General features: G+C 36.6%; 3 protein-coding genes and 2 long non-coding RNA genes across 7 annotated transcripts; 3 read left to right on the top strand and 2 right to left on the bottom strand.

Moving 5' to 3' along the window:
* The first annotated feature begins 5,061 nt into the window (after window positions 1–5,061).
* On the top strand, window positions 5,062–16,640 carry LOC103435424 (disease resistance protein RPV1-like). The gene is made up of 4 exons (XM_070819906.1): window positions 5,062–6,302; window positions 13,103–14,210; window positions 14,712–14,999; window positions 15,089–16,640. Exons 1-4 carry the CDS (start codon window positions 5,650–5,652, stop codon window positions 16,262–16,264), a joined length of 3,225 nt encoding a protein of 1,074 aa, XP_070676007.1. The 5' UTR covers window positions 5,062–5,649; the 3' UTR covers window positions 16,265–16,640.
* A 1,506-nt stretch (window positions 16,641–18,146) lies between these two features.
* On the top strand, window positions 18,147–21,147 carry LOC139195233 (uncharacterized). Its single transcript, XR_011579904.1, has 2 exons — window positions 18,147–18,364; window positions 20,874–21,147. It is a non-coding gene; the product is annotated as an uncharacterized lncRNA (long non-coding RNA).
* A 5,063-nt stretch (window positions 21,148–26,210) lies between these two features.
* Window positions 26,211–46,478, top strand: LOC108173351 (toll/interleukin-1 receptor-like protein). Of its 3 annotated transcripts, none has more exons than XR_011579646.1 (3): window positions 26,211–26,921; window positions 44,397–44,629; window positions 45,333–46,478. XR_011579646.1 is itself a non-coding variant. In XM_029100886.2 (2 exons), exons 1-2 carry the CDS (start codon window positions 26,347–26,349, stop codon window positions 39,589–39,591), a joined length of 603 nt encoding a protein of 200 aa, XP_028956719.1. In that variant the 5' UTR covers window positions 26,211–26,346; the 3' UTR covers window positions 39,592–39,775. The 3 variants fall into 3 exon arrangements, 1 of the variants encoding a protein (XP_028956719.1); XR_011579647.1 differs by lacking the exon at window positions 45,333–46,478 and adding an exon at window positions 44,733–44,866; XM_029100886.2 differs by lacking the exons at window positions 44,397–44,629; window positions 45,333–46,478 and adding an exon at window positions 39,564–39,775.
* LOC103435428 (disease resistance protein RPV1-like) lies at window positions 45,068–50,355 on the bottom strand. Its single transcript, XM_017332390.3, has 6 exons — window positions 50,056–50,355; window positions 49,750–49,909; window positions 48,763–49,318; window positions 47,528–48,629; window positions 46,920–47,195; window positions 45,068–46,822 (listed from the first exon to the last, which is right to left on the bottom strand). Exons 3-6 carry the CDS (start codon window positions 49,266–49,268, stop codon window positions 45,227–45,229), a joined length of 3,480 nt encoding a protein of 1,159 aa, XP_017187879.1. The 5' UTR covers window positions 49,269–49,318; window positions 49,750–49,909; window positions 50,056–50,355; the 3' UTR covers window positions 45,068–45,226.
* A 6,702-nt stretch (window positions 50,356–57,057) lies between these two features.
* LOC103435429 (uncharacterized) lies at window positions 57,058–59,227 on the bottom strand. Its single transcript, XR_529419.4, has 3 exons — window positions 58,701–59,227; window positions 57,532–58,087; window positions 57,058–57,442 (listed from the first exon to the last, which is right to left on the bottom strand). It is a non-coding gene; the product is annotated as an uncharacterized lncRNA (long non-coding RNA).
* Between the last annotated feature and the right edge of the window lie 1,721 nt (window positions 59,228–60,948).

Consider the following 60,948-nt stretch of genomic DNA (forward strand, 5'->3'; position numbering starts at 1 on the left):
CTTCTCTTTCCCAAATTTCATCATGAGATGGCCATTATGGTGGAATGCGATTGCAAAGACGGGTCACTTGTGACACATAGTATAGGAACAGAGCTTATAAGCTCCATATGAAAACTGTACCAAGTAATTGACTCAAAGCAACAACACCATTATAGGGGTTCACCTACAATGCACATTAATACAGCCTATGGCTGTCCTTTAACTACCTACCATTTCACCCATTGTCACATCCTGATAATGAAATTGCCCAGAAATTTGGGAGGGAGGAGGGAGGAGGGAGGAGGGAAGAGATGGCAGCAGCAAAGAAAAACAATAGAAATATAATATAAAATGCATGAAATTTGACCCAAAGAAAAAGCAAATGGAATCGAAAGTCCTTGGAATGTTTGCAAGTCCTTTTAGTGTTTTTGGGTGTAGAGAGAGACCAGGAGAGTATTTGCAACAATTTAGAAAGTTTAACAAACTATGCGGGATTGATGAAAAATAAATTGAAACCCAAATACTCATCTTCTAAACTCTAAAAAAATTGAAATCAAACGAACAAAAAATCCATAAATCGAGTCATACTTTAGTTGGATGATTTAAAACTTCAAAATCACCATCCATCAATAAAAAAAAGGGTAAATTACATAGTAGCCCCTCAGGTTTGAGCTTTATTGCAATCTCATACAACATCTTTAAAACATTTCACTTTCATACCTCAAGTACTATTTTATTTCAATTTCATACAACCGTTAGATTTTTCATCCATGGATCTGTTAAATGCTGACGTGGCTGCCACATATATGACACATGGCTGCCAAATGTCTGCCACGTGGAAAATAAAAATACTTTTTTAATTTTTTTTAAAAAAACCTGAAATTGGAAGAAAAAAAAAAGGTCTGAACCCAGAAGAAGAAGAAAGAGAAAGAGAAGAAGAAGAAGAAAGAGGAGGGAGGAGAAAGAAGAAGAAGAAGAAGAAGAAAAAAAGAAAAAAGAAAGGGGTCCGAACCCAGAAGAAGGAGGAAGAAGAAGAAAGAGGAGGAGGAGGAGGAGGAAGAAGAAGAAGAAGAAGAAGAAGAGGAAGAAGAAAAAAAAAAAAGGGACCGAACCCAGAAAAAGGAGGAAGAAGAAGAAGAGAAGAAGAAAGAGGAGGAGGAGGGAGAAGAAGAAGAAGAAGAAGAAAAAAAAAAAAGAAGGTCCGAACCCAGAAGAAGAAGAAAGAGAAAAAAAAAAAAGGACCGAACCCAGAAGAAGAAGGAGGAAGAAGAAGAAGAGAAGAAGAAAGAGGAGGAGGAGGGAGAAGAAGAAGAAGAAGAAGAAAAAAAAAAAAAGAAGGTCCGAACCCAGAAGAAGAAGAAAGAGAAAGAGAAGAAGAAAGAGAAAGAGAAGAAGAAGAAAGAGAAAAAAAAAAAAAAAAGGGACTGAACCCAGAAGAAGGAGGAAGAAGAAGAAGAGAAGAAGAAAAAGGAGGAGGGAGAAGAAGAAGAAAAAAAAAAAAAAGGTCCGAACCCAGAAGAAGAAGAAAGAGAGAGAAGAAGAAGAAGAAAGAGGAAAAAAAATGGCAAATATGTTTTTTTTTTTTTTTAAATTATTTTATTTGCCACGTGGCAGACATTTGGCAGCCACGTGTCATATATATGGCAGCCACGTCAGCATTTAACAGATCAATGGATGGAAAATCTAACGGCTGTATGAAATTGAAATAAAATAGTACTTGAGGTATGAAAGTGAAATGTTTTAAAGATGTTGTATGAGATTGCAATAAAGCTCAAACCTGAGGGGCTACTATGTAATTTACCCTAAAAAAAATGTTTTTTTTTCTTTTCTATAATAGCTATTAAGGTTTTAGCCTGAATGAAACTAGGATAAACAAGAAATGATGGTATGGTCTAATTATAATTTGGGTTTATTCATAAATTTGAGTTTTATTATTAATTTCATTTATACTTAATAGTAATTGTGTAATAGGGTAAAAAAGATAATTAACATTTAAAATTTAAGTTGAGTGTAAAAAGATGTTACATGTGTTTAAATAAAATTTTCCATATGAAAATTGAGAGAGCAATGGAGGAATATGGATGTTAGTGTGGGCGTGATTAATGGGGGGGGGGCGGATTCTCAAATTAGATCACATTGTGATTTTTTGAATTCACCAATCACTTTTCGAGCGGGAAATCAGGTTGTGGGAAGAAGGGCTTTGGATGTGGGGAGCGTGGCCCACTCTTGCTTTTGGGTGGACATTTCCCTATTCCTGACGAGCCCTCACTTGAAATTGGGCCCATGACTATGTTGGGGTTCGATTCTTTTGGTCTAAATCCTTTTATTATGGGTCTGCCTCTGTGCCCTCGCAATGGGTGTCCTAAAAAATGAATCTGCGACACGTGTTGCATTGTGATTGGCTTCTGATGTCGACACGTATTGCACTGTGATTGGCCTCCTGGTTGGAGGGAAATTCTTATGGGTCATTGACTGTATAATGTTAACCAGTGTTCAGTAGTTTCGGGATTGGTCAAGTATGGTACAAACAGTGCTCCCCTAAGTTCCTGAGTGAAGGAAGCTCATCGGTTGGGGACTTGCAAGATCCAAGCCGTTGAGTAATCATGAAACTTCTAAGTACCGAAGTGTGTTATCGTCTTCACTTGCCTTATCTGTCTCATAGGTAGATGTGGCATCTTCTCTGGAAGTACTCTTCCTCCATCCAAATGTGGTATCTTTAACCGGTGGAGATGCATAAGGTAATGTATCAATTTCACTTGAAGCTTACTTGTAGTTTTAGGCTTAGTCAAGCATGATACAAACCATGCAGTAGGAGTCCCCCAAGTCGCCGAGCTAGGAGATCTGCCGAAAAATGTGACAGACAAGGTAAGCAATCAGAGCTCCAAGCAATCAGTCCCAGATCAGAAGTTTGATTTCGAGTTCCGGCTGATTGTTCTCATTCTCCCTATCTTGTAGGCAGCATGAAGGATACAAAGAAGAAAAATGAGAAGAGATGATATGAGATATTTTTGCTACTTTTGCTTTTGAAGAAGTAACTTACCACATGTTTATTCTTGAACTGGGCTGGAGGGTATTCTGGTTTCTTCCAGAGTATAAGGCTGACTCAAGAATTTAAGGGTCAAAACAAGTCCATCAAATCTAGAGTACGTTCGACCCTGATGATATGAGATCAATCAATCTTATCTGTTCATCATACATTTTGCAGTTAAAAAGTATTTTAAATTTTTTATTTAAAATTAAACATAAATAATATCTAAATAAAACTCTAAATAAAACTGGCCCCTAAATAAAAGTGCCACTACCATTCACTTGACTTGTGACTAGTCAGCTAGCTTGAATAAAAGGTATGAACTGATGATGTTGTTCCCTCAACATGTCTTTCTTCATGTGTGAACCCGTTGAATTTTTGTTTGCGGAAGGTAAAGGTGCTTGAGTTGGGGCATTTTCCTTTCTTCTCTTTGATGATTTTCTAAGAAAGTCTGAGCACCATAAATTTTTTTATAACTTAATCAATCTCATTCATCTCAAATATCCCGTTCTCTTTCTTTTGATATATTATCAACCGCTCGCTTCTTTCTCTTCTTTTTTATTCGCAAGTTATCTATTGTTAGTTCTTTAAGAGAAACACAAACAGGAGTGTATCATGACTATCTTGAAGAAATGATATTATCTATATTAAAGGATTAAAGGATTAAAGGATGAAAAAGTGGGTTAAGTTTCATAATGGGCATAAAAATCGTAGAACCGCGAAACCGAATCGAACTACGACAAAATAAAGTTGCATGGTTCATCTATTGAGATAAGGCACATATTGAGAATTTCTCAATTAGCTTAAATATGTCTCACAATGGGAGCATTTCTCAATTAGGTCTTTCACTTGCATGGTTCATCTATTGAGATAAGGCACATATTGAGAAAGAAAAAAAGGCACATATTGAGAAATTCTCAATAGCTTAAATATGTCTCACAATGGGAGCATTTCTCAATTAGGTCTTTCACTTGCATGGTTCATCTATTAAGATAAGGCACATATTGAGGAAGAAAAAAAAAAGTTCATTTTCTATCCTAGGTCTCCAAATTTGACATTCAGATTTCAATTTCATATTTTTCTTGAATAGAATGATCTTAAGGTGAGTTGCATCCTGTTTTTTTTTTCTTTCCCTTTTTCCTGGGCATTTTCAATTAATTTGGCAAAATGTTGTTTTGCCTTAACAATTATTTTTTCTCTCATTTAATCACTATAAAAAAAAATAGTAGTTTTTTATTTTTAGCAAACGATATTATCTACACTAAGAGGGTTGAGGTGGGTTAAGCCTCATAATGGGCTAGCAATAATATGATTCAAATTCGCCTTCGGCGAGAATCGAATCTAAGACCTCTCACTTACAAGTGAAAGAGGAATACCACTAGACCGTGGTACTAAATGGCGTAATATTCTTCTCTACTTGTAGGTGCTTAAGTGCGTAATTTTATGACCGACTTTGAAAGATAGTGAATTTGATACTAATTTATTGTAGCCGATTGAGTGATTTGCTCAAATTTCCTCACCATAATGCAGTTGTCTTAAAAAACCCAATAATTTACATTGCTTCAGTCCACAAAATTGTGAAGAATTCTTTTATTTTTTATTTTTAAAGAATTTATTATTATTAAGAGGAGGGAGAAGGATTCAAAATTATTCCAATAATTTAAGAAATGGGGGATTCAAACCCAGGATGCATGGGTTAAACCATCACCTTCTTCAAACACTGCATGAATGATACACAAAATACAGAGTGCTTATTATCGAAATAATATATATATATATATATATTATAAATTACTCTGTAAATCTTATTTCTAAAAACAAAAAGTAAGCTATGAATTCTATTGCTGGCTACTGGCCCATTTTGGTGATTATTGAATTTGTAGAGATACTAAGGCTGTACGTATCGATTATGAGAAGAAAAAAAAACAAACAAACAAAGTCGTGTGTATGATGTATGGAAAATAATTTCGTGGTTTGTTGCAAGTTTTGGTGATTGATTGTTGCGTCCTGGCACCTTGTCATTAGTGTTGGTGATTGTTTGTTGCAAGTTGGAGCATGAAGCTGCTATATAATTTCTCAATACAAATTGAATGATATGATGCCCATCCATGTTACATCAACCCATCGTGGCATCCTGGACTAATAGCGCACCAAAGTCACCCAAATGCTACGGTAGTCCTTGTTGAGATCAGATTACATTGGATGCTCTGCTGATGAAAAGATGAAATCAAGCAACAAAGTTTGTACATAAAGCACGTAAGGCCGGGAAGGGGGGGCCTATTGGCTTACCGTGTGTTTGCCACTATCATGCACTGTGACTTGTGAGTAGTCAGCTAGCTTTACAAAAAGGTATGAACTGATGATGATGTTCCCTTACTATGTCTTTATTCATGCGTGAACACGTTGAAGCTTTGTACGCGGAAGGTAAAGGTGCTTTAGTTGGGGTTCTTCTTTTTCCTCTCTTCGATGATTTTCTGGGAAAGCCTGAGCACCATAAAATTTTCAATAACTTAATAAATCTCATTCATCTCAAATATCCCCTTCTCTTTCTTCGATATATTATCAAGCGCTCGCAGCTTTCACTTCTTTTTTACTCGCAAGTTACAAGTCTATTGTTAGTTCCTTGAGAGAAACACAAACAGATGGAGTGCATCATGACTATCTTGCAGATTTGCTGCAGATCGTTAACATTTTCTTCTCCTTCATCTGCTGCACCTGCTGCTGCTGGTGACGATGATCATGATGGTATTGAATCGTTAACTTTTTCTCCGTCATCTGCTGCGGCTGCTGGTGGTGGTGGTGATGATCATGATGGTATTGAAGCTAATATCCCCCCTCGTCGGGAAAATTATGATGTGTTTATCAATTTCCGAGGTGAGGACACCCGCCTTGGTATTACCAGCCATCTTCATGCTGCCTTACTTCAGAAAAAAATTGAAACCTACATAGATTACAGACTTCAGAAGGGAGAAGAAATCGGACCTGCCCTTCTAGAGGCAATCGAGAAATCCACGCTTTCGGTGATCATTTTCTCACAAAACTATGCTTCTTCCACATGGTGTTTGGATGAGCTTGTGCATATACTCGAATGCAAGGTAAGATATGGCCAGATGGCTATACCTGTATTCTACGACATCAATCCATCTGATGTACGAAAACAACACGGGAGTTATGCGGTTGCATTTGCTCAACTTGAAAACCGTTTCAAGGACAATATTGATAAGGTGCGCAAGTGGAGGGATGCTTTGACGACTGCAGGCAATCTATCTGGGTTTGATTATTCAAACAAACCCGGGTAAGTAACTCATTCCTTAACTAGTATAGAATTATAAATTTTCTTTGATTTGTGCTAAGATTTGGTAAAGCGTTACTCTATTTTAAACTTGGGGAGGGGTGCCACTGTAGCTTTGCTACAATGCAATTGGGGGAGATTTTGGCTTTAACAAGACTTCATGTCTGCCCGTTGCTGCGGGTCGAAAAATTTGTCATGTAATTAAAATCAAATCATAAAGAAGAGTGAAATTTTTCTTGTAATTTAGAGAACAACATCACATCAAAGTAATATGTAATGTAAATAATGGAACAAAATAGAACATTTTAATAGACGGTGCAATCACAAAATATAATGTCTTTGCATAAGAAACAGATGTAGAATGCAGTTCAATTAGCTTTTCGAACTTATTACAACAACTCTATTTACACATATTTACAACAACTCTATCTGCACATATATGTACAATCATATTTACTATTATTTTTACACATATACTAATCAGCTTTTTCGAACTTGATCAACATAGAGAATTTTTTTTTTGACCTCATATGTATGCTTCCATGTTACAAATTAAAAAATAGAAGTTGTTAATGTAAATCAAAGATATTTTAGCTAAGATGATGGAACAAAAGTGTAATTATTGAAGAGAGACTCTTAATTGCTAAAAACAATTGAATACTCAAGTGCATTTAATATATAATATACTTTAAAAGCAAATATATGTTGATGTACGAATTTAAGTGTACCGGGAGGAGAAAAATAAAATTTCTTTTGCTCATGAATAATTAAAATTGACATATGCTAAAGCGTACATATGAAAAGAAGGTGGACTTTTGGAATTGTTCATATCACATTTTCTATTAAGCTAACCACAATAAACTTTTCTATCACAATTATCTGCATCCAAGTATGAATAAAAGTTAACTAATGTGATTATTTTCATCCTATTGTAAATGGAAATATAAACTTTTATTTTTTGCTGAATTGTAAACTGGGAGAAAAATATGCATAAATGTTGAAAAAGATTTATAAGATCTTAAAAAAATCTAGAAAATGAGTAGCAATTACCCTTCCAACTCAACTTGTAAACGGAAAGGAGGAAAAAGTAAACCAATGACTGGGTTTTCATTTTTTGTGTCACTGCTCTTATCATATTTGAAGCAAGCAACCATAAAACATATAATAATTCCAATTTCGATCCACCCATCACAATCCACTGACCTGAAACTAATTACAACTCTGGAGTATGTACTTCCTAAAGAATATGAACTAATATATATATATATATATATATATATATATATATATATATTATCACGCCTCGATCTCGACATACGTTCAGGATCGACACATGACATAGAGACATAACGGACATCTTAACATACATACAAGGTACAAAATGAAATACTAGAACTAATACCTCAAAATAAACATGCTATTGGACTCTCCCCCACAAAATATATACAAATCTATACACTCAAAATGCACAACCCTCATTAGGGCCAAGACATGACCATAGGCACTCAAAATTTAAGTTCCAAAAGAAATAATACACAGAAAGATAAAAGGGGCAACCTAATCACTTCAAATCTCTGATCTTTGCACTGCTACCCCCACCGACTCCTTGTAAACCTACTCAGGCTTGTCATTTGTACAATTAGTGCATGGAGTTTGCGCTAACACACCATAGCAAGTCCGAAAAGATGTCTTCGCTATGTCTTCATCTCGGATCCTCAATTGATGATAATCAATCCGCAAATCTAGCTTACTAAAATACTGAGCACCTTGAAGTTAGTTAAACAAGTCATTAATCCTCGGTTGAGGGTACTTATTTCGCACTGTCACTCAAAATCCTTATTAAGCTCATGATAATCGATGCGCAAACACATGATATGTCTTTTTTCTTCACAAAGAGAATGGGAGCACCCCAAGGTGAAACACTGGGTCGAATTAAACCTTTATCCAATAATTTATGTAATTGCGCTTTGAGCTTTCTAAGTTCCAAAGGCGCCATATGATACAGAGCCTTAGAAATAGGTGTTGTCTCTGGCATAAGGTCAAGAGTGAACTCAATCTCCCTTACTGGAGGCAAGCCATGTAACTCTGTAGGAAATACGTTAGGGAATTCTCTAACTATTGGGATGGCATTAATCTCACTATTTCCTTACTCAACAATTATGACATGAGCCAAATAACCCTGACGTCCGTGTCTCATGAGTCATTTAGCCTTAGCAACTAATACCATTATTGGTGGTGGAACAGGTTTATGAACTCCAACAAACTGAAACTGAGGTATGTCAAGTTGTCGAAAGGTTACCACTTTCTAAAAACAATCGAAATTCGTGCGATATATAGATAGGTAAGCCATGCCTATAATGACATCTAGATCTTGCATCGGAATAATCATCAAATATGTTGTCATTTCACCTTGATCCACCTGAGCCTCACAAGATCAAACTACTTGGTCAACAATATAAGGCCTCGAAAAAAAAGAGGAAATAGAATATGTCACATCCATCGTCTCAATGGGTTTACCCAAAGACTAAACAAAACTACTTGATATAAAGGAATTCTCGGCTCCAGGATAAAAAAATTGCCTAGCAGGGAGCGAATCAAGATGAATAATACATGTGATTGTGTTAGGCTCAGCCTCGGCCTCCAAAGTGGATAGTGCACAAACCTTGCCAACTCGCTAAGAACCCACTTGAGACGTCCCAACTCCACTACTCTGAGCCCCAACTCGCTGAGAACCTCTTCCAAGCTGTCTGCCACTTTGTTGTCTGGTCATTTAATGCCCAATCCCCAGCTGGACCGAGCCTGAAAGTGCTCCAAAATGCATACTCTACGCGCGAAGGTGTTACTGAGCCTCGAACACTAGCAGCGGGTCTACCAGCTCCGTTAGCAGTAGTCTGTGGGCAATCTCGAAATAGTGACCGATCTCGCCATACTGGTACAAGTCTTAGAACCATCTCTACATGCGTCATAGTGTCGGCGTCCGCAGTGAATGCAAATCCATAGAAGTGCCTTATGTGGCTGGTCTCGGGATCCTCTTAAATAACTCTTTGAACACCTTTCAGAAGAAGTCTGGCTTTGCGTTATCAGTACCTCATCGAAAACGACTCTGAGGACTTGCGTCAGTAAAATGCTGAAAACTTCCTCTAGAAGTAGCCTGGAAATCTCCACAAGAAGTACTTTGATGTCCTCCATGTGACAATCCTTAAGAACCACCAGACAAGAATCTCTGGCAACTTCGAGATCCACCCGAAAACGCATCAGACTACTGGCCCTCTGACCGGGGCTTCTTCCTTTGCTCTTCACTCACTCGTGCCTCAATTCCTTCTTAAGCTTTGATGTGCGTGCACGATCGATCGCCTGAGAAAATGAAGGCAATCCCTAAACAGATAACAGATTCCTTATACTAGGCTTGAATCCCCTAATAAGTTTCTTTGTTTTCTTTTCCTTAGGGAGGTGTTGAGAGAAACAGTAAAGTCGAATAAAACGGGCCACATAATCAACAACTGTGTCGGTGCCCTGCTCAATAGTGGCAAAATCTGCCTCCAACTCATCCCGAAATGACTCTAGAAAATACTGCTCAAAGAATGCAGTTTGAAATCGCTCCCAAGTTAAGGGTCTTCCAGCTACCAAAAAAGGACGAGTGATTTGCCACCACTCATAAGCCTGTTTATTAACATACACACCGCAAATGTCTACCTGCTCCTCAGGTAAGCATCGCATAACGGTGAAAAATCTTGAGATCTAATTGGTCCAAGACTCAACCGCCCACGGATCAGTACTACCATCGAATAAAGGTGGCTTATGATTATGAAACTCTATATATAGAGACTTCTCCTTACTAGAAGTCACACATACGTGAGCTTGCATCAACTGTGTCAAGTTCTCAATGGCCTGAAAAACATCATTGGGTCTATCATAATCGTGGCTAGCCTCTTAATCAATAGCAGAAGTGCCCTCGTCGGGGACATCCTCCCCAAGCAACCAAACAACACCATGTGGGGTCGTCATAATATATATGGTGCATAGAAGAATTCAATGTAAGCATTTACAAGAAATTTGAGAAACGAATCCACATGACCTAATTAAGGTCCAGTACCCAACCTACTTAAGGTTTCCTCACTCTAAGGTTAAGGTATGGGAACCTAAACCTAAGCTTTGATACCACCAAAGGTTGTCACACCCGATCTCGACATATGTTCAGGATCGACACATGACACAGGTACGTAGGGGACAACTTAACATACGTAAAAGATACGAAATGAAATATTAGAACTAATACCTTAAAATAAACATAATAGTGGGCTCTCCCCCACAAAATATATACAAATATGTACTCTCAAAATACACAACCCTCACTAGTGCCAAGACATGCCCATAGACGCTCAAAATATAAATCACAAAAGAAATAATACAAGGAAGGATAAAGGGGAAACCTAATCCCTCCAAGTCTCTGATATTTGCACTTTTACCCCCACCGGTTCCTCGTAATACAAGGAAGGATAAAGAGGAAACCTAATCCCTCCAAGTCTCTGATCTTTGCACTTTTACCCCCACCGGTTCCTCGTAATCTATTCAAGTCTATCACATGTACAATTAGTGCCTAGAGTCCATGTTAGCACACCTTAGCACGAATATCAAGACGTCACGTACTATCGTCGCCTGGGCCGAGGTCCAATTTGGCCGAAAAGTGGCCTGAAATCACCCTAGACCATCAGAACTCAAAAATGAGTGTTCTTCGAACCCCGACACCCCAACCAGTGCTTGGGCCTTGTTTCTAGGTTCAAGGACAATCTATTGGTGGCGTTGGTCGAAGGAACAAGCTTCAGAAACAGTCGATCGTCGTCAAATACTCATGGACCAGTTAGTGAAATAATTCACGAAACAGAGGCCTAATCTCGTCGTGTTTGTGTGGAGATTGAAGGGAAAGTGGCGTGGTGATGTTTGGTGGTGGTGGAAGGTTGAGAAAAGCTAAAAAAATCGACAAAAATCATGTCAAAAATTGCAAAGGGTTCGGGTCAAGAGCCGATTCACGAAGGGGGAATGGGTCGTGTTGAGTTCTCTCCTCTCTTCTCTGATTGGTCACCTCACTATCACTCTCTCTCCCCTCCCTCGAATTAATGGGAGCTTTTAGTTATATATTAAACATTTTTTTTCCTTAATCGAACTTCTAACGTCCATAACTTCTTCGTTATCACTCCAATTCGTGAACGTCTTTCGCCCACGCGCTCATGGAATTGAGTTTGATTCGAAAACACTAATTGTGACCTCGAAAGGTCTACAAATTTTGAAAGATTAATTACTAAAATTCATACCTTGTAATTATTCAATTCAAACTCTAATATTGACGGAATTAGAATAAAATAAAAATAATATAAATACGAAATACGGAATTAAATAATTTAATACATAATTAATAATGAAATTTTGGGGACGGAATTTTACATGTACAATAAAGCAGCATGTTTGGTGAAATTTATGATCGTTTAATTGAACACCCAAAACATTCGATCTTATACAAATGAGTACTGTTGCAACCTAAACTAATGAAAAGGTGAACACAACCCACTCATCCCTCTCTATTTCTCTCTCTACAATCCCTACAGCTCTCTCTCTCTCTCTCTCTCTCCCACTTACTGAATCGCAAATCTCATAGGAACAGGTCATACTTGGCTCTGTTCACGCCTCCTCTCCTTCGGATTTGGATCCTCTCCTGAGCTAATGGAGAGGATCCTCCTGACCAGTTATCATGTGTCGTTAGATAACTATAATTATTATAATTTTAAAAGGATTCCCTGTTTGTAACCGTTGGATAAAAATTCAACGATCCATGATAACTGATCAGGAGAATCCTCTCCATTAGCGCAGGAGAGGATCCAGATCCCTCTCCTTCTCTCTCTGTAACACTTTCCTCACCAAACCTAAACACCTGTCCCTCCATCTCACCGACTGCAACCGCACCTCTCCCTAGTCTAAAATGATAATTGCCTACCCACCTTTTACCTCAGGCCGTTGGATCTAAAATCTGGATGGGCATTACGGTCATTTGCACATTGAATCAGGCCTTCCTCGTTAACCACCCAGAACAATGCCCACGTTAGGCCCAAACGCACCAATCACCCCCCCTCCCCCCCCCCCCCGCGAACAGGAATTTTTTTTTTAAAGGATGGAAATTCTGTAAATAAATCAAAATTCCCAATTGAAATTGCCCTATAGCTTAGATAGGAAACTTTAACGAAAAGCTTTCGGTACTGTTCATTTTAACGAAAAACCACATTTTTACACTAAAAAGTCAATATTGGTACTATTCACTTTACCTTTTATTTTGTCCTTATCGTTAAAACTTAAAGTTTTCAAACATTTTTCATTAGTTTTCCTTATATAATACAATGCCACCCCTCCCAACTTTAGACTAGGGTAATTACGAAATTGCCATTTTCTGGTGGGTTCGGGGAGGGATGGCCCTGTTCCTTGGCTATTCATGTAATTAGTTGTAGCTCATTTAAACGTATTTAATTTCTCTTTAGGGTTAACGATTTCATTAGTGGGACAAGTTCATTTTCTTCAAAAAGATAGTGGGTTGAATGCCATAATATGCAAGCTTACTTAGTTGTATTGTTGTTTGCCTGAAAACAAATGTATTTCTATTTTAATATTGCTTTAATTTTATTTTGAGGAGAGAATACATAAGATTTCTTTTCTTGCACAACTATACGATGTTAAAACTTTTAGCATATTTCTTTATTTACATGACAACTTTTTTGACCGGTGTGTGTGTGTATATATATATATATATATATATATGCCAGGACGGAAGCAGATCTAATTAAGAATGTTGTCGATCATATTTGGAGAAACTTGAATTGTGAATCATCATGTGGTTTAGAGGGCCTGGTTGGAATTGAAAGTTGCATTCAGCAAATTGAATCGCGACTGGGCATTTACTCAAAGGACGCTTGCATCACTGTTGGTATTTGGGGCATGGGTGGTATTGGCAAGACCACCCTTGCTGAAACTATATTTCACAGACTCTCTTCTAAATTCGAAGCTTCTTGTTTCCTTAAAAATGTCAGGGAGAAATCAGAACGATCAGATGGACAAGATCGCTTGCAAAAGCAACTTCTAAGTGAGATATTCAAGGAAGAAGGTATATCCATAGAATCACCTGCTATTCGAAATAGGCTCAGCCTCACAAAGGTCTTCATTGTTCTTGATGATATGAGTAGTCCAATGCAAATGCAACGTTTAGCTGGTGATCGTCTTAGGTATGGCACTGGAAGTAGAATCATTATCACAAGTAGAGATAGGGACACACTTACACACACTGTTAAAGAGGATAATATCTATGAGGTTAAGGTATTAAAACCAGATTACGCTCTTCAGCTCTTCTGTTCGCATGCTTTCAAGAATAACACTACTCGTAGAACAGATTATGAGGAGTTGGCGAAAAAGATTGTGGATTATGCCGGAGGCGTTCCTTTAGCTCTTACAGTTCTGGGGTCCTTGTTCTTCAATTGCAAGAGTAAAGAAGACTGGGAAGATGAATTCAATAAATTGAAACGATTTCCTAGACCAGATATCCAGAAAGTGTTGAGAATAAGTTATAATAGATTGGAAGAAAATGAGAAGGACATATTTCTGGATATAGCATGTTTTCATAGAGGGAAGGAAGTGAATGAGGTAAAACGAATGTTAGATGTTCGTGGATTCTTTGCGACATCCGGAATTAGAATTCTCCGTGATAGGTCTCTCATATCAATTGATTCAAAAAGACAGGTAGGGAAAGTCATAGAGATGCACGATTTGCTACAAGAAATGGGAAGGACAATTATTCATGAACAATGTATTAAAGATCCCAGTAAACGGAATAGGTTGCTCACGAAAGAGGATATCTATCATGTACTGAAAAGTGACAAGGTAAGAGCCAAATGCATTCAATTTTTTCTTTTCTTTTGTAAGAAAAAAATAAATAGCACACTTTAGATGATAACACAATAAAAGTAACACTTATTTATAAAAAGAAAAATTCTTAAATTATTAGTTTTATTGAATTTTATTGCAAAAATGCTATTCTTAATATTTATTTATACTATTATTTGTACTGTCTCTCTAATAGAGATGAGACCCCATGCAATGACTGACCCTACCTCTATTAGAAAGATGGTACAAATAATAGTACAAATAAGTGATAAGCATAACACTACTATTTTTATTGTGCTAGGAAGTCTATGTAGTTTTTGTTATTTTATTATAATTATCTTGGATATTTTAGTAGAAACTTGTACATCATTACCATCGCAAATACTCTAGATTATTCTATAACTTTGTTGAATTCTTTTTCCATATAAGCATTACATCTTAACATGTTGAAAATAATTACATTTAAACTTTGTTCTTATTCTTTGTTCTTATTGTCAGGAAACTCCAAACGTTGAAGCCATATTTATTGAATGGAATAAGAGTGAAAAGCAACCACTGGAACGCGCAGACTTCAAATTGATGCCAAACCTAATAATGCTAAGTGTGGATAATTCTCAAATATTTGACCGCAAATCCACCGCTTCTATAGACCTTCCCGATTCTCTTCGTTACCTCTACTGGGGGGGATATCCACTGGAATCTTTACCGTCAAAATTTTCGCCGGAAAATCTAGTTGAGCTTCATGTGCCACAAGGCCGAGTTAAAAAGCTCTACAAAGAAGACCAGGTATATTATATGCCTATTCGAATTCTTGTATAAAATTTAAGTGTAGAAATTATATTTATTCTTGATATTTCTCTCTACTCTTGTTACAGAGACTTGTCAACTTACAAGTGATCGATCTCTCTTGGTGTGTACGTTTGGTTGAAATTCCTTGGTATTTTCAAGATCTTGACAAGCTTACTTATCTTGATCTTCATGGCTGCACAAGTCTTAAGTATCTTCCAGAGATGCCAAGAAATATTAAATACTTGGATTTATCTATGAGTAGTATAAAGGAATTGCCCCAATCAATTTGGTCAAACGAAAAAATTTCTTACTTGAATATAAATGATTGCGGAGACCTTGAGAAACTTCCAAGCAACATGTGTAAGCTGAAAATCTCTGGTTCTTTTAATCTAGATTGGTGCAAATCTCTTGCCAAGTTTTCTGAGCCTCCTAGGCATATAAGTAAATTATCATTGATTGGTTGCAAGAGACTTGTGAGTCTACCTACCAACATTTGTAAGTTGAAATATCTCGAGGAACTCGATCTCTCCGACTGCTTTAAACTTGAATACTTCCCAAAGATCTTGGAGCCGATGGAACATTTGAAGTCCTTAAATTTAAGTAGAACATGGGTTCAAGAGCTACACTCATCAATCGAGTTTCTCCCTGCTCTCGAAATACTAGAACTATGTGGTTGCAAAAGGCTTTCAAGTATCCCAAAGAGCATTTGTAAGTTGAAGTATCTCAAGAAACTCGATCTCTCTTGGTGCTCGAAACTTGAAAACTTCCCAGAGATCTTGGAGCCAATGGAACATTTGAAGTCTTTAAATCTAAGTCAAACGGCGGTTTCAAGCATCCCAAAGAGCATTTGTAAGTTGAAATATCTCGAGAAACTCAATCTCTCCAGCTGCTTTGAACTTGAAAACTTCCCAGAGATCTTGGAGCCAATGGAACATTTGAAGTCTTTAAATTTAAGTCAAACGGCGGTTCAAGAGCTACACTCATCAATCGAGTTTCTCCCTGCTCTCAAAATACTAGAACTAGATGATTGCAAAAGGCTTTCAAGTATCCCAAAGAGCATTTGTAAGTTGAAATATCTCGAGAAACTCAAGCTCTCTAGGTGCTCCAAACTTGAAAACTTCCCAGAGATCTTGGAGCCAATGGAACATTTGGAGTGTTTAAATTTATGTAAAACAGGGGTTCAAAAACCCTCACCAGGCGAGTTTCTCCCTGCGCTCCAATGGAAATCAGTGTTCTACGACTCCGACTCATCAGACCCTTGAATTTTGGTAAGTGGAACATCGGTTAAAAAGCCGTTTTTAAAACCACTGACAGATGTAAACAAGATCATAAAGAGTAGGGGAACTTATAGCTTCCGGAGAGTTATGTTCGTGGTCATACAATATAGGCGCATAACTGTAACCATGGACAGTGTTCATGCCTGCACAATCAGCTCGAAATGTCATATGCAACAACGACATGTTCTCTTTCAAGATAATGTGGCATGATGGATGGGTGGTCATTCTATCAATCAAGATTGCACATTCAGACATGACTCAATTTAATTGTATTTATGGACGTTTGTATGTCAATTGGCCAGCAAAAAATTACTCCCAATTACAAATAAAATTTTATTCTAGCTGCAGCCGGGCCATATAATGCTGCCTTCACCATTTCTGGCGTAAGTTCTCTTACTTTGCGCCAAAGTGACAATTCTAAGGGCATTGTCAAACTCTGCACGTGCCCAAATCTGCCAATAAATATAAGCAACCAATATAATCTAGAACAGATCCTCGTCCAAAACAAAAACTAGAACATATCCAAACTTCTGTGACAAAAAGAGACTGAGAACATTTGATTTGGAAATTCCTTCAGCAAAACAAATATACAGCTCCAATAACCTATTTGTCGATGTGGTCATGACCCAAGAACATTTCCCTTGTAATGTAATAAACAATTCTTGGGTCATATGACACATTTCTAAAGTCTGCATTATACTCCGATCGGGAGGGGCTAATTCAAACCCCTCGGGTAAAATAACAAACAGCCCCGACACGAAACAAAAATCTCAGCTTAGATCAGCGAATTACAACATCCCGAGCTCACATTAACCACTTCAACTACGGGGCGTGTATTCAATTAGGATTTTGAGGGATTTTAATTCTTTTAATGAATCTACGGGCATTCAATCAGGAATTCAAGTGATTCTCTAAAATTCAATGTGTATTCAATCAGGATTTTAAGATAGTTTATGAAAATCCTTAGAAATCCGGATGTATTCAATTAGAATTTTAAAGAAGTTTATAACATTCCAGGTGTATTCAATTAGAATTTGATTTTAAAGAATTTGAGAAAGTTGGGGAATTAGAGGGAATTGGAGAGATTTCGTAATGTATTTTGAGCATCCACAAATCTCACATCCCAAGAGATTTTGAGGGAATTGAATCAAAATTTTACATGGGGGGTGTATTCAATTGAGAATGTGAGAGATTTTAATGGATTTATAAATCCATGGATTTTTATGGAGTTTAATTGATTTGTAGAGATTCCATATAAAATTTTGATTCAATTCCCTCGAAATCTCATGGGAAGAGGTGAGATTTGTGGATACTTAAAATACACTACGAAATCTCTCCAATTCCCTCTAATTCCTTAACTTTCTCAAATTCTTTAAAATCAATTTCTAATTGAATACATCTGGAATGTTATAAACTTCTTTAAAATCTTAATTGAATACACCTGGATTTCTAAGGATTTTAATAAACTATTTTAAAATTCTAATTGAATACACCTAGAATTTCAGAGAATCACTTAAAATCCTGATTGAATACCCCTAGATTCATTAAAAGAATTAAAATCCTTTAAAATCCCAATTGAATACACCTCCCTTAAACTCCATAAAAATCCATGGATTTATAAATCCATTAAAATCTCTCAAATTCTCAATTGAATACACCCTCCTACAATTAGACTAAAAATTCAAAATCAATCTGATTTCGAACACATTTCCACCGGCATAAATCCCGAGACACACTACAATATACATCCACTTACACATATAAAAATATATATACAAGCATATACATATAGGGGCTGTTTGTTTGGGCTCACTAAGTTTCATTGGACTGGACTACACTAATTATTAGTGTAGTCCCATGTTTGGTAGGCAGAGGGACTAAGTTTAATGAGATTAGCCCTCACTCGCTCCGACTATTTCCTTCGCTCGGAGTTCTTACTGAGGACGCCCAAATACCACGGGATTGCTAAGCCCGTCTTCGAGAGAGAATCGTCGTTCGTCCTCGTCTGCTCGCTCATCTTCCTGCACTGGCATCCTCGTACTGCTCGCCCTTATCTCCTGCTCGTCATCATCTACTCTTGGTCTGGTAAATTTCAAATCTGACGATTGATTTCTTCGATTTTGTTCTAGATCGTTAAATTATTACTGGGTTTTCATCGATTCATTGTTTTGGGTTTGAAAATTCTGAAAATTTGGAATTTTTACATCAAAGATTGTCAGTTTTGTAGATAATATTAGTTTTCTTGAATTTTGTGGTTTTGGGTGTTTTTGATTTGGGTTGAATTTCATAAATTAGTAGTAGCTAAGTGGTCCGAGGCTGGTGGGTTATTAGCATCGTTCAAATTGTTTGTCTGTGTAATTTGCAATGACTCTGCAATACTTTGCAATGGCAGTAGCCTGGTGCACGGGGCTGCACATTTGTTCATATTAATATCAGTAATTAGGTGTTATATGAGGAAAGTAAAATGATAATTATGGTGCAAATTTTGATTAGAAAATTAGTATTAAGGACAAAGAATTGTGTGCCTCAACATGTGGTGCTCTTGTCTATTCCTATCACGTCCACAATTTGATGTATATGCAAGGCTTTTGATTAGAAAACTAGTATTACAGACAAAGAATTGAGATGCAGATGCAGAGCTTTGGAGTTTGGGTGTTGTTTTTGGTAAATTATTAATAAATAAAATTTGAAAACTTGGAGCCAAATTCATTAATTGTTTGTCTATGTATCTACTTTGCAATGACTCTGCAATGGCTGCCATGGCAGTAGCCTGGTGCACTGGGCTCAGTTGTTTGTTTTGGTCTGCTGTACTTTCCCATTCATATCCATCCGATTCTATTTCAATTGCTTTTTACAATTGTTCATTTAATCTCACTTATGTAAATAAATGCAGAAATTTGTTGTTGTTTGATTCCTTGTGCTGAAATACTTCAGTTTTATTTGCAGTTCTTGGTTTTCTTGCATGATATTTGTCTGGGAAGATCAAATTGTTTGATCACAGAAGCTATTCTGCAGAGCTCTGTATTGTATGCGGTGTGTGTGTGTGTGTATGCATGCGGTGTGTGTGTGTGTGTGTGTGTGTGTGTGTGTATGTATGCGGTGTGTGTGTGTGTGTGTATGTATGCGGTGTGTGTGTGTGTGTGTGTGTGTGTGTGTGTGTGTATGTGTGCAGTGTGTGTGTGTGTGTGTGTGTGTGTGTGTGTGTGTATGTATGCGGTGTGTGTGTGTGTGTGTGTATGTATGCAGTGTGTGTGTGTGTGTGTGTGTGTGTGTGTGTGTGTATGTATGTATGCAGTGTGTGTGTGTGTGTATGTATGCAGTGTGTGTGTGTGTGTGTGTGTGTGTGTGTATGCAGTGTGTGTGTGTGTGTGTATGTATGTATGCAGTGTGTGTGTGTGTGTGTGTGTGTGTGTGTGTGTGTGTGTGTGTGTGTGTGTGCAGTGTGTGTGTGTGTGTGTATGTATGTATGCAGTGTGTGTGTGTGTGTGTGTGTGTGTGCAGTGTGTGTGTGTGTGTATGTATGTATGCAGTGTGTGTGTGTGTGTATGCAGTGTGTGTGTGTGTATGTATGTAGTGTGTGTGTGTGTGTATGCAGTGTGTGTGTGTGTGTGTATGTATGTATGCAGTGTGTGTATGTGTGTGTGTGTGTATGTATGCGGTGTGTGTGTGTGTGTATGTATGCAGTGTGTGTGTGTGTGTGTGTGTGTATGCAGTGTGTGTATGTGTATGTATGCGGTGTGTGTGTGTGTATGTATGTATGCAGTGTGTGTGTGTGTGTGTGTATGTATGTATGCAGTGTGTGTGTGTGTGTGTGTATGTATGTATGCAGTGTGTGTGTGTGTGTGTGTGTGTGTGTGTGTGTGTGTGTGTGTGTATGTATGCGGTGTGTGTGTGTGTGTATGTATGCAGTGTGTGTGTGTGTGTGTGTATGCAGTGTGTGTGTGTATGTGTATGTATGCGGTGTGTGTGTGTGTGTGTATGTATGTATGCAGTGTGTGTGTGTGTGTGTGTATGCAGTGTGTATGTATGCAATGTGTGTGTGTGTGTGTGTATGTATGCAGTGTGTGTGTGTGTGTGTGTGTGTGTATGCAGTGTGTGTGTGTATGTATGTATGTATGCAGTGTGTGTGTGTGTATGTATGCAGTGTGTGTGTGTGTGTGTATGCAGTGTGTGTGTGTATGTATGTATGTATGCAGTGTGTGTGTGTGTGTGTGTATGTATGCGGTGTGTGTGTGTGTGTATGTATGCAGTGTGTGTGTGTGTGTATGTATGCAGTGTGTGTGTGTGTGTATGTATGCAGTGTGTGTGTGTGTATGCAGTGTGTGTGTGTGTGTGTATGCGGTGTGTGTGTGTGTGTGTGTGTGTGTGTGTATGCGGTGTGTGTGTGTGTGTGTATGTATGCAGTGTGTGTGTGTGTGTGTGTGTATGCAGTGTGTGTGTGTGTGTGTATGTATGTATGCAATGTGTGTGTGTGTATGTATGTATGCAGTGTGTGTGTGTGTACTTGGTTTATAACCATGATATTACAATGTGAATGTTTTGTATTGTGTGGGGTTGATGCTGAATTGCAATTTTTTGTGGTTGTTGGTTGCAGAGAAGAGGAGCATAAACGGAAGGCTAAGGCTAAGAAAGTGTTCGTCCAAAGGCTTTTAAGCGACAACGCAAGCGGATGAGGATTTTGGCTAATGTTAACATGGATGTATTTTATTAATGTTAACATGGATGTATTTTATTAATCATACAATCTTATGTTATGGCTTATAACTTAGCTTTGCACTAGTATTTTGGCTTATGTTAACTAGCCATTTTGTAAATTATGGAGATCTATTTTGGCTAATGTTAACTAATGTTAACTAGGATTTTCTAAATTATGGAGATCTTCTTATGTACTTGTATTTGTTGAAGTTGCATGTATTGGGCACTATTATTTTTCTTCTGTTGGGTGATAGAGTTTAAACCAAGCTACGTTTGCAAATTAAACCCAATTCTATTAGCAGGTAATAGAAACAAAACAATTGTCAATTTTGTTTAAGATTCATAATATACATGGTAAAAATATGCTCCAATTAACCCATATCATGAGATTTGTAGCATTACTCTATTACACAATGACAAAAATTTGTAGTCCTAGTCTAAGCAAACACAAATCTGGTGAACAATACTGTTTTTCTTATCCTGCTTCTTAGTCCGACATTACACCAAACGCTTCACTAAATTAGTCCAGCTTAGTCCAATCTAAGCCAGTCCAGCTTAGTCCCGGCAGCTAGTCCAGTCCGAGACAGTCCGGCGCAACAAACGCACCCATAGAGAGAGTACCTGCGCAAGACCTGTTTGGGGGAGACCCGAGCCCTGGAATAAAGCGACTGCTTCATTGCCACTAATCGGGCCATTGCGTTCCAAACTGGCTCGTCGAAAATACGCATCGAAGAGATCCACTTTCGTCAATTGGTTCTACACCGACGCAATCGCCACCGTCGGATTGCGATTCGCGGAAAATTAGACCATGGAATCAATCGAGACCTCCGCGCGCTCAGGCTGCCGTACGCGTGAGTAGAGCCGGGAATAATCAGAAAACCACGAATTCGAAGGACCAAGGTTTCGATGCCTTAGAGAACGACGACGTACAACGGGGATTTGGTAGTCCTTCCTTCTTCTCCGCTGAGGAGGAAAATCAGAAGATGACGGAGACACTGACAGATGGTCGTTATACATTTCGTAGGGATATTAAGGATTCTCACATACCGTTCATCGCGTATCGTGCGGTCAGAAATCATTTGATTTTATTATTTAAATTTAAACACAAATAATATCTGACGAAAATGTTTTTCACATGTTTGTTTCCCTTTGCTGCACAGTTAAATGAAGGGTTTGCCCAGCTTGCCCACGCGTCCATCATGGCTGGTCCTTCTTCTCCGATTTCTTCTTGGCTTTTTCTTTCCGTTCGCTTCTCTCTCTCCATTCCCACCTTCTGCTTATTTTCAAACCTACTTAAAACTAAAGTTTTACATTTAGAATAATAAGAAACAATTTACATAACATATAATTGGTCTAATACACATATTATTCAAATACCCAATCAGTTTATCATTGGTCTTACTCTATTATACACATTAGTCTATCTGATTACAAAACTAATTGTATAAACTACCAAGTGAAGTTGCATTCCATAACATATATACCCAACAGACCCAACAATGCTCGGGTTTTCCATAACTTTTATACACGTTAATTTAGTTTCATATTTAATGTTTCAGAATCATTTTGATACCCATAAACACACTGTATGAGTTATCAAAGCTACTTCAAATCACAAAGAAAGAACTATGCACAAGTGGGAGAGTACCAGTGCACCTTAAATGCTTCCTTGATAGCCAACTTAGATTTTTGCAGAGGTGAAACAAAGTCTATGTGCTCGAGTATTTTCGTCTTATGGGTTTCAGGGTGATGGTCCTCTCATGCTGCATATATTGGGTTGAATCTCTTGGAGGGAAACTCAAATTTTAGGTACTAAACTTCCCGAACTTGCTCCAACCTATGGGGCAAATATGAGTTTTAACCCAAAACTCATTTGTGGGGCAAATTTAGCTCAGGATTCCCCTTGGGTTAGGAGAAAATTTTCATTGTGACCAGAACACGAGTAATACTTTTATATAAGTGGTGGGAAATTGTATTTTTTAAGTTCTTAACTTTTTAACACACATATCTCACCATTTGTATAGTGACACGTGGTGTACCACCTTGTGTACTGATCACATTGAAAAATCTATCCTGGGTTAGTGGGGCTAGCCCACCATATATGTGTGTTTTTTTTAGTTTTATATTTATAAATTTATTGAATCCAACGACTAAGATCTAATATGATTAAATCCAACGGTAAAAGAAAATATCTAATGATCCAAATTTAAATCCAAGAGCTAAAGTAATAAAAAAAAATTATTTTAGGTGTTTCATATTCTTTCATAGTATTCCACAAGTTTCATGGGATCGGTTTTGGTGATTTTTCAATTTAGCGGAATCTAAATATTTTTAAGTTAGCATGTTCATAAAATTTAATTAGGATAGTCTACATAATTTTTTTTTATTTTTTAAAAATTACTTTAAGAAAAAAAAATCATCATAAATTCATTCTTTAATAATGTCGGGCTAAAAATTTAACCCATAAAGGTTGGAGGAGAAAAACTATGGCTAAAACCTAAATTTTTTTTACTTAAAATTTTAGGTTTTAACCTAAGGATTCGAGATAGTCTAAGGTGGGGATAACAAAAGGCCATTCAACAAAAAGGCAGAAGAAAAAATCCTAATCTTCAACCGCAAAGCTAACCGATGTCACCTCTATCACCACGCCAACAACCACAAGGGTAGCCACCCGAAAAAAATTAATTCCGCCTTGTATTCAATGAAAGTATCCTAGTGCAAAAAAATTCAACGTAAAACAAAAATCGCCACACCAAAGAAGAGCCAACAGATCCGGACCACAAACACAAGCCCCTACAAGTTGAACAACAAGCCTAAACAAATGGTAAGGGATGGGGCCCGGCTAAAGGGGTATCTAAACACCGTCGCTTTGATAAAAGCCGCAACAAACTTGGGCCCTGATTTCATGCATGAATATTAAATCCCTAGTATATTACCTTTCTTGCTAATTCCAAGAGTGTTTCTGGAATCCTACTAATACTCTATGCATGGATGTCATTGAATGCATCTGGACATTCTGTTAAGTTCCATTGAGTGAGTCTGCATCCCTAGATTATGTTCGGTTCCATTGAGTTCGTATGGATTCTAGAATCCAACCTCGTATCTTGTGTGTCAATTCTATTCTATTTCATGAGTGCATCTGGAATGTGTAACATTGTAATATGTTAGCTGAGCTCTTGTGTATTATTTATATTTGATTCCATGAGTGCAATTGCAACGTGTAACGTTGTGAGCCAAGCCTATTGTTGTTCTTATCTCCTAATTTTTTACTTAATCCCCCACCCCAATTAATTTCTCCCCAGTTTGGACCACAGCCAGCCTCAAACCAACTCCACCGCCTTTTCGGGGTCAAAAGTAGCCTTTGCCTCTAGTCATCATCTAGACTATAGATGGAGGGCCCCACAAGTTAACTAAATACAAATTGATGATCACATCAATAAATAGTTGGGTACTATTATTTTTGTCATGAAAGACATAATTAATATTATTATATACTCCTTAGTGCTTAGTCCACATCAATTAATTTGTCAAAATGTTGTTCGGCCTTAACAATTATTTATCTGTAGGTGATTAAGTGCTTAATTTTATGACCGACTTTCAAATACTAACTTATTGTAGCCAACAATTGATAGAACGACTCACTCAAATTTATGACAGAGTTTCAAAAAGTAATTTATTGTAACCAACTGATTTAGTGACTCGTTCAAACTTATGATGCATGGGTATAGACTAACACTCTTCTTCAAACACTGTGTGAATGATACACACATTTTAATGCTTATTATTGGGATCATACATGTTATAAATCCCTTTGTAAATATTATTTTTGAAAAAAAAATCAACCATGAGCTATGAAATCCGTTGCTGGCTACTGGCCCATTTTCGTGATTATTGAATGTTTTGAGATACTAAAGCCGTCTGTATCGCTCCTGAGAGAAAAACAAAAGCCATGTGTTGCGTGCTGGCACCTCGTCACTGGTGTTGGTGATTCTTTATTGTAAGTTTGGAGCATGAAGCTGCTAAATAATTTCTCCATACAAATTGATTAATATGATGTCCATCAATGTTTCATCAATCCATCGTGTAACGCACCAGCAAATACGTCGCCCAAAAGCTACAGTAATGCTTGTTGAGATCAAATTACATTGGAGCGCATTTACGTAAAGGGAGTGGAACAAGAGGAATGGGAATTGCACTCCTTCCGAGTTATTCAAGTGTTTACCAACATACTAGGAATTAGTCTCCCGAACAATAGGTGCGATTTGAATTTCGGGACAAAACCTCTGTTTGGAATCCCTTTTTTCTACCTAAAATACCCGTATCTCGTCTCCCTTCCACCTCTTTTGTCTATGTGGGCAGTGACCAATATCAAATGAGAAGAAAACATCAGAAGAGGGAAGAAGCAAATGGAGAAAAGAGATGGGGAAGCAAAGAATTGGGGAATGGGGTGCGGTGCGGTCTTCACGAGAAAAAAAATAATAATTGGCGGATAGGGAAGAAGAATCATAAGAGAACGAGAAGAAGAATCAAAAGGAAGCAAGTGTTAAAAAAAACGAAAATTATGACAAATTTTTCTGTTGTAATTTTCAATTGGCGGATGAGGACTTAAATGATTAAAATAAGGAAATGTATGCTAAAATGTACCTATAACGGTGTTAACAATTGGCGGATGAGGACTTAAATGATTAAAATAGGGAAATGCATGCTAAAATGTAACTATAACAGTGTTTAATTGTCAGAAAACGAAAATTATGACAAATTTTTCTTTTGTAATTTTCAAGTTGTTAAAAAAAAAACATGTAGACGGGTGAAAAAATGGGTAAATGGGTAAAAAAATGATAAACAGGTTCAAACACGGGTAAATGGTTATGGTTAAATAGGTAAATGGGCACACGGTTATGGGTATGGATAACCGTTTATAAACGGTTACGGTTATGAGTATAACTGTTTATGCAATTACCCAACGGGTAAATAGTTATGCGTGTATGAATATAAACGGTTATGGATAAATAACCGCAATTACCCGCCCACAAGAACCGTTGCCCATCCCTACTTGTGAGTAGTCAGCTAGCTTTACTTATGAATTGATGATGATCTTCCCTTAATTTTTCTTTCTTCATGTATGAACGCGTCGAATTTTTGTACGCGGAAGGTAAAGGTGCTTGAGTTGGGATTTTTTTATATTTCTTCTCTTTGATGATTTTCTAGGAAAGCCTGAGCACCATAAAATTTTCATTAACTTAATAAATCTCATTCATCTCAAATATCCCCTTCTCTTTCTTTGATATATTATCGAGCGCTCGCTTCTGTCTTCTTTTTTATTCACAAGTTACAAGTCTGTTGTTAGTTCCTTCAGAGAAACACAGAAACAGATGGAGTGTATCATGGCTATCGTGCAGATTTGCTGCAGATGGTTAACATTTTCTTCTCCGTCATCTGCTGCTGCTGGAGATGATGATGATGATGGTATTGAAGCTAATATCCCCCCTCGTCGGGAAAAGTATGATGTGTTTATCAGTTTCAGAGGTGAGGACACCCGCCGTGGTATTACCAGCCATCTTCATGCTGCCTTACTTCAGAAGAAAATTGAAACCTACATAGATTACAGACTTCAGAAAGGAGAAGAAATCCGACCTGCCCTTCTAGAGGCAATCGAGAAATCCACGCATTCGGTGATCATTTTCTCACAAAACTATGCTTCTTCCACATGGTGTTTGGATGAGCTTGTGCATATACTCGAATGCAAGGAAAGACATGGCCAGAAGGTTATACCCGTATTCTACGACATCAATCCATCTGATGTACGAAAACAACACGGGAGTTATGCGGATGCATTTGCTCAACTTGAAAAACGTTTCAAGGACAGTATTAATAAGGTGCACAAGTGGAGGGATGCTTTGAAGGCTGCAGGCAAGCTATCTGGGTTTGATTATTCAAACAATCAAGGGTAAGTAACTCATTCTTTAACTTGTATAAAATTATAAATTGGGTTATTATACAAAATAGTCTCTCAGATTTGCATGATCAATGGAAATGGTCTCTGAAATTGAAAATCAATAAAAATGGTCCATGAGATTGTCTACTATCCATGATTTTGGTTATTCCGTTAAAAACTCTTTGGGCAATTTTCAAAACTTTGTAACTCAATCGTTTCTTAATCAAATTCGACTCATAATATATCAAAATGAAGATAGAAAAGTGTAGAAGAAGATTATACCTATTTTGAAGCCTAATGGTTGCCGTGGATGGTCAAAAAATAGCTTGAAAGGTGACTGGTCAGTGGGAAAACTGGAAAACTCACCGGAAACTTGGTAAACTTTAAACGTTCATAACTTCTTCAATACTCAACAAAATCGAGTGATTTAAAAACAAAAATCATACTTTTTGACGAAAAGAAGAGAATTGTACCCTTTTTAAAAGGTTAACTCGTCGTGGTTTGGTCGGACAACGGCTCGAAAGTGGCTAACCATTTTCAAGTTAGCCAATTTTGAGCAGTTTTCCATAAAAACCACATCGAGTTAGCAGTCAAGATAGATACCATTCTCTTCGTCTCATTGAGAACTATGATTTTCTTTTTTGAATCACGCAATTTCGTTGAGTATTGAAGAAGTTATAAACGTTTAAAGTTTACCCAGTTTCCGGCGAGTTTTTCAGTTTTCCCGCGGACCAGTCACCTTTCAGGCAATTTTTCGGCCATCTCCGGCAATCATTGGGCTTCCAAATAGGTATAATCTTGTTCTACTTTCTTATTTTCATTTTGATATATTATGAGTCAAATTTGGTTAAGAATCGATTGAGTTACGAAGCTTTGAAAATTGCCCAAAAAGTTTTTAACGGAATGACCAAAATCATGGATGGTGAACTATCTCAGGGATCATTTCTATTGATTTTCAATCTCAGAGACCATTTATATTAATCATGCAAATCTTAGGGACTATTTTGTATAATAATCCTTATAAATTTTCTTTAAACTTGTGAGAATTTGATTAGATTTGGTAAAGCAGTACTCTATTTTAAACTTGGGGAGGGGTGGGGAGATTTTGGTTTTAACAAGACTTCGTGCCCAAGCGGTGCGGGTCGAAAAATTAGTCAGGTAATTAAAATCAAAACCTAAAAAAGAGTGGATTTTTTTTTTAATTTAGAGAACAACATTTCTAGTGGCAAAGTTAGGAATTGTCGAGGAAATGGACGAAATATAAAAGGATAAAAAATTTAAAATAATTTATACAACAAAATTCTTTCAATATTAGATAATATTAATGTCGTTCATAATTTATCAATACAAACAAATTATAATTGTTGTCGTGTCTTGAAAACATAGCATAATAGGCTGATTATCAATAAAAATAAACATCTCTCTCAATATAAACAACTCAATTATTGATCTCTCATTTCGTAGCGCAATAGTGTTTGACAATTCATTTCTTAAAATACAAAAAGATAACTTAGTCAAACGTCACTATTTGTGATACAAATCCAAAGAAAAAAAAAAAGTTGTGATAGGTGTGGTTGCTAGATGAAAGACACCTAGTGGCTAATTTGTTTGATGTTAGTGCATGGTAATCAAGTGTCAAACATGCAATCTCTCTTTACTTGATTTATAATGAGTTAATGCAAAACGCTCCCTGTATTAATTGGTACATACACTCCCTCAAGTTTCACACATCTTCATAATCTGTCCATCTCTTCTCTAATGGATAATGACTTCCATCACCTTTGAATTCACCTTTTAAAACCAACCTTGCCTCACAATTAAACGGCGACCCATGGAATTAGATTCATATGTGCCCCCATCTCCTGATCAAGATCCGTAAACTGATGTTTCCTCTAAAGACATCACCATATCAGACAACCCCAACATCTCGGCTCGCCTTTACCTCCCAAACATCCATCAAAATAAAACCTAAAAGCTCCCCATCTTGGTTTACTTTCACGGTGTTCTGTTCTATGTGTTGTCTGCCTATGGACTCTTCACCCACCACTGTCTTAATCCTTTGGTTTGCCTTTGATACGAAACGCACCGTTTCGTTTAATTCTTTTATTCCCAAAGCCCAAACGATGTCGTCTAAAAATAAAAAAATGGGACACTTTGGATGCGGTCCCTAGCTATCAATATTCTTTGATTGAAACCTTGTTAGTTTTTAATTTTTGATTGAGGTCCCTGACATTAATGTAATAATGTAAGTTACTATATTTTTTAAATTAAAAATTAAAAATTGAAATTTGTAATTGTTTATATTAATGAGATTTTAAATAAAACCCATAATTTATGGGATTAAAAATAATAAAATATAAATTATACTCTCTATTATATTGTGTGTGTGTGTGTATAAATATATGTATGGGTACATTAACCAAAATTAACAAAAAAAGTTATTGTACCAAAACATGGATACATTCTCAAATCAACGAAAAAGAATGTACCCATATAAGTTTAAACATGGATTAAAAAATTTGAATGGATTTTATATTTAAAAAATGGTACATTTTACATATAACAAATTGATATATTTGAGAATGGGTACATTTAAGATTAAAAAAATTGAAAAATTATATGAATGGGTATATTTAAGATTAAAAAATTGAGAATCTTTTTATATATAAAAAAAAAACTAATAGGTACAAACTTAATTTAATTTAATTTTTTATTATTTTGGAAATGTTTGAATTGAAAATTAATTAGAAGTTTAATAGAGGTGTGAGTATTAAACCCTAAATTAATTACTAATTTTTATATTAAAAAATTATATAATAAACATGTAAATTCATTATCACATTAATGCTAGGGACTTGAATCAAAATTTGAAAACTAATAAGGTCTTAGTCAATGAACAGTAAAAACTAGGGACCGGATACTAATTTTTCCGGAAGACATTGGATGCGGTCCTTAGTTATGAATATTTTTTTTATTGAAACCTTGTTGGTTTTTAATTTTTGATCGAGGTCCCTGAAATTAATGTGATAATTTATTTCTATGTATGTTACTATATTTTTTAAATTAAAAATTAGAAATTTTAGTTGTTTATATAAATGAGATTTTAAATAAATAAAAACCATAATTTGTGGGATTAAAAATATTAAAATATAAATATACTATTGTGTGTGTATATATATAAACATGGGCACATTCATCAAATTAACCAAAAAATTTATTGTATCAAAACATGGGTACATTCTTCAAAATCACAACAACAACAAAAATATTAGGCTTAATAACATTAGTAAATTTCTTCGATTAAACTTGACATGAATACATTTTAAAATCAAAGAAAAAAGAATGTACTCATATAAGTTTAAAAATGGATTAGAAAAAATTGAATAGATTTTATATATTAAAAAAAAGGGGGTACATTTTACATATAACAAATTGGTATATTTAAGAATGAGTACATTTTAAGATTAAAAAGTTTTACATGAATAGGTACATATAATTAGCATGGGTACATTTAGCAAAATAAAAAAATAATATATGGGTACAAATACAAATAAACTTTAAAAAATATCTGCACAAAAATAAATTAATATATGGGTACAAATTAAAACTTAAAAGAAAATTGGTACAAGTTAAAAAAGAATTACAAATTAAAAATTGGTACAAACTAAAACTAAAAATTTATGATAAAAATTTTAGTCATAAATATAAATATACTAATTGTAACATTTTTAACATTAATCGAATATATTTAGAAATAAAAAAAAATTATTATTGAAATAATTAATGATGTTATTAATACCCAAGGACCTTGATAAAAATTTGAAAAGGAATAGGATTTTAATCAATGGAGTAGCAAAAGGAAGGATGAGAACCTAATTTCTCCTAATGTAAATAATGGAACAAAATAGAACATTTTAATAGAAGGTGTAATGACAAAATATAATGTCTTTGCATAAGAGACATATGTAGCATGCAATTCAATCGGCTTTTCAAACTTGTTTACAATAACCCTATTTACACATATTTACAACAACTCAACTCGATTTGCACATATATATGTACAATCATATTTACAATTCTATTTACGGATACAATGTCCTTATCATATTTGAAGCCAGCAACCAAACAACATATGATAATTCCAAAACACACAACGCAAGAATCTTTACTCAGTTAGTCTCCGATCTAATTACAACTCTAGAGTAAGTACTTCCAAAAGAATATGAACTTATATATATATTAACTATATAAATATAAATATAGATACAAATATATACCAAATCTCGACATACGTCCAGGATCGACATCTAACACAGGGACGTAGGGGACATCTTAACATACGTACAAGAGATGAATGAAATATTAGAACTGATACCTCAGAGTAAACATGATAGTGGACTCTCCCCCACATACAAATCTATATTCTCAAAATACACAACCCTTATTAGGGCCAAGACATACCCATAGGCTCAAAATACAAGTCTCAAAAGAAATAATACAATGAAAGGTAAAGTGGTAAACTAGTCGCTCCAAGTCTTTGATCTTTGCACTGCTACCCCCACCGACTCCTTGTAATCTACTCAGGCTTGTCACCTGTACAATCAGGCATGCAGTCCGCGCTAACGCACCCTGGCACGAATATCAAGAAGTCACGTACTATCGTTGCATGGGCTGAGGTCCAATTTGGTCGGGAAATGGCCAGAAATCACCTTAGACTGTCGAAACCTTAAATGGGTATTATTCGAATCGCTGTCAAATCGAACCCCAACGCCCCAACCAGTGTTTAGGCCTTGGTCCTAGGTTCAAGGAGAGTCTATTGGTGGAGGTGGTTGAAGGAACAAGCTTTAGAAATGGCCGATCGCCATCGAATACTCATGGACCCGTCGGTGGAGTTCTTCGCGAAACCGAGGCCAAATCTCATCGAGTTTGTGTAGAGACTGAAGGGAAACTGATGTGGTGATGTTTGGTGGTGATGGAAGTTCGAGAAAAGCCTGAAAAATCGATAGCAATCATGTCGGAAATTGTAGAGGGTTCGGGTTAGGAGTCGGGTCGCGAGGGGGGAGTAGGTCTGCTGGGTTGTCTCCCCTCTTCTCTGATTGGTTTCCTCACTATCACTCTCTCTCTAATTGGCCCTCACCCAAATTAATGGGAGCTTCTAATTATATATAGGGCTAGAAATTTTTCTCGAAAATCCTAAACCAAACTAAAAAAAAACCTCGATCCCATACCGAAAAAATCCCAAACCGATAATACTGAAATTTTTGGGATCCCTACCGAACCGATCCTGAACTTTACGGTACGAAAATCAGGATTACATATTCAATGGTTCGGGAATCCCAAACCAAACCGAAAATATATATATATATATATAAACTTTTGGTTGCATGCATGTTGAATGTTGAATTTAAGTAGTTTGATGGTAAACTATATTAGAAATAGAAATATGAAATTAAGTAGTTTGAAACTTTGGAACGTCAATTTGACTTGGTATGAATGAATTGGTATTTCAATTGGTATGAGGTAAAAAACTTCAATTTTTATTGATATGAAATTGGGAAACAAAATTTTAGGCCAAAAGCCCAAATTTTAGCTTATAGCCCAAAAATCTCAAATTTCAACCCAAAAACCCAAAAGCCCAAAACCGAAAATCCAATCCCAATCCATCTTGAAATACTAAAAATATTTTGAGAATCCCAAAAATTGGGAATAACGAAATTTTGGTTTGGGATTGGTCTTCAAATTCTCATCTTAAAATTTTTCGGTTTGGAATCCCATACCGAACCACCCATAATTATATATTAAACACATTTTTTTTTAATTGAACTTCCAACATCCGTAACTTCTTCGTTATCACTCCGATTCGCAAACGGTTTTTGCCTACACACTCATGGAATTGAGTTCTATTAGAAAACACTAACAGTGGCCTTGAAAGGTCTACGAATTTTAAAAGATTAATTACGAAAATTTATACTTTGTAACTATTCTAAAATTAACGGAATTAGAATAAAATTAAAATAACGTAAATAAATACGTAATTAATAATGAAAATTCAGGGACGGGATTTCACATCCTTCCCTCTTAAAAAGAGTTTAGTCCCTTAAACTCAACGCACCTGAGTCAAACAGATGTGGATAGTGCTGGCATATCGTCCTCTGTCTCCCAAGTCAACTCATCCACGCCATGATTGTTCCATAACACGCGCACTAAAGAAATACTCTTGGTGAGGAAAGCTTTCTTTCTTCACCCGTCAAAATTGAGGTTCTCTTTAACCTAAATGGGCCCATATGAAATGACACGAGACGGATCAGTTCGATACTTCCAAAGCATATATACGTGAAACACCAGATGAATGTGTAATAGCTCTGGCAGTAGTGCAAGACGATAGGCAACCTCATCAACTATCTTTAAGATCTCAAACGGCCCAATATACCTCGGACTAAGCTTCCCTTTATGCCCAAACCTAAGGACGCCTTTCATAGGAGAAACCTATAAGAAAGCATACTCTCCAACCTTGAATGTCACCTCAAGTCTGTGAGCGTCAACTTTATTGTCGACTCTAAGTTGCTAATAAATGTGCACGGATCATAGTAACCTTCTTTGCAACAATCTTCATTAACTCTGGCCCCAACCGTCGACGCTCGCCTACCTTGTCCCAATACAAAAGAGATCTGCATCTCTTCTCATAAAGTGCTTCGTAAGGTGTCATCTGAATACTCGTCTGGTAACTGTTATTATACTCAAATTCAATCAAAAACAAATGTCTATCCCAACTACCCTTCAAATCAAGTACACAAGCTCAAAGTATATCTTTCAAGGTCTGAATAGTGCGCTCTAACTGACTGTCAGTCTGAGGATGAAAAGTTGTGTTGAAACTCAACTTAGTCCCCATAGCATTATGAAGACTACTCTAAAAACAAGAAATGAAATAAGGATCACGATCAGAAATGATAGACACTGGAAATTATGTAACTTCACAATCATATGTAAGAAGAGTCTCATAAGTCGCTCCAAAGTATAAGTCTTCTTAATGGCAAGAAAGTGAGCGGATTTCATCAATCGACTAACAATAACCCAAATGGAATCATGCCTATCTCAAGTCCTCAGCAAGTTTGTCACAAAATCCATGGTAATGTGCTCCTACTTCATTTCAGGAATAGAGAGTGATTGAAGTAAGCCTGTGGGCTGCTAATGTTCTGCCTTAACTTGCTGACAAGTCAAGCAATATGCGACGAACTCGACAATTTCTCTCTTCACGTTTCCCTACCCAAAACTCTCAGAAAGATCTCGATACATCTTCGTACCTTCGAGGTGAACAAAAAAAATGGAAATATGAGCCTCATCCATGACCTCTCTTTGTAGATCTCTAACATTTGGGACACAATGGAACATTTGAAGTCCTAAAATTTAAGTAGAACAACGGTTAAAGAGCTACACTCATCAATCGAGTTTCTCCCTGTTCTTGAAAGACTTGAACTACAAGCTTGCAACAGACTTTCAAGTATCCCAAAGAGCATTTGCAAGTTGAAGTTTCTCGAGGTACTCGATCTCTCTTCGTGCTTCGTACTTGAAAACTTCCCAGAGATCTTGGAGTCAAAGGAACATTTGAAGTCCTTAAATTTAAGTAGAACAGCGGTTAAAGAGCTACACTCATCAATCGAGTTTCTCCCTGCTCTCGAAAGACTTGAACTACAAGCTTGCGACAAACTTTCATATATCCCAAAGAGCATTTGCAAGTTGAAGTATCTCAAGGTACTCGATCTCTCTTCGTGCTCCGAACTTGAAAACTTCCCAAAGATAGTGGAGCCAATGGAACATTTGAAGTTCTTAAATTTAAGTGGAACAGCAGTTTAAGAGCTACACTCATCAATAGAGTTTCTCCCTGCTCTTAATAGACTTGAACTACGCTATTGCAAAAGGCTTTCAAGTATCCCAATGAGCATTTGTAAGTTGAAATATCTCAAGGAACTCAATCTCTACAGTTGCTTTAAACTTGAAAACCTCCCAGAGATCTTGGAGCCAATGGAAAATTTGAAGTCCTTAAATTTAAGTAGAACAGCAGTTCAAGAGCTACACTCATCAATCGAGTTTCTCCCTACTTTCGAAAGACTTGAACTATGTGATTGCAAAAGGCTTTCAAGTATCCCAAAGAGCATTTGTAAGTTGAAGTATCTCAAGGTGCTCGATCTCTCTTGGTGCTATGAACTTCAACACTTCTCAGAGATCTTGAAGCAAATGGAACATTTGGAGTCCTTAGATTTAAAGTGGAACAGGGGTTGAAGAGCTACCTGTAAGCAGTATATGAATAAATAAGCTACTGCAACATAGCAAACCAACACAACCCTAGGATTACCAACTAATATTAGATTCATCATAACTAGAGAAATACCAGTTTATAATCTGCAAGATACTTACCTGGAGGCATCGCCATTGAAGAAACAACAGAAGAAGAAGTCTTCTACTTCCAACACTCAAAAGTCTCTCTTCTAAGTGAATAGGGTTTTAGATAATATCAAGAGCGTACATGAGGAAGCAGGGACTTCAACTATATATATCCATCCATTTAGCTAGAGATTCACTCGGTCCAGCCTATTATCAGAAAGAGTGATAATCTCTATCTCTTAATAAGTTTTAGTCCTATCATGACTCTATATACTAGTATATATTTGATAAGGATCAAAATAGAACAGTTGCAACGTATAAAACTCCACAATTCTTGTCATACTAAAGCTCTCAGACTCCTTGTGTTTCGCATAACTAGTATAACTAGTTAGACGCCACCCAAGTAGTCCAGTTGTAATCTCATTGTCATTCAAACAAGTTTTACATTCTCCCACTTGAATGTCAATGATATGCCTTAATATTACAAGAATCATGATGATCATAGAGTTCACAAAAGCTTGCAACTGATCCTTCTTAGTAACTTGTCATTTTTAAGAAAAATATAGGACCACAGAAAACAAAGCACGAATAGCTTGCCCTTTGCACTCTGTGATCACATACATATTTAACTTAAAAACACTATGTCACTCTTGAGAGTCATGATGTCAAAAACTGACAATTCAGAATGTCAGTTCCCCATAACAAACTGAAATAATTCCAGTACCAAAGTTGTTTGTAGAAACATGATCAGCCAATTTAAGCAAATTAATAAAGATAACAAATTTGCAAGCTAACCAACAACTGTCAATCAATAAACAAAATAACTGAAACAAACTCAACACAGTTTATGGAGTGCTTACTCCCACTCATTAACTGAATCAAATACCTCTCTTACTCCCATGTTGAAAACATGTTTCTTGAAAACTCCCACTGGTAAAGCCTTTGTCATTGGATCAGCAACCATTAAACTTATGTTGATGTACTCAATTTCGACAGTTCCTTTCTTCACTTCATCTCGTACTTTTAAGTATTTGATGTCCATCAATCTACTGGCATAAGACCTCTTGTTATTCTTCGAAAAGAAAACTACAGCTTTGTTGTCACAATACAACTTGAGAGGCTTTTCAACACTATCAACGATTTCCAATCTTTTCATCATGTTTTTAAGCCAAACGGCTTGTTAAGTTGCTGCTTAGCACCCTATAAATTCAACTTCCATAGTTGAAGATGCAATACCTTTCTGTTTTGCACTCTTCCACGATACTGCACCATTAGCCAACAGAAAGATATATGCATTAGTTGACTTTCTGTTGTCTACGCACCCTGCCAAGTCCGAATCCGTGAACCTCACCAATTCCAGCTTGTTCACATGACTGTAAGTTAACATAAAATCTCTTGTTCTTTTGAGATACCTCAGTACCTTTTTCGCTGCAACCCAATGACATGCACCAGGATTTGATTGAAACTTACCAAGCACACTCATTGCAAAAGCCAAATCCGGTCTTGTACATACATGGGCATACATGAGACTCCCTACAAGAGATGCATAGGGCTTGTCTTTCATTCCCTCCTTCTCTAATTCATTTTTGGGACATTGAACACTGCTCAGTTTGTCTCCTTTGCCGATAGGCAATTCTCCATTCGAACATTTGTCCATATTGAATCTTTTAGCAACTCTATCGATATACTGCCTTTAAGAAAGACCAAGAGACTTCGTAGCACGATCTCTTACAATTTCTATTCCCAAAACAAATCGAGCTTCCCCCAAGTCCTTCATGTCAAAGTTTTGTGTGAGCATACTCTTAGTTGCCTGTAGTAGAGACATATCGGAGCTAGCTAATAATATATCGTCTACATACAATACTAAGAATATGACCTTCGCACCAAGGACTTTCAGATAAATACACTCATCCAATTTGTTCTCTTGGAAACCAGAAGTTGCCATTACCTGATCAAATTTCCTATTCCATTGCCTCGAGGCTTGTTTTAAGCCGTATATAGACTTATTCAGTTTACAAACCATCGTTTCCTTCCCCCTTTCAACAAATCCAGGTGCTTGTTGCATGTAAATATCTTCTTCAAGATCTCCATTTAGAAATGCCGTCTTGACGTCCATTTGATGAAGTTCTAAATCAAAATGTGCTGTGAGAGCTAGGATTATTCTCATGGAATCTTTTGTTGAGACTGGAGAAAATGTCTCATTATAATCAATGCCTTCCCTTTGTGTAAAGCCCTTCGCCACTAACCTTGCTTTGTGTTTGTCAATGTTGCCTTGTGAGTCTCGTTTTGTCTTGAACACCCATTTACAACCAATAATTTTTGTTGTTCCAGTTGGCTTTGGAACTAAGCTCCACACACGGTTTTTCTCCATGGACTCCGGTTCTTCATGCATGGCTTGTTTCCATAGTGTGGATCTTGAACCTGTTATGGCTTGATTGTAGGACAAGGGATCATCTTCATCACCTATAGTATGTTCTGCCTCATTTAGGTATACGAAATCAGGCAACAATGCTGGCTTACGTACTCGCTGTGATTTTCGAATAGTTGATTCGAAAACTGCAATTGCTGGATCATTCATAAGGTCTTCTTCAGTTGATTGTACCGGTGCATGTACTTCATGTTCCTGGACGTCTGCATGGGGTGCATACTCCTCATTTGTTGTATCATTTTCATGAACCGTATGTGAACTGTCATGAAAAGGGTGTGGCTGCATGTCCATGGGAATGATAAGAGTAGGTGCATGCTGATCAATAACGTCATTATCAAGTGTAATTTCTTTGAATTCTGAGGATGTAGCTGCTGATATTCTGATGTCAGTTTCATCCTCATCTTCAAGAAATCTTGCATTATGGGTTTCCATAACCCTCGAGTGACTGTTAGGGCAATAGAACTTATACCCTTTAGACTTCTCAGAATACCCAATGAACTTGCAACTGGTGGTCCTTGGATCGAGTTTTTTCTCTGTTGGATTATAGAATCTGGCCTCAGCATTACAACCCCATACACGAAAGTGATGAAAGCTCGGTTTCCTTCCAGTCCAAGCTTCAAATGGAACCATGTCTACGGACTTGCTTCGTACACGGTTCAATATATAGTTTGCAGTTTTCAGTGCTTCACCCCAAAGAAACATCGGAAGCTTTGAATGTGCAAACATGGATCTGATCATGTCTTTCAGGGTTCGATTCCTTCGTTCAGCAACTCCATTCTGGTGTGGAGTCCCAGGGGTGGTATACTGGGCCACGATGCCATTTTGTTCAAGATAAGTTGCAAACGGTCCTTTGTTTTGTCCAGCCTCAATGAACCTGCCAAAATACTCACCACCTCTATCGGATCTCACAATCTTAATGTGTTTTTCTAGTTGTTTTTCAACTTCCAAATGGAATATTTTAAAACAATGCAAGGCTTCAAATTTTTCAGAAATAAGAAATACATATGCAAACCGTGAAAAATCATCAATGAAAGTTATAAAATATGATTTTCCACGTATGGTTTTAATTGGAAAGGGTCCGCAAGTATCAGTGTGTATAATTTCTAGTAGAGATTGGCTACGGTTTGACCCTATTTTCCTAGTATTGGTGAGTTTTCCTTTAAAACAATCAACACACTCTTTAAAGTTGCTGAAATCAAGTTGTGGCAACAAGTCTTGTTTTGTAAGTGTGATGATTCTTTCTTTAGAGATGTGCCCCAACCTTTTGTGCCAAAGCATTAAGATTTTTTCATGAGTGAGCACTTGTTTTGAACCAACACTTTGAACATTAAAACATTCAATCTCATAAGTACAATTCATTTGCCACATATCAATTTTAAGATATGCTTCACCAAGCAATTTATTCATGTCATTGGAATGGAAAAACTTTACACTTCGACTGTCACCCACAAATGTAAAGCCGGACTTAACTAACTTAGATGCAGAAATTAGATTCCTTCTCATGGAAGGTACATAGAGTACTGGACTCAAATCTAAAATAAAGTTAGAGGAAAGAACACTTCCTATGGATTCGACAGCAACTTTGCTGCCATTCCCTACATAAACATTGTAGACTTCATTGTTTATCACCCTTGTTTTTTAGAAGTCCTGCAAAGAATTAGTTATGTGAATAAAGCAGTCTGTGTCAAACCACCAACTTTGAGGAGGAATGTAAACTAAATTAGACTCAACACACACAAAAATATTTATTTCGTTACCTTTCTTAACAAGCCAATTCTTGAAGCCATTGCAGTTCTTTCTTAAGTGACCTGTTTCTTTGCAAAAATAACACTCTTTTTCTTTCTCAGGTTCAATGTTAACAGCTGCAACGTATAAAACTCCACAATTCTTGTCATACTAAAGCTCTCAGACTCCTTGTGTTTCACATAACTAGTATAACTAGTTTGATGCCACCCAAGTAGTCCAGTTGTAATCTCATTGTCATTCAAACAAGTTTTACACTACCCACACCACTCGAGTATCTCTCTGTTCTCACAGTATACAAACAATTTTTGTTCTAGATTGTCCAAAATCCCTAAAATCTTGAAGCCAATGAAACATTTGGTGTCTCTTACTTTGCAAGGGATAACTGTCGAAATTCTTCCTTCGTCTATTAAAAATCTAATTAGGCTTAAAACTTTAAACCTTTGTGGCCGCAAGCACCTTAACGATGTCCCAACAAGTATCTACAGTTTAACCAATCATAAAAGTCTCAACTTTTATGCTTGTTGGAAACTTGAAAAATTGTCTTCTAGCTCTGCCGGTTCTCTCTCTTTTGTACTACTAAATCTCATCAGCTACAGCGGTATATTGGAAAATCCCTGATGGTCTCTTTTTCTCAACCTCATTGTAAAATTTATCTTTCTGGAACCAAGATGACAATTCCAAAGGTGGTGGATGAAGAGATGAGCCTGAAGCCATTGGTTGGTGGATGAAGAGATGAGCCTGAAGCCATTGGATCAAGTGATTAAGTCCAAAGCAAATGAAAGCGATGATCATGGACTGCAAAACACAACAAAAAAAAAAAAACCCGAAAAGGGTCGAATCTAATCTGCAGAGACCACCTAAAATCAAGCTCAAGTAAAATCTGAGAAAAAATAGATGAATCTAATCTGCAGAAACGAAAAATAATCGAAATGAAAGAAGAGGTGGAAGGGAATCGGAGCTTACCAGAGAGAGAGTGGTGGAGTTCAGTAAAATTTTTGAGGGAAGAAGATGAGGGAGATAACCGGAGCCAGGACACAGCACAACGATCTTTCAGTTTCAGTCTCAACACACGGTGCGAGGCAGCGACTAGCAACTAGCGAGAGAGATAGGAACATGAGGGTTTTGGAAACTATTGAAATTACACAAAAGTCCTTACTAACGGGTGTTAACGGGTGGTTAATAGGTTTCGTGGGTTCACCCAAACTGACCCGTTATTTAACGGGTGATTAACGGGTTGACCAGTTAACCACCCGACCCGTTTATCACCCACCCGAATATTAATTTTAACAGGTTGGATTGTGTCGGGTTAACAGGTTAGGTTGAAAATGCCAGGCCTACCCAATAGACATGTGTTCTTCGTTTTAAAAGCCCCAGAAAAAATAATGACATATACATTATATTATAAAAGAGAAACTAATGAAAATAGCTTGAAAACTTTGAGTTTTAACGATAAAGACAAAATAAAGGATAAAGTGAAATTTGACTTTTTAGTGTAAAAATGTCCATTAAAGTGAACAATATCGCGGATTTTTCATTAAAACTCCATATTAAAAGAATAAAACATGTGTTAATTTATTATTGGACAAAACTAAGAGATGAGTACTCACTAGGGAGTAAACAAATATTGTCCAAATAATTGTATTTTGCTTTCACAGTTTCATAAATATGTTACAAAATACATGTACAATGACTACATGTCCATAAAGAAGCAGCAGCAGCAATATCCATTACCTTCAAAAGAAATGACAAAAAAAGCAGAAAAGAGCTTTAAACAGTATCAATCGATAAACACTGATTAACCTCTGACAAGTTACCAATTTGCCAAGGGCTTGTTTGTTTTCTCCACCTTCAAAATAATATCCAAAACAATTAGTTTTTTTGTATCATCAGCATCTGCAAGAGCAGCAGCGGATGAAGAAGAAGAAGCCATATCCATAACTTCTAGTTTTCAGATCTAGGAAGTAGTAGTTGCAGAGAGATTAATTGTGAATTAGAAAGAGAGAGGTTCAGAATTAAGGAGGATCCAATAAAGCGAGAGAGAGAGAGAGTTGTTCAGAATTAAGGAGGACCTGATGAAACAAAAGAGAGAGAGAGAGAGAGAGGGAGGGAGGGAGGGAGGGAGGGAGACTAGATCTGAATTTACGAGAGAGAGAGAGAGAGAGAGAGAGAGAGAGAGAGGGGGAGGGAGGGAGGGAGGGAGGGAGACTAGATCAGAATTTACGAGAGAGAGAGAGAGAGGGAGGGAGGGAGGGAGGGAGGGAGACTAGATCAGAATTTACGAGAGAGAGAGAGAGAGAGAGACTAGATCAGAATTTACTCGAATTGGCTTTTGACTAAAGTTCCAAAGGCTCCTTCAGGAATATCAATGAGTGAGAGATGAATAGTTATAGAAGTACAAAAAGAGGCACATGTTGTAAAGTTTTTCAGTTAGTTTGTAAAGGTTTTTTTGGTAAACACGGGGTTGTAAAGTTTTTTTTTTTCTTTTGGTAAACACGGTTGTAAAGTTTTTCAGTTAGTCAATAACCAGTTTCTTTCAAGAAATTTTTAAGAAATTTCCAAGCAACTTTGATTGAGGACATTTTTATAATTTTCAAAAGAAAATAAGTGAATTTCACACTACAAATCATAGAGTTAAGAATATAATTGTTCACCAATTGAGATTGAACAAGATTTGGACTATGTCTTTCCGAGCACAAGTGACAAATCAATTCATTGAATTATAGAGTTTCAGCCTATTTAATTTGATACAAGATATACACAATCATAACAACTATCAATTTTACTACTATATTATAGTGAAATCAAACTAAACGGATGTTAATAGTTATCCATTAATAAATATTCAATGGGTTAGTTAGTCACTTCTATTTCCGAGGCTATCGAAAGGTCCAAAGAAAGTCCAGAACTCCCACAACGAAGTTGCACACTTCAATCTAGAGTGGCCATACCCCAAACTAACATATACAATTACAAAAAATGGAAACTAGACAAGGTTGTAGCTCCAATTAAGAATGTGTTACATTATGTGTCAATGTTTACTAATTACATCAATTATTAGGCCGGTTCTTTGATTTTGATTCGAAACATGGTACTACTTCAAAGATCCCCAATGTTTTATTTAAAAGACCTTTCCATGCACATCATGTAATTCAAGAAGTTTCAGGGACTAATTAAATAGCGAAAATGAGGTGATCGCAAAAGGGATCAATCAAAATGCCTTAATTGTACCAACTAATGAAGTTATTTAAGGGGTTTATAATCATATTTTAGAACGCTAATCATTGATCGTCTCCTTAAAGAAAAAGAGGACGTGAAACCGACGAAACATGAACACAACATCGTCATGGACAAGAGTTGCTTGTTGGCCATAATAAGAATAGTTAATCTATATGGGAGTGTATAGATTATCAATTAGGTTTCCTTTTTAGAAAGATTTACAGAACGATGCTTAAATGTACATATGCGATTTACAGTTTGAAAATATAACATGTCAAATATCCGACAAACAAATAACTCTGATTTCTAAATTGTAGCTTCCTTCTCAATCTCGCATTAATTTGCACCTTTATGTGCACGTTTTTGTTTCCCCACTTTGTACAAGTTGACAAATCAAAAACATAAACTTGCTAACCAACTCTAATTTCTAAAGGGGTGTGCTATCCACACATTCATTTTTACTTCTCACACATTCTTATTAATTTATGTTCGTTGATCTTCTTCATTTCATCCGATCTGACGATCAAAAATTAGAAAGATGTGTGAGAAGTAAAAAGGGGGGTGTGGATATCACACCCCTTTCTAAATTGTACTAGCATATGGGCACACACAAAGTATGTGAGAAATTTTTTTTGTTTTTGTTTTTGAAATAGAAGGAGAGAGGAAGAGAGTGATAGAGAATGTGGGAGTGAGAAGTTTTTTTTTTATAATTTATTTATTTTAATTAGAGATATGTTATGATTACATATAGGTGAGACTTTGAAGAAAAAAAACAAAATTTAGTTGTGTGAAATTACATTTATGTCCCATATTTCTTATTCATGTTTTGTTTTAAATAGAAATTTAAACTGATAATTGCATAGGATTTTGGTTGACAGTTAGTGTTTTATTAAATAGTAGAGATTTGTTGTGGTAATACCTAATGGGCCGGGCTCATTAGGCCCAGTGGCAATTTTGAAATATCACACAAATACAGTACCATTTTTGTCACAAAAAATAAAAAGGAAAAATCATCGTTTTCTACCCCCAAACTATTGGCATCGCTCAGTGTCTCCATCGTCTTCTGATTTTCCTCCGAATCGGAGAAGAAAGGCAACCACATCATGGTCCTCCGAATTCATGGTTTTCTGATTCTTCCCGGCGCTCCTTACGCGTACTGCAGCCTGAGCGCGCGGCGCTCTCGATTGATTCCATAGTCTGATCTTCCCCGAATCGCAATCCGATGGTGGCGATGGCGTCGACGCAGAAACAATCGGCGAATCTCTTCGATGCGTATTTCCGAAACAGATTGATTTTGAATTTGTAGTCTAATTGTAGTTGAAGTGGTAAATGTGAGTTCGGGATGTCTTAATTCTCTTATCTAAGCTGAGATTTTTATTTTGTGTTAGTATAACTGCGGAATTGATGTTCAGATGGTAGAAAATAAGTAGTTGAAGAATTTATACTACAGTTAGTGAGGTTGAGAGAGTTATGTTATCAGGTCATTAATTTATGTTTGATGGAGCGGTTTAGAGGGGGAAGCCCTCTTCCAGCTGTGCTACCAAGCAATGTTATGTATGATTTATCCAATATTTTTCAACCTGCAAATAATTACTCCAATGCTGGCAATGTAGTCTGGAGACCTGCTTCTCGTATTCATCCATAAAACAAATCACTTTTATATTTTGAAACATGTCTTTCTTTGATGGAGAATAGTTTCTTATTTTTCACTTTAAAAGGCTTTCAACAACAGCAACTGATGCCTGGTCTTGGTGCTTGGCACATGGCACCCCCAGCTGGAGGAAGACCACCGAAGACAGTTGCTCCTTCTCATGCTGAGGAAAAGCAGCAGGCCAATTAGCAGAAACCCGGAGTACCAGAATTGGAGAAACATCTTGTAGATCAACTGAATACAGAGGAGGTTAACTCACTGAACTCAAAGTTCAAAGAAGCAACTGAAGCTGATAAAAAGGTACTTAGAACTTCAATGTTTCCCCAGTTTTCTCATCTTGAGCAGCAAAGTTATGTGTGCATGTTACTTCCTGATAAGTGTCAAATCATAACAAATATCCCAGATACTTGGGGAAAGAAATCTTGGATGCTAGAGAGAAAATTGAATATTTCCAGGTCAAAATGCAGTTCAGCCATCGAACTTGTAATGTATCTTTTGTATTTCATTTCTTTGTGTATGCATCTCGCTTTTTCTTCATTCTTTTCTTCCTTTAGCTTGTAGCACAACGTATAATTTTTTTCCTTAATTTTGGAATGTTCCTAGTCCTATTGAAGCAAAGAGCCTTATAGTTATTATCGTTGTTACAAATTCGATGAACAATCGCATACTTTTGTGGTGTTGAATGTTCAAACTATCGCGCTTGGTTGTGAGATTTTTACTTTGCCCTGGCATGGTGTGTTAATTAATGTCTATGTTTATGATATAAAGGTAAATCAAGTTTTAAAGATAACAAATAGGCTATTATACACTTGTCCATAACTAGCGCTTTATAATGTATAAAGCATAAACAATACCAAAATAATAAAAGCCTTGCCTAGTTGTTGTCTTATTTCTTGGTCAGACAAGTGAGCTATCAAAGTACAAATTTGCCTTAAAAAGTTTTTCGTAATCACCTTGTGTGAGTGTTGTCCTTGAACTTGACACTAACTTCAACGATGTGCAGCCTTTAGCTATAACAATACATAGCACTGGGAGCCCTGGTATAGATTGAAGCCGCTTGCAGTAGTTTAAGTTGAGTATAGACAACCGAGAAGCTTGTTTGATGCTTGCTGGTATTTCCAATATACCGCTGTAGCTGAGGTTTAGTTCTTCTAAAGAGAGAAAACCAACAGAGCTGGAAGGCAATTTTTCAAGTCTGCAACAGCCATTAAAGTTGAGACGTTTAAGATTGGTTAAACTGTAGATACTTGTTGGGACATCCTTAAGTTGATGGCAGCGACTAAGGTTTAAATCTTGAAGCCTATTTAGATTTCCAATAGACGAAGGAAGCATTTCGACAGCTGTCTCTTGCAAACTAAGATACTCCAAATGTTCCATTGGTTTCAAGATTTCAGGGAATTTGGAAAATCTAGAGCACTTGGTGAGATCAAGACTCTCAAGATATTTCAAGTTACAGATTGATGAGGGTAGCTCTGTAACTGCTGTTTGAATTAAACTTAAGGACTTCAAATGTTCCATTGGCTTCAAGATTTCAGGGAATTTGGAAAATCTAAAGCACCTGGTGAGAACAAGACTCCCAAGACATTTCAAGTTACAGATGGATGAGGGTAGCTCTGTAACTGCTGTTTCAATTAAACTTAAGGACTTCAAATGTTCCATTGGCTTCAAGATTTCAGGGAATTTGGAAAAGCTAGAGCAATTGGTGAGATCAAGACTCTCAAGATATTTCAAGTTACAGATTGATGAGGGTAGCTCTGTAACTGCTGTTTCAATTAAACTTAAGGACTTCAAATGTTCCATTGGCTTCAAGATTTCAGGGAATTTGGAAAATCTAGAGCAATTGCTGAGATCAAGCCTCTCAAGATATTTCAACTTACAGATTGATGAAGGTAGCTCTGTAACTGCTGTTTGTCTTAAACTTAAGGACTTCAAATGTTCCATTGGCTCCAAGATTTCAGGGAACTTGGAAAATCTAAAGCACCTGGTGAGAACAAGACTCTCAAGATATTTCAAGTTACAGATTGATGAGGGTAGCTCTGTAACTGCTGTTTCAATTAAACTTACGGACTTCAAATGTTCCATTGGCTCCAAAATCTCTGGAAAGTTTTCAAATTTATAGCACCCATCGAGATCGAGATTTTTCAACTTACACCTGATGCTTGGAAGTTTCTTAAGGTCTTTGCATTTCCTTAAACTCAAGTGAAAAATATTTTCGTTAGACCAAACTGATTCAGGCAACTCCTTTATACCTGTGTGTTGTAAATCCAAGTATTGAATATTTCCTGGCATCTCTGGAAGATACTTGAGACTGCTGCAGCCTCTAAGATTAAGATGAGTAAGCTTGTCAAGATGTTGAAAATACAAAGGAATTTCAACCAAACTTATACAGCCCCAGAGATTTATCTCCACAATTTTTAGACTCCCAGAGAGATTTGGAACTTCAGTTAGATACTTAGAGCCCGACAGATCGATAACTTGCAAGTTGACAAGTATCTGCAACAAATTAAATAGAAATATAAAGAATTAATATAATTTCTACACTTGATTTTAAACAAGAATTAAAATAGGCATATAATATAATATAATATACCTGCTCTTCTTTCCAAAGCTTCTTAACTTTGCTATTGGATATATGAAGCTCAACTAGATTTTCCGGACAAAAATTTGACGGCAAAGATTCCAGTGGATATCCCCACCATTTAAGATAACGAAGAGAATCGGGAAGGTCTAGAGAATTGGTGAATGTGTAGCCACCATCCACAATTAGCATTATTAGGTTAGACATCTTTTTGAAGTCTGCACGTTTCAATGGTCGCTCTTGAAGATCATACCAATAAACCTGCATGGCTTCAACATTTGGAGTTTCCTGAGAATAAGAAGAAAGTTTAAATGTGAATATAAACATATTAAAATGTAACGCACATTTGGAACAAAGAGCATTTGCGATGGTAATCATGTACAAGTGTCTTAGTCTAGTCAAATATCCAACATAATTGTATCCTCCTCTACTTGTCTAAATAAACAAACATTTGTTCATATTCCAAACACTTCCTAACACAATAAATATTCAATCAAATTCATCTTTTAACAATCTCACTTCTTTATTATAAATTAGTTTTACTTTGTTCTGTTATCATCTCAAGTTTGTAATTTTTTTTTTCTTAAAAAAAAAAAATATTGAATGCATTTGGCTCTTACCGTGTTACTCCTCAATACACGAAAGACATCTTCATCATTGAACAACCTACTCCGTTTACCAGGATCTTTAATACCTTGTTCTTGAACAAATTTCCTTCCCATTTCTTGTAGCAAATCGTGCATCTCTATGGTTTCCATTCCCCCTTCTGAATCAATTGATATGAGAGACATCCCAATGAGAATTCTAATTCCCGATGTCGCAAAGAATCCACGAACATCTAACATTCGTTTTACCTCAACCACAGAGCTCCCTTTATGAAAACATGCTATATCCAGAAATATCTCCCTCTCATTTTCTCTCAATCTATCATAACTTATTCTCAACACTTTCTGAATATCTTCACTGGGAAATCGTTTCAATTTGTTGAATTCATCTTCCCATTCTTCTTTGCTCTTGCAATTGAAGAACAAGGACCCCAGAACTGTAAGAGCTAAGGGAACGCCTTTGGCATAAGCCACCGCCTTTTTTGCCAACTCCTTATAATCTGTTCTACGAGTACTGTTATCCTTGAAAGCACGCGAATAGAATAGCCGAAGAGCGTCATCCGATTTTAATACCTCAACCTCGTAGATATTATCCTCTTCAACAGTTTTCCCAAGTGTGCCCCTATCTCTAGTTGTGATAATGATTCTACTTCCAGTGCCATACTGAAGACGATCGCCAGCTAAACGTTCCAATTGCATTGAATCACTCACATCATCAAGAACAATGAGGACCTTTGTACGGCTAAGCCTTTCTCGAACATAAGTTGTTCCTATGGATAAACTTTCTTCCTTTAATAATTCACTGAGAAGTGTATTTTGCAACTTTTCTAGCCCATCCTTTTGTTCTCTCTCCCTAACATTTCTAAGAAAACAGGAGGCTTCGAATTTAGAAGAGAGTCTGTGAAATAAAGTTTCGGCAAGGGTGGTCTTGCCAATACCACCCATTCCCCAAATACCTACTGTGATGCAAGCGTCCGATGAATGAAAGCCTAACAGCGATTCGACCTGCTCGATGCGGCTTTCAAGTCCAACAAAGCCCTTTAAATCGCAGGATGATGCGCGACACAATTTGGTCCAAATATCTTCAACAACTTTCTTAACTAAATCAGCATCCGTCCTGGCATATAAATGTAGGAAAGTAATAGTTAGTCTTAAATATTTGTACCTTACAAAATCTTAGCACAATAAAATCATCACAAGTTTAAAGAAAATTTATAATTTTATACAAGTTAAAAGAATTGGTTAGTTACCCATAATTTTTTGAATCAAAGCCAGATATATTTGCTGCATTCGTCAAAGCATCCCTCCACTTGTGCACCTTGTCGATACTGTTCTGGAAACGTTGTTCAAGTTGAGCAAATGCAACCTCATAACTCCCCCGTTGTTTTCGTACATCCGATGGAAGGGTGTCGTAAAAAATAGGTATAACCAACTGGCCATGTTTTTCCTTGCATTCTAGGATATGCACAAGCTCATCCAAACACCACTTGGAAGAAGCGTAGCCTTTCGAGAAAATGATCACTGAAAGCTCTGATTCCTCGATTGCTTCGAGAAGGGCGGGTGCGATTTCATCTCCTCTCTTAAGCTTGTCATCAATATAAGTTGTGATTTTTTTCTCAAGTAAGGCAGCGTGGAGGTGGCTGGTGAAAGTACGGCGGGTGTCCTCACCTCTGAAACTAATAAACACATCGTACTTTTTTGCATCATCAGCATCAGCAGGAGCAGCAGCGGATGAAGAAGAAGAAGCGATATCCATAACCTCTAGTTTTCAGATCCAGCAAAAAGATGTAGTTGCAGAGAGATTAACTGTTAATTAAAGAGAAATAATATTATGACGTTGCAGGAATTAAGGAGAATTTACTTAGAATTGGCTTTTGAGTACATGCACAAAGTTTCAAAGAGTGAGAGATGAACAAAAGTAGAAAATGGGGCACATGATAGGCGCATATTTGCTTTAAAAAACTATACTTTAAAGAAAGATATTCATATATTTGCAATCTTAATATGAACAACGTCATCTCAGCATGTAAACGAAGACAACTGATAAAGATGCAAACAAAACAAAGTGACATCCGGTGACAGGTCACCGGCGAAGAAATTAACAGCAGTCATAACAAAAATTAATTAGCAAATTAAATGCCAGCATAACATAACACCTAAACTTATTAATTAAAAAGAAATGACAGAAAATACAGAAAATAGCCTTAAACAGTATCAATCGATAAACACTGACTAACCTCTGACAAGGGCTTGTTTGTTTTCTCCACCTTCAAAATAATATCCAAAACATTTACTTTCTTGTATCATCAGCATCAGCAAGAGCAGCTACGGATGAAAAACAAGAAGAAGAAGAAGCCATATCCACAACCTCTAGTTTTCAGATCCAGTAAGTAGTTGCTGCAGAGAGATTAATTATGAATTAGAAGGAAAGAGAGATAGAGAGAGAGAGACTGGTTCAGAATTAAGGAGGATCCAATAAAGTGAGAGAGTGAGTGAGAGAGAGAGAGAGAGTAGTTCAGAATTCAGAATTCAGAATTAATTACGATCAGATCTCGTTCCTTCTGCGCGTCGCGTTGCAGACGGTTTTGATGGTTGACCGACTGAGTTGGAGAGGGATTGGGGTTGGGACTCGTCGGGTGCTCGATGATGGACACGTGGATGAGGGTGGCGATCGCGAGGGTGGCGACGGCGGAGGAGATGGGCTTTTGGGGTTTTGGGTTTTCAAGGGTTTCTGGGTTGACTTTGCCGTAGCCTCTGGGATGGGGTGGGATGGATCATGGATGGGAGGGAAGGTGAAGAGATTGGAGGAGGTAGAGTGGGTCGGGTGATGAGTTTTCTGGGGTTGATTGTGTGTGTGTGTTTTATATTTGAAATGAAAAAAATATTTTTTTTTTGCTACATGCGTAAATGTAACAGTCACGTCAGTATAAATATGGATCTCATATTTACCACGTCATCACTTAACGATTTATTTAACAGATTGTCTAACAGATGTATGAAATTAAAATAAAATGATAAGTTAATGTATAAAATTGAAATGTTTTAAAGATGTTGTAAGAAATTGAAATCAATCTCAAACATGAGAGGGTAAATTGTAATTTACCCAAAATAAAAACAAGTAAGTTTCATACAACAAAATCATGTCCTTCACTATTTAAGATTGTTTAAGATTTGGAATTTAGCTTTCTGACACTGTCAGGACGTCGTAAGAGAGCCCACAACTTAGCCTGAAAGTAATCAAGAAAAACTTGTGTGAAAATGAAAAACTTGTGTGGAAATGACTAATCATATCGTTTATACGAGAGTAACTTCTATACCAACGTAGCGGTGATGACAAGTACTTTGAAAATGTATTTACTATGATTATTAAAAAGATTTTTTGTATCTATCAGCTGATCAAAATGTACCAGCTTGCCACCAAAACCAACCAATTAGAAACCAGCAGTATCAGCCGCAGAAGACAAGGAAGAAAATGTTAATGATCCCAGCACATGTACACCAGGGTTCCGATGGCGATGACGACAATGTTGAAAACTTAAACGAACCCAACCAACTCCAACGCTCTCTCTTAGACTAGATTTTAGTCCTTATCATGGAATTAAATATCGATATATCGTCGATAATATCGTTATTTTCACATAGCGATATTTTCAACGTTTACAGTTAATTATCGTAATAATATCGCGATAATATCGCTAATATCGATAATATCGCGATATTAGCGATATTATCGCGATATTAACCATAATATCGCCGAGGATCCTCCGTCGTCGTCGCAACGGCAGCCACAAATGAGCAATCCACGCTCAGACCCTGAAAATGAGCAATCCTCTCTCTACAATCCACGCTCAGACCTTGAAAATGAGCAATCCCTTTCTCCAGATCCCAAAACCCACTCGGATTTGATGGGGGGGGAGAACCGGAGAAGGATCGAGAGACTGAGGGAGAAGAAGAAGGATGGAGAGACTGAGGGAGAAGGATGGACGGAGAGACTGAGGGAGAAGGATCGAGATCGAGGCTGAGGGAGAAGGATGGACGGACGGAGAGACTGAGGGAGAGAAGGATCGACATCGAGGCTGAGGGAGAAGGATGGACGGACAACGGAGAGACTGAGGGAGAGAAGGATCGAGATCGAGGCTGAGGGAGAAGGATGGACGGACGACGGAGAGACTAAGGGAGAGAAGGAGAGACTGCGTGTGTGGTGTGTGGTGTGTGCGTGTGTGGTGTGTGGTGTGTGCGTGTGTGGTGTGTGCGGTCTGCGTGTGTTGCAGAGAAGAGATGGGGGGCAGAAGAAGAAACAAGGAGACTGTGGGAGAAGGATCGAGAGAGCCCTGCACGAATCCCTCTACGTTTCTAAAAGATAATTAAATATGAGGAAATTGTGAGATCTGACATGTGGCTAGAAATGCCGTGTGAAAGTTTCCATATTGCACATGTATATATTATTGTCAGTTTTTCTCTTATTTTTCAAATTGTTTGTTCCACATTTGTTAATTTCATTATATATAAATGATTTTGGTGTGTTTAAATTTTTTTCATTAATTACTACATATTTTCTACATTCACAATGTTTGCCAGCTCGCTATATTATCAACTTAAATCAATTAAATTCATCATACAATGCATTTCCTTCCAATTTTTTGTGATAAACTAATAGATAATTGACTAAATAAACATCCTGCAAAGTTTCAATAAAAATTTCCAAGTTTTTCTTACAATTTCCGTGGTTTCCATGTAATTTTTATCGATATCGATATTATCCCGATATTTCCATCGATATTTCCGTGTTTTCGGACTACCGATATTTCCGATATTACCGATATTTTCTTCATTGGTCCTTATTAGACCTACTCTAACTTTCTAAATAAAACTTAAATTTTAGGTTCTAAACTTACCTTAACTTGCTCCAACCCTTGGGGCGAATATAAGTTAAAACTCAAAACTTATTTCAGTGCCAAATTTAACCCAGGATTTCCTCATGATTAGTGGGGCTGGTCCACCATATATGTATATATTTTTTAGTTTATATTTATAAATTCATTGAATTCAACGGTTAAGATCTAATTTGATAAAATCCAAAGGCTAACGTAAATTAAAAAGAAATTCTTTTATGTGTTTCATATTTTTTTTCATACTATTTCACAAGTTTCATGGTGTCGGTTAGTGATTTTTCAATATTTGTCGGAATCTAAATATTTTTAGGTTAAAATGTTCATAAAGTTAAATTAGGATACTCTACATAATTTTTTCTTTTCAAAAAGTTACTTCAAGAAACAATTAGCTTAAATTCATTCTTTAATAATATGGAGCTAAAATTTTAACCTAGAAGAGTTAGAGCAAAAAAGTTGTTTTTAGGTTAAAAGGTAAATTTTCTGAACTAAAAATTTTAGATTTTAACCCAAATGTTGAAGATGGTCTTAGGGGTGGGTATATGCACAAAAAGTTTCAAACGTCCAGGGAGGACAAAAGTTGAAAATTTGGGGAGGCAAGGATTAGTCACTTTCACATACTTAAAAAATATTTGATAGTTAATAATGCTACTACTTTAAAATTTTCTTTTAAATATGCTTTAATTAAAAGAAAAATTGGTCCAAATACATTTGGTAAGGCATCTTTTAATAAAATATACGCACAAAAGACGACCGAGAAAAAATAACTAGAGATTAGACAAAAAAAAAAAACATAAAAAATATAAAGACGAAATTGTTCAAGCACTTTCCTTGCACAAACCATGTGCGTTCAAAATGGAAGAAAATGTTAATATATCTCTAGTTGAGGACTTAAAGAAAGAAAGGTGAAATTAAGAATGAATGCAGCTCCTCCTGAAGCGAGGAAGTTTCCCAGTGCTAGGGGAGGACAGAGTCAGCCGGTTCCTTCCACTCTATCTCTATCCAACGATGAAAAGTATACTGTATACATGATTTTTTTAAATGAGTTTTAACGAAACACTTTTGGTATTGTTCACTTTTAATGAAAAATGACATTTTACCTTTCTTGTTACTATTCACTTACACATTTATTTGTTATTTTTCATTAAAACTAAAAGTTTATGAAGACTTTTCGTTAGTTTTCTTTTTTTTTAAAGCGGATCACATACACTATTTTAAAGCAAGCTATTTCTCATTAATTGACGTATTTACACGTTTTATGTACAAATTTTTTAACATTTCTAGTTAGTGACCAATTTCTTTCAAGAAATTTCCGACTACTTTCAATCAAGTACCTTTTTATAATTCCTAAAAAATTAAAACAAGTCAGTTTCACACTACAAAATCATGTCCTTCACTATTGGAGATTGCTTAAGATTTGGAATCTATTTTTCGAAGGCTATTAGAAGGTCATAAGAGAGCCCAAAGCTCAGCGTGAAAGCAAGCGAGAAAAATTTGTGTGGAGGTGGCTAATCATGTTATTTATACGAGAATAATTTTAATACCAATATAGCGGTGATGACACGTACTTTAAAATGTATTTACTATCATTATTAAAAAGATTTTTTGCGTTTCTTATAAATATATGTATATAGGAAAGTATAGGTTTAGCATGAGACTTCCACGTGAGGTGCTTGTAAATAGTTAGTCATGCGGTTTGTATCTATCAGCTGATCAAAATTTACCAGCTTGCCACCCAAACCAACCAATTAGAAACCAGCAGAATAAGCCGCAGAAGACGAAGAAGAAAATGTTAATGATCAGCAGCACATGTACCACAGAGTCCAATTCATAGGGATTGGCAAAATACCATGAATTTGGGTAACCGCGGTTATGGATATGGTTAATCATTTATAAACAATTATGAGTATAGATATAACTGTTTATGCAATTACCTAATGGGTAAACGATTATACGGGTATGAACATAAATGGTTATAGGTAAATAACCTAGCTTACCCGTCCGTCATAACCGTTGCCTATCTCTAATTACGATCGCGATGATGATGATGTTAAAAACTTGAATGAACCCAATCAACTCCATCTCTCTGTCTTAGATCAGGTAGCAGAAGGAGAATCTTAACTACAATTGCACCTAAGACTAGATCAGAGTTTAGTCCTTATTAGTGGGAGGTATATGCACAAAGTTTCAAACGTCCAGGGAGGACAAAAATTGAAAATTTGGAGAAACAAGGATTAGTCACTTTCACATACTTAAAAAATATTTGATAATTAATAATGCTACTCTTTAAAATTTTCTTTTAAATATTCCTAATTAAAAGAAAAATTTGTCCACAGCAATTTTTATAAGGTATCTTTCAATAAAATATACTCACAAACCACGATCCAGAAAAATCACTAAAGATTAGACCAAAAAAAAAACATAAAAAATATAAAGACGAGATTGCTCAAGCACTTTCCTTGCAGAAACCATGTGCGTTCAGACGGAAGAAAATGTTATAATATATGATATCTAGTTGAGGACTTAAAGAAAGAAAGGTGAAATTAAGAATGAATGAATGGATGCAGCTCCTCCTCATGCGTGGAAGTTTCCTGGTGCTAGTGGAGGACAGAGTCAGCCGACTCCTTCCACTCTACACAACAAAGCAAAGTATATTTTATTTTTTAAAGCGGATTACATACACACCTTAAAATCTTTCAAAATTTTCAACGCAAATTTATATTCAACAATGTATGTCATACATTGATGTATCTCATAATTTTTCCAAATTAGCCAATATTCAACTTAGTGAATATGCAATAATCAATTTCAATGGTCATATTCTGGCAAGAGAAAATTTTATACATATATTATTATCAAAAAGAGAAGGGACACAATTAACAATGCATAGGACTCATCTCTTAAATTCTTTGGCGCACATCTATATACAATTGTTAAATTCAACAATGTGTCTCATACATTGATGCACCTCATAATTTTAATGATCTACAACACATTTGCAAGAGAGAAATGATACGCTCCATCAATCTATCTCTGTTTATGTCAATACACTAACAATGGACTTGTAGCTTGTAAGTATAAAAAAAGAAAGGAAAATACCCCAAAATGAGACAATTTCTTAATATTGGGACACAAATAGGACAAACCGGTCATGAACAAGTCATGCACAAAACAGAAATTACTAAATACCCACATGTAAATACTAAAAATCATCAGCCCATTGCATCGTTGTTCTCATTTGGAAGAGATGGATGTCGAGAGAGCTCTGTGAGCTCTGGATTTCTGGATTGAGCTTAGATCATGCGCTCCGATTTCGAAAAGAGGGAAGTCCAAAGAGAGGCGAGAAGAGTGAGCTAGGTTTTGGGTTGACCTTATACCTCTGATTTCAAACAAAGGGATGCAAGAGAGAGGTGAGAAAAGTGTGCTAGGTTTTGTATCATATTTTCAGTTGTGGCCGGAAAGTTCCATTTTTCTCGATGACTAAAACTTCGGCAAGCATAGTAAGGTATGGGATAAATGGGTTGTTTGTAGGATGAACTAATACTTAGAAGTTAAATTGTGGTTTATATTTCATGTTAGGGCATATGGGTTGTAGAATAAATTTCAAGTTTTGACGTGCTACAAAACTGGGATGGAACAATTTATCGTTCAAGTGTTCAATTGTAGAAATTTGTGAAAATTTTTCCGTAATGTGCATGCGGTGTGCATGGATACATCTTCATATAAGAAGCGGAAATGTTCACTAGTTATGATGCACGTATGTTGTGCCCCCGGAATTTAGTGAGTATGACCACCACCTAGTTGGTCTCGGCGTAAAACAAAATTAAGAAAAAGTTTAGAGGATGTTAAGGGTCATGTGTGTCCATGAAATAACGACAACGAGTATCATGTTTTCCACGTGCACGGTTAAACGGTGGTTGATATACGTAACAAGACTTTTCAAGCTGTCACTGTAACCTTATATACGTAACAATTATGTTTTAATTGTATCCACTACACCAATCTATTGCCGTTAAAGTTTCTCCCGTTTTGTGCATATCCAGTGCATGTACTGTACATATTATGTGCATGTGGTGTGCATATAGTGTATATGATGCGTATTTACATCTTTGATACTCTTCACATTAACATAGTTTACCACTTTTTCTTTTGATTCAGAGGCAAGCCCTGCAAGTCCGAAAAAAGCGAACGAATTCGTGAAAAAAATTCCTTTGATTAAGTTGGGTTCTTGCATGCCCATTCAAACTGCAATTCTTTGTACTTTGATAGCTCACTTGTCCGTCCAAGAAATAAGACTGACAAATAGGCAAGGCTTTTATTATTTTAGTATTGTTTATACATTATAAAGTACAAGTTATGGACAAGTATGTCATATCCTACATGTTATTTTTAACACTTGATTTACAAGTCCAGCGGCATCTTGAAATCCGCCTCTATATCATAAACCTAGACATGAATTAATACCCCATGCCCAGGGCAAAGTAAAAATCTCACAACCAAGCGCCATAGTCTCACAACCAAGCGCCATAGTTTGAACATTCGACACTACAAAAATACACGATAGTTCGATGGCTGAACTGGAATGGGCGAAAAATATGAATGGCCCGTTTGGACTAACACCGGCTAAACTCAGTGTTCTTGTTTGAACCATACAAAGATCAGCAAAACAAATTTTATTAGAGCAGGTTAAAAATTACAGCAAATTAAGGCCGAAAAACAAAAGGCACAGCCCCAGTTTAATAATACAATCATCAAATTTGTAACAACGAGAAAACTATAGGGGTCTTTGCTTCAATAGGACTAGGACCATTCAAAAGTTAAGGGGAAAAATTATACGTTGTGTAACAAGCTAAAAGAAAAAAAAATGAAGAAAAAGCGAGATGCATACACAAAGAAATGAAATACAAAATTTCCAAGTACCTTTTTATTAGCTTCGGTTGCTTCTTTGAACTTTGAGTTCAGTGAGTTAACCTCCTCTGTACTCAGTTGCCGCATTTCCTCATCATGAGAAGGAGCAATTGGCATCGGCTGCCTTGAAAGCCTTTTAAAGTGAAAAATAAGAAACTATTCTCCATCATAGAAAGACATGGTTTCAAAAAATAAAAAGTGATTTGATTTATGGATGAATACCAGATGCAGGTCTCCGGGCTACATTGCCAGCATTGGAGAAATTATTTGCAAGTTGAAAAATATTGGATACATCAAACATAACATTGATTGGTAGCACTGCTGGAAGAGGGCGTCCCTCCCTAAACCACTCTGAGTAGCTGTTGGAGCAGAATTAAACTGAGATTGTATTTGTGGTCCCCTAAACCCAAGTTTGGGCAGGACGTCGAAGTGACAGCACCACCCTGAGCGGCATTTGCTGCTCCAGCAGAATTATACTGAGGTGGTACTTGCAGTCCCCTGAACCCAAGATTTCGCAAGGATGTCAGAGTGACAGCACCACCTTGAAAGTCAAGTGCTGCTGCAGCAGCAGCAGCAGAACTGAACTAAGGCGCAGGAGTCGCTGCAAGATATATCTTAGGTGCAGGTATTTTAGCCGCAGCCAAGCCATATAAGGCTGCCTTCACCATTTCTGGCGTAAGTTCTCTCTTACTTTGTGCCACAGTGACAATTCTAAGGGCATTGTAAAACTCTGCCCGACCAAGGAACCAGTCCGCCTCTGGTCTGCACGTGCCCATATCTGCCAATAAATATAAGCAACTAATATAAATTAGAACAGATCCAAACTTCTGTTACAAAAAGATAATGAGAAAGTGCACTCATATAGTCAATATTTAACATATTATGCCCCCGGTTATCATTTTATGAGAAAATTTCTTCTGCAAAACAAATATACAACTTCAAGAACCTATTTATCGATATGATCATGACCCAAGAACATTTCCCTTGTATGTTACAATCCTAACTATTCCGTAGTCATATAACACATTTCTAAAGTCTGCTTACCACCTAAGGTCGAAAGGATACACCAGAAAGTAAATTAATGACCGGATAACATAACTGTTGTATAAATCCTTCATCTACTTATTTTCTACCATTCGAACATCAATTCCGCATTTGTACTAACACGAAATAAAAATCTCAGTTTAAATCAGAGAATTACAACATCCCGAGCTCCACATTAACCACTTCAACTACAATTAGATTAAAAATTCAAAATCAATCTGATTTGGAACACATTTCCACCAACATAAAATCCCGATCAACCACTATAATTACACAAATATAATCATACACACTACATATATAAATATATATGCACAAGCATATACATATATAGAGAGTGAGAGTACCTGCGCAAGGACCTGTTTGGGGAGACCGGAGCCCTGGAAGAAAGCGACGGCTTCATTGCCACTAATCCGATCATCGCCGTCCAAACCAGCTCGTCGGAAATACGCATCGAAGAGATCCACGTTCGCCGATTGGTTTTGTGCCGACGTAATCGCCACAGTCGGATTGCGATTCGCGGAAGATCAGACCATGGAACCAATCGAGAGCGCCGCGCGCTCGGGCTGCCATACACGTGAGGAGCGCCGGGAAGAATCAGAAAACCACGAATTCGAAGGACCAAGGTTTCGATGCCTTAGAAAACGACGACGGAAAAGGGGGATTTGGTAGCCCTTCTTCTCCGATTAGGAGGAAAATCAGAAGACGACGGAGACACTGAGAGATGGTCGTGATATTTCAAAACTGCCACTCGTTCTAACGAGCCCGGCCCATTAAGTATTACCAACTAGTGCTTCAAAATGCTGAAAATGAGACAAGTTCCTATTGAAGGTATCTTTGGACTTGAAATTACAGAACAAAAGGGCACCAAGATACACTCTATGAGCTCTTAGGTGTATTTATGTTGGGAGGTGGATTGTCTGCCCTCTCATTTCCATACTCTCCTTATATCCTCATATGATATGTGATCACGGTTAAGTTACGTCAACATTTTATATTAATTTTTAGGAATATAAAATGTTGACGTGGCTTAACCATGATCACACAAACAGAAAATGATGGAAAGAGTATGTAAATGGGAGGGCAGACAATCCACCTCCTTTATGTTGATCATAATTCGAGCCACGAGCTTGGATGTACAAGTTGTCATTATTCAGGAAATCTCTTATAAAACGGCAGAGACGCAAAGTTCGAAACTGTGCAAATATGGACTACACTATCCTTGTGCGAATATTCATCGCTTTAAATTTTCTGGATTTGATATCTGTTTCTCGAGTTTGTAGCTCATGGAATGCAACTTGCTGCAATCAAACCCATTGGACAAAGCAAGGCCCGGCCCAGGCCTAGTGCGGGTAGGGTGATCGTTTAGGGTCCAAAAAAATTGGGAGCACCAAAATTATATGAGTGGTATATTTATATATGTTTTTATAAGAGTATAAATTTATAAAATTTGGTTTAGTGACAAAGTAATTTAACTAGAATTTGTGGTTTTGTTGTTTGAAATTAATAAGGAGATCTTGGGTTCAAAACACCATGTTGCTTGTTTACATTCCAATTTTTACAAATTTCTTTTCATAATAGTGTAAATTTATAAAATTTGGTAAAATGATCAAGAAGTTTAATTAGAAGACATTCCAATTTTTATAAATTTCTTTTCATAACAGTGTAAATTTATAAAATTTGGTTAAATGTAAATTTATAAAATTTGGTTAAATGATCAAGAAGTTTAATTAGAAGCAATGATTTTTGTTTTTAAAATTAACAAGATGTCCTAAGTTTGAAATGCTATGTGCATGTTTATTTTTTTCAATTTTTACGAATTTTTGTTTGGTTGTTAATTTATTTTTAATTACTAGCTAGTATCTATATGGGTTGCTATTTTTAAACATTCGTTACAATTCAAGTCTAATATTAAACAAAGAGTAATGCGTAGACTAAATTTTTAGACCAAATTTGCAAAAATTGAAAACAAAACTCATAATCTATACAAAAACACATCACGATTTATACAAAAACACTTTAAAAGTTCAGATGGAAAATAAAACTCATAATCTATCTACTTGTAATGTCACAGCCCGTCCCGGAATTTTAATACCGAGGACGTGAAATTACAGAAACGCCCTTAAACGGGATTAAGGTGCGTAAATTTGGTATTTGTTTTACACTAAGATCCTAAACTAGGGTTAGAATTATATTAGTATGTGTTAATTTAATTTGTGTTTGGACTTAGGGTGGGGTCCTACCCCCTAAATCCCTCCCCAAAACCCGTTTTTGTTGTCTCTCTCATCTCCCTAGTCACTCTCTCTCTCTTTCTTCATTTCAGAAACACTCATTCCCTCTCTCTTACTCTCATTCTCTCTCAAACTCTCGGACAAACACCCAAGACCTTGAAAACTTCACAAGTTAAGGTTGAGGAAGGTAGCATCGTGTTCGTAAGGACCATACGAACACATTGATATTATTTTCAGGTAAGATTTCCCACGATTCCATGTAGAAAACTTAAGCTCCGAAATTGCTACTGTTCATGAACTTAAATTTCGTTGTGTTTTAGGCTAAAGCAAGATCACCACGAGTCTTAGGAAGTCCTAAGGAGGC

Source organism: Malus domestica, chromosome 04, assembly GCF_042453785.1.
Source record: "Malus domestica chromosome 04, GDT2T_hap1".
Taxonomy (NCBI): Eukaryota; Viridiplantae; Streptophyta; class Magnoliopsida; order Rosales; family Rosaceae; genus Malus; species Malus domestica.

Coding starts and splice junctions, on each gene's coding strand:
- LOC103435424 (XM_070819906.1), top strand. CDS start 5,650: ATGGAGTGCATCATGACTATCTTGCAGATTTGCTGCAGATCGTTAACA. Junction 14,211..14,711: donor ATGTACTGAAAAGTGACAAG/GTAAGAGCCAAA, acceptor TCTTATTGTCAG/GAAACTCCAAACGTTGAAGC. Junction 15,000..15,088: donor AGCTCTACAAAGAAGACCAG/GTATATTATATG, acceptor CTCTTGTTACAG/AGACTTGTCAACTTACAAGT.
- LOC108173351 (XM_029100886.2), top strand. CDS start 26,347: ATGGAGTGTATCATGGCTATCGTGCAGATTTGCTGCAGATGGTTAACA. Junction 26,922..39,563: donor GATTATTCAAACAATCAAGG/GTAAGTAACTCA, acceptor TTTCTTTCTCAG/GTTCAATGTTAACAGCTGCA.
- LOC103435428 (XM_017332390.3), bottom strand. CDS start 49,268: ATGGATATCGCTTCTTCTTCTTCATCCGCTGCTGCTCCTGCTGATGCT. Junction 48,630..48,762: donor TTTGATTCAAAAAATTATGG/GTAACTAACCAA, acceptor TTTATATGCCAG/GACGGATGCTGATTTAGTTA. Junction 46,823..46,919: donor AGCTTTGGAAAGAAGAGCAG/GTATATTATATT, acceptor AATTTGTTGCAG/ATACTTGTCAACTTGCAAGT.